The 68,161-nt window shown below is 41.6% G+C and overlaps 3 protein-coding genes across 5 annotated transcripts; 2 read left to right on the top strand and 1 right to left on the bottom strand.

Annotated features, from left to right (window-relative positions):
- Positions 1 to 19,037: 19,037 nt before the first annotated feature.
- LOC135636385 (uncharacterized) lies at positions 19,038 to 33,598 on the bottom strand. Its single transcript, XM_065148074.1, has 2 exons — positions 30,893 to 33,598; positions 19,038 to 20,729 (listed from the first exon to the last, which is right to left on the bottom strand). Exons 1-2 carry the CDS (start codon positions 33,596 to 33,598, stop codon positions 19,038 to 19,040), a joined length of 4,398 nt encoding a protein of 1,465 aa, XP_065004146.1.
- A 3,121-nt stretch (positions 33,599 to 36,719) lies between these two features.
- Positions 36,720 to 43,100, top strand: LOC103981882 (carbon catabolite repressor protein 4 homolog 1). Of its 2 annotated transcripts, none has more exons than XM_065150015.1 (12): positions 36,720 to 37,323; positions 38,299 to 39,058; positions 39,456 to 39,542; positions 39,622 to 39,705; positions 39,772 to 39,858; positions 39,945 to 40,031; positions 40,818 to 40,871; positions 40,975 to 41,066; positions 41,178 to 41,268; positions 41,344 to 41,494; positions 41,639 to 41,792; positions 42,829 to 43,100. In XM_065150015.1, the coding sequence occupies exons 1-11, from the start codon at positions 37,166 to 37,168 to the stop codon at positions 41,782 to 41,784; spliced, it is 1,797 nt and encodes a 598-aa protein (XP_065006087.1). In that variant the 5' UTR covers positions 36,720 to 37,165; the 3' UTR covers positions 41,785 to 41,792; positions 42,829 to 43,100. The 2 variants fall into 2 exon arrangements, with proteins under 2 accessions (XP_065006087.1, XP_009396911.2); XM_009398636.3 differs by having other exon boundaries at positions 41,154 to 41,268.
- A 1,918-nt stretch (positions 43,101 to 45,018) lies between these two features.
- On the top strand, positions 45,019 to 63,986 carry LOC135637327 (exocyst complex component EXO84B-like). Of its 2 annotated transcripts, none has more exons than XM_065150013.1 (7): positions 45,019 to 45,540; positions 48,195 to 48,292; positions 51,507 to 52,545; positions 53,502 to 54,017; positions 58,163 to 58,351; positions 58,459 to 58,592; positions 63,512 to 63,986. In XM_065150013.1, exons 1-7 carry the CDS (start codon positions 45,358 to 45,360, stop codon positions 63,672 to 63,674), a joined length of 2,322 nt encoding a protein of 773 aa, XP_065006085.1. In that variant the 5' UTR covers positions 45,019 to 45,357; the 3' UTR covers positions 63,675 to 63,986. The 2 variants fall into 2 exon arrangements, with proteins under 2 accessions (XP_065006085.1, XP_065006086.1); XM_065150014.1 differs by lacking the exon at positions 45,019 to 45,540 and adding an exon at positions 45,789 to 45,817.
- The last annotated feature ends 4,175 nt before the right edge of the window (positions 63,987 to 68,161 follow it).

Genomic DNA, 68,161 nt, shown 5'->3' with positions numbered 1-68,161 from the left:
AAAGATGATTGAGTGGATAGAGAAACTCACAGGTCTAGGAATGGTCCTAGAGGATAACTTGTGTGTGGACATTGTGCTTCAGTCCCTACCAGATTCCTTTTCACAGTTCATAATGAATTTTAATATGAACAAGCTTGAGGTGACTCTCCCAGAGCTCCTCAATATGTTGAGGGAGGCAGAGAGTACTATTAAGAAAGAGAAGCCAGTTCTCTACACTAGTGAGACCAGAAAAAAAAGGAAAGCAGAAAGGTCCCTTAAGAAGGGAAAGGGCAAGGACAAACAAGGTAAAGCAAAGGTTGCTAAGAAAGACCCAGCAAAGGACAAAGGCTAGTGCTTCCACTGTGGTAAAGATGGGCATTGGAAGAGAAACTGCAAAGAGTACCTTGCAGAAAGGGCGAAACAAAAGCTTGATGAAGCTTCAGATACATTCATGATCAGTCTCCATTTGTCAGACTCTTATGATAACACATGGGTATTGGATACCGGTAGTGCTTATCATATATGCAATTCGTTGCAGGTTCTGGCAAGGCCTAGGAGACTAGAGAGAGGCGAGATGGACCTCAAGATGGGTAATTGAGCAAAAGTTACTGTATTAGCTGTTGGCGAGGTCGCCCTACATCTGCCTAGTGGAGCTTTTATTGCATTAGATGCATGTTATTTTGTTCCTTCTATTATCAAAAACATTATCTCCATTTCATGTTTAACAGTTAGTGGATATAAATTTGTTTTTGAGAACAATGGTTGTTCGATATTATTAGATGATAAGATCATCACGAAAGGAACATTGTATAATGATTTATTTATGTTAGACACCATTCTATATATCATGAATGTAAATGTGTCCAAAAGGAAACGAGATGAGTTGAATAGTGCATACCTGTGGCATTGTAGGCTAGGTCACATCCATGAAAGAAGGATTCAAAAGTTGCTAAATGATGGATATCTAGATCCATTCGACTATGTGTCATATGCAACTTGTGAGCCTTGCATTCGTGGAAAACTGACCAAATCTCCATTTAGTAGAACTGGAGAGAGAGCCAATGAGTTGTTGGAACTCATACATAGTGATGTATGTGGACCCATGTCAACTCATGTCATTGGAGGTTACTCCTACTTCATTACATTTACTGATGATTTCTCAAGGTATAGATATGTGTACTTAATGAAGTACAAGTCCGAGGCCTTTGAGAAATTCAGATAGTATAAGAATGAGGTGGAGAACCAGACTGGAAAGAGTATCAAAACTCTTCGATCAGATCGAGGAGGTGAATACTTAAGTACAGAGTTTACTTAGTTCCTCAAGGACCATGGGATATTATCCCAATGGACACCTCCTTATACACCTCAGCTCAATGATGTCTCTGAAAGGAGAAATCGTACATTATTAGATATGGTACGGTCCATGATGAGTTTCGCTGACCTACCCATCTCATTCTGGGGATATGCCCTAGAAACCGCAGCTTACCTTCTGAACAGAGTTCCAACTAAGTCGGTAGTGTCTACACCATATGAGATATGGAAAGGGAAGAAGCCTGATCTTAAGGTTGTTAAGATTTGGGGCTACCCTGCCCATGTTAGAAGACACAACCCCGATAAGTTAGAATCAAGGACAGAGCGATGCAAATTTGTAGGATACCCCAAGGAAACTTGTGGGTATTATTTCTATCATCTCGAGGACCAAAAGGTCTTTGTAGCTAAGAGAGCAGTGTTCCTTGAGAAGGAACACATTCTTGACGGAGACAGTGGGAGAATGATAGAATTGAGCGAGGTTGGAGAACCAAGCTCAAGCACCACTCTACAGCCCGAGTCTGTTTAGGTACCTAATACACAAGTATCAACTTTACGCAGGTCTGATAGAGTATCCCATCCTCCTGAGAGATATGTGGGACATATTAGAGCAGAGGATATAGAGGATATTGATCCTCAGACCTACGAGGAGGCTATTATGAGTATAGACTCCGGGAAGTGGAAAGAAGCCATGAATTCTGAGATGGATTCTATGTACTCCAATAAGGTTTGGAACCTAGTTGATGCGCTAGAAGGTATTGTACCCATCGGTTGCAAGTGGATCTTTAAGAAAAAGATCGGAGTAGATGGAAAGGTAGAGACCTATAAAGCAAGGCTAGTGGCTAAGGGGTATCGTCAAAGGCAATGTGTTGACTACGACGAAACTTTCTCACCCGTAACAATGCTAAAATCCATCAGAATTCTATTGGCTATTGCAACACACTATGATTATGAGATCTGGTAGATGGATGTGAAAACCGTATTCCTCAACGGGAACCTCGAGGAGGAGGTGTATATGATGCAACCTGAGGGATACGTGTCCAAGAACTGCCCAGATAAGGTGTGTAGGTTGCTTAGATCCATTTATGGACTAAAGCAAGCTTCCCGAAGTTGGAACATAAGATTTGATGAGGCAATCAGATCTTATGACTTCGTTAAAAACGAAGATGAGCCTTGTGTATACAGAAAGGTAAGTGGGAGCGCTATCACCTTTTTGGTGTTATATGTGGATGACATCCTCATCATTGGGAATGACATAGGAATGCTATCCACAGTAAAGGCTTGGTTATCTAGACACTTCTCCATGAAGGACTTAGGGGAAGCATCTTATATCTTGGGGATTAGAATCTATAGAGATAGATCCAAGAGGATGCTTGGCTTGTCCCAGTCCAGGTACATAGAAACTATTGTCAAAAGGTTTGGCATGAAAAATTCCAAGAGAGGTCTCATACCGATGAGACATGGGATATCGCTTTCTACGAGTATGTCCCCAAAGACTCTAGAAGAAAGGGCGAACATGGATATGATACCTTATGCCTCAGCAATAGGGTCTATCATGTATGCCATGCTATGTACTAGGCCTGATATAGCGCATGCTCTGAGTGTCACGAGCAGGTATCAGGCGGATCCAGGCTTGGAGCACTGGAAAGCAGTAAAGTGTATCCTTAAGTACTTGAGAAGGACTAAGGATCTTTTACTAGTATATGGAGGTAATAGCCTTAAAGTTGAAGGCTACACTGACTCAAGTTTTCAGTCTGATGTCGATGATAGCAAGTCGAATTCAGGGTATGTGTACACCTTGAATGGAGGAGCAGTGTGCTGGAAGAGTTCCAAGCAAGATACCACTGCTGACTCGACCACAGAGGCGGAGTACATTGCTGCATCAGATGCAATAAAGGAGGGAGTCTAGGTGAAGATGTTCATCACAGATTTGGGAGTCGTTCCGAATAGCGAGAAGTCGACTTCCTTATATTGCGACAACTATGGGGCGATTACTCAAATAAGGGAACCCGAGTCTCATCAGAAGTGTTCTGAGGAGGTTCCAGCTTATCAGAGAGATCGTAACCCGAGGAGATGTAGCAGTGGAAAGAGTTTCATCCGAAGATAACATTGCAGATCCACTGACAAAGTCGTTGTCTCAGATTGTCTTTGAGCGTCACAGGAGTCTGATGGGGATCAGACACATAGGTGATTGGCTTTAGGTCAAGTGGGAGATTGCTCGTCATAGGTGCCCAGCAAGCCAATCACGTGAGTGATGGCACGTGTGACTTGATACATAATCTTTTTGCTTATTATATTTTGGCGTATATCACTTTATAACTATTGCATAAATGCCTATATATATTGTGATGTCCTTGGATTTATGCAATGGGAATCGGATCGTGATGAGATCACGATAATGAGATCGATTCACCTTTAAACACATATCCTAAATAATCCCGGTCATAGGTTACTCGAGAGGGACATCGTGATAACCGGATAGACTGGTGTGCTGTATACCCGTCCATATGATAGATGCAGCTGGTCTCATAGCTGCTCGTGTAGGGACACTAGGGATACAGTACAGGTGCTCATTGGAGAATGAGTTCACTGATTGATCCGCTTACGGAATGCTGGATGGTTGATGATGCCTTATTGTCAAACAGCGATTCCGTAGTCCTAGTGGTGTATCTGGTCCTTAGACTTGAGACACCAAGGATGTCCTGTATGAGTGCTCCACTCTTTGATACCAGACTTATAGGTTTGGCTATCCCAGATCTAGTACAGCTGGTCATTGGGAGTGGTAGTCGACCTTACGAGGGCTATTGAGTGTCGACAGAGGATCATCCACTCTCGGCGTCATGAGAGGAATATCCCATGTGTTCTTGCTCAGATAAATCCCTGGCCAAGGTCATTCGGGTTGAGAGAGAAAGAGTTCTCCGGGATAATCCGATTAGAGCGAGACTTGAGTAGAAACCGTATAGGTCTGACAGCACCATGCTTGATATACGGTCTCTGGGATATTAGATGGATGAGGGACTATAGGTACATGGTAACTGAGGACAGACAGGTCCAATGGATTGGATTCCCCTGTATCGTCTGGGGACTACGGCGTAGTGGCCTAGTACGTCCGTAGTCGATGAGTCGAGTGAATTATTACAGAGATAATAATTCACTGAGTTAGAAGGAGTTCTGACATGTATGACTCACGACCAGCTCGATATTGGGCCTAGAGGGTCACACACATATGGTAGGCATTGCGATGAGTAGAGGTTCGGATATGAGATATCCAACGGAGCCCTTGTCTTATTGGATGCAGATCCAATACCCACTAGGGAAGGACCCATTAGGGTTTGACACGGGATCTCTATAAATAGGAGGGATTCACAGCCTCGTAGGCTAGAGCATTTGCTTGCCTTTCCTATTCTCCTCTTCCTCTCCACCTCAGATCAGGCCTGGAGTTTTGAGGAGCGTCGTCGCAACCCTACTGTGTGGATCACCGCTAGAGAGGAGGACGCTTGACCTCCTTCACCCTCTCCTAAGGATCTGCAAGGAAACAGGGATATACGATCTCCCTAGGTAACACAATCTCTATACGCAGTTTTGTGTTTTGCGGATTTTGCGCACCAATCTTCGCACGACGATGAACATCTTTTTGGGAATCAGGGATTTTTGTTTTCTTGTTCTTCCGCTGCGCATATGATGTCGCCCCCCATGATTTCCCAACAGAGATTTCCTCGTACAGTTGGGGAAATCTTATCTGCTATCATGCCCCCGCAAGATGGTACTTCTATCAAGGATACCGATCTTGGACCGATGCAATACAAATAGTTTACGAGCAAGAGACTTCGTGAGTGAGTCTGCTAATTGATCAGCCATATGTACATGAGAAACACGTAGTTGACGTCGGACAACTTGATCTTACACGAAGTGGAAGTTGATAACAATATGTTTCATGCGGGAGTGGAACACCGGATTGGCGCATAGATAGGTAGCCCCGACATTATCACAATAAATTATAGAAAGAGGAGTGGAATTGATGTTGAGTTCCTTGAGCAGATTTGTGACCCAATTGAGTTCTGCAGTAGTAGTGACAATGGCACGGTATTCAGCTTCAGTTATAGACCGTGCGATTATCTTTTGCTTCTTAGAACTTCAACTGATTGGATTAGCTCCAAGAAAAATAATATACCCCGATGTGGATGTTCTATCATCAAAGTTGCCTACCTAATAAGCATCGGCAAAGGCATTAAGATGAAGTGGAGAGTGTTTACGGAGAAAGTGTCCATGATTGAGGGTCTCTTTAAGATATCATTGGATTCGTTTGACTGCAAACCAGTGCACAGTAGATGGCCGCTAGGTAAATTATGATAACTTGTTGACGACAAATGAGATGTCTAGACGAGTGAGAGCCAAACACTGTAAAAAGCCAACTACTTGTCGGTATTGAGTGTGTTCCGTAGTAGGACTTCCATCAGATAATTTAAGAGATTCATTAGTAGAGAGGAGAGTTGTAACCATATTTGCATCCTACATGTTTGTCTTCGATAATAAATCTTGAATGTACTTTCTTTGTAATAGGAAAAGACCTAAAGATGTGTATGTTGCTTCCACACCTAAAAAGTAGTTCAAAGTTCCTAGATCTTTAAAAGAGAATCGATATATCAATTGTTTGATGAATGCCTAGATCTCTATGGGATTATTGTCTATGATGATAATGTCATCCACATACACTAGAATATATATTGTGCCTCCATGTTATTGTCGTAGAAATAATGAGGTATCAAACTTGGAGTTGATAAAGCCAACTGAAGTAAAAATGAGTCAAGTTCAATGTACTAGGCTCTTGGAGCTTGACGAAGTCTATAAATAGCTTTTTGAAGTTTGCAAATATACCTTGGATACTGAGGATGAATGAAACCAGGAGGTTGTTGTATAAAAATATCTTCAGCCAGAGTCCCCTGTAAAAAGGCATTATTAACATCCAATTGTCGTAATTGCCAACCTTTAGTGGTGGCCAGACTCAAGATAAGTTGGATTGTTGTTGGCTTAACAATAGGACTAAATGTCTTAGTGAAATCAACTCCAGATCATTGATGAAACCCTTTGGCAACTAGACGTGCTTTATATTGGGCAACAGATTTATCTGGGTTCCGCTTAATTCGAAAGACCCACTTACACCTGATGATGTTTTGTGTATGATGAAAGGGTGCTAGGTTCCATGTTGAGTTATGGAGGAAGGCATCATATTCTTCACACATGGCTTTGCACTAGTGTGGAGATTTTTAGGCTTGAGTGAAGGTGGTGGGTTCAATGGTATTAGAAGAAGATTTTGTGATAACATGTAGGTCAAGGACTTGATATAGTTTGAAAATACCACTCTTGGAGTATGTTGTCATATAATGTTTGGAGGCTATGGGATTGTAAGGTTGTGTAGTTGGAATAAGCGGTGGAGAGTCATTGACACAAGTCAGGTCAAGTTGAGATACTTCATTGTCACTTGGTCTAGAAGGAGGCAAAGATAATAGGTGTGTTTCGGAACATATCACTTCATCAGTAGGGGAAACTAAAGAAGAAATGAGTGGAGTAGTAATAGAGGGAATAGGCAATTGCTGAACTAGAGTAGTAGTAGCGTGTGGATCATGAGCGAAGGAACTGGATGGTGTCATGGGAGGCTCATCCGAGTGGATTAGATGTATACTCCAGTGATAAGTGTTTATTGGAGTGGTGACTCAACAAAAACAACGTGACGTGATATAAAGACTTTATGGGTGTGGGGATTATAGCATCAAGAAAACATTATGTTCAAGAGAGTATCATATAAAGATGTAAGGCTGAGATCTTGATGTTATCTTATGGGCGGCATAGAGACGTAACAATAAATAACATAGACAACTAAATACTTTGAATTTTTGTAGGTTTGGAGGTGTTGGGCTGATGGCCCATATTCAGCCCATGTGGGCTTTATTAGTAGGTTTTGTACTATCCCCTTGTAAAGGTCCATACAAATCTTTGCAATACAAGAGATCTTCCATTCTTGGTTTCCATATCATCCAATTATTTCCATTCAAACTAATCATGCGAGAAATATTACTGGCCTCCATGTTCAAATACAAAAATTAAATCACCAAAACCCCGCTCTGATACCAGTTGATGGGGATATAAACAAGAATAACCTTTGTATAGGAACAAATACTAGAAGACCAAAATACGCAGCGGAATAAAATGGAAACACAATCAAACATAACACCAAGATATACGTGGAAAACCCCTTCAATGTGAAGGGTAAAAACCACGGGGCAAACTAGAGATAATCCACTATGAGAATAATGAATGTACAAATCTTAATCTCTTGCCCAAAACCCTAGCAACAACCACAAGAGAATAACTGGGATACAAGGATCACGTCACTGCCCACAATATCTAAAACCTCCCAAGTAATCACAGCAAGAACCTACTGTAGATTTGATCTAACCTGAGATGAGAACACTGCTAGATGATTGTGAACAGTCTCTCTGTTTTGTCCTTGTCTTCTTCCCTTTCTTTCTCTTCCTTTTCTGCTTTGTTCTCCTTCTTCTCTTTGAAATCTCATGGCTTCCAAGATCTGCCTCGTTGCTGCCTTTTTATAGCTTTAATCTGCATCTAAAACGCAGCCACCACACCCCCCTAATCTTAATTAGGGTTAGGTTAAGAGGGGGTGTGGGCTGTGGGCTGATAAAGCCCACATGGGCTGAATATGGGCCATAAGCCCAACAGGAGGTTTGTGAAATAGTGTTTCAAATGGTGACTAGTATTGTAGGACTAGCGTAAGCATCCGATTAATAAGGTCGACTACAGTTTGAAAGGCTGTTGTCCAAAAGGTTGAAGGTGCTAGTCATAGGTGCCCAGCAAGCCAATCACATGAGTGATGGCACGTGTGACTTGATACAAAATCTTTTTGCTTATTATATTTTAGTGTATATCACTTTATAACTATTGCATAAATGCATATATATATTGTGATTTCCTTGGATTTGTGCAATGGGAATCGGATCGTGATGAGATCATGATAATGAGATCGATTCACCTTTAAACACATATCCTAAATAATCCCGATCATAGGTTACTCGAGAGGGACATCGTGATAACCGGACAAACTGGTGTGTTGTATACTCGTCCATATAATGGATGTAGCTGGTCTCATAGCTGCTCGTGTAGGGACACTAGGGATACAGTACAGGTGCTCATTGGAGAATGAGTTCACTAATTGATCCGCTTACGGAATATTGGATGGTTGATGATGCCTTATTGTCAGACAGCGATTCCGTAGTCCTAGTGGTATATCTGGTCCTTAGACTTGAGACACCAAGGATGTCATGTATGAGTGCTCCACTCTTTGATACCAGACTTATAGGTTTGCTTGTCCCAGATCTAGTACAGTTGGTCATTGGGAGTGGTAGTCGACCTTACGAGGGCTATTGAGTGTCGATAGAGGATCATCCACTCTCGGCGTCATGAGAGGAATATCCCATGTGTTCTTGCTCAAACAAATCCCTAGCTAGGGTCATTCGGGTTGAGAGAGAAAGAGTTATCCGGGAGAATCCGATTAAAGCGAGACTCGAGTAGAAACCGTATGGGTCTGACAGAACCATGCTCGATATACGGTCTCTGGGATATTAGATGGATGAGGGACTATAGGTACACGGTAACTAAGGACAGACATGTCTAATGGATTGGATTCTCCTGTATCATTTGGGGACTACGGCGTAGTGGCCTAGTACGTTCGTAGTCGATGAGTCAAGTGAATTATTATAGAGATAATAATTCACTGAGTTAGAAGGAGTTCTGACAGGTATAACTCACGGCCAGCTCGATATTGGGCCTAGAGGGTCACACACATATGGTAGGCATTGCGATGAGTAGATGTTCGAATATGAGATATCCGACGGAGCCCTTGTCTTATTGGATGCAGATCCAATACCCACTAGGGGAGGACCCATTAGGGTTTGACAAGGGACCTCTATAAATTGGAGGGATTCATAGTCTCATAGGCTAGAGCCTTTGCTTGCCTTTCCTATTCTCCTCTCCCTCTCTACCTCAGAGTAGGCTTGGAGTTTTGAGGAGCGTCGTCGCAACCCTGCTGTGTGGATCACCGCTAGAGAGAAGGACGCTTGACCTCCTTCACCCTCTCCTAAGGATCTGCAAGGAAACAAGGATATACGATCTCCTTAGGTAACACAATCTACTCTATACGCAGTTTTGAGTTTCGCGGATTTTGCGCACCAATCTTCGCACGACGACGAACATCTTTTTAGGAATCGGGGATTTTGTTTTCTTGTTCTTTCGCTGCGCATATGATGTCGCCCCCAAGATTTCCCAACAGAAGGCATGGAGGCCTAATGTAGAAGTGTGAGGGCAGTTTCAACTATATACAAATGTTTGCGTTCGGCAAAGCCAACTAGTTAAGAAGTATACGGAGGTGACTTGAGGTGTTGTATATCACAAGCTGAGAGATAAGATATCAGGGCTTTATATTCACTACCACCATCAGAGTAACCTGTTTTGATAATGAGGATAAGGGGGGTTTGCTTGGGACCCACAAGGTCAAGAGATATCTTGGTCATACCTTTGGTGATGTTCATATTGTACTATTTGCTCTTCTTTTTGGATTTATGACTAACTTGAGTTGTGATAGTCGATCCGGACAATTTGTCCTCGCACTTCAAATACGTCTTATAGTCAATCAACTTGTCATAGAGTTCTTCAAATGACATTGGTGAGTCGTGTGCCTGAATTACGACTGCCAATCCCTTGTACTCATCTCTGAGGCCATTAAGGGTATGGATGATGACTTCTTCGTGATATAGAGAATGATCTATCAAAGCCAAGTCATCGATGATAATTTTGATATTTTGTAGATAATCAATGATAGTACTTCCATCTTATTTTGTTTTCATTAGACTGGATAAAAGACTGAGCTTGCGAGTATGCGAACGGTTCGCCAAGGTTGTTTACAACTTGTACCATGCTTCTGCAGCAGTCGCACATGATGATATCAATGGAGCGATGAATCCAGCAACGGATGCTTGAATAACTTAGAGGATGAGACGATCTTGACATAACCACAGTTTGTAAGCTGGATTTGTTACTGGACTGGGTTCTTCGAGAATGTTGATCATGGTTGGTGGACAACTGAGAGAACCGTCAACATAGCCTAATAAGTCATATCTAAATAGGAGATTAGAAAACTGTGCTCACCATGATACATAGTTGTTACCTTTTGATAACTTGAAAGGGATTAATGTGGCAGCATTGATGAAGATAAGTCCTGTACGTGGGGAAGTACTATGATTCCCCGTAGAAATAATAATGAAATGTTAGATAACGAAGACATTTTACGGATGTGTACTGATCCAACGAGGAGTTGTGGCCAAGTTGTTTAAAAAAGGTACGGCCTGCGATCGGAGAGAAAGAAGAGACGCACTAGATCGCAGCAAATCTGAGGGCACAGGAGGACCAAATTGTCTAGGATGTACCATTGATACACCTTAGCATATCGACAGTATATACCGGTACATGCCATACCAATGGTGTATGGAACAGTGGTGTATAAAAAGGACAACCAAACTCCTGCGATCTAGTGCTTCTCTTCTTTCTCTCCGATCTAGTTTCGGAGCCTATCAGTGGCGTATGAAATGTTTCGAAGCATATCAATGGTGTATGGAACATTTCGGAGCATATCAATAACAAATACCAAACAGAAGCTCAAACGTCGTCTTTGACGTTGCATTCATATCATTCTTATCCAAAGCATGTACAGAAACACATAACCAAAGCTCTGGATATCATATCAAACATACAGAAGGTGTAGTGGGACCACAGACAGATTGTGATTCATCCATTTCTGAATGACCACCAGATAGAAGTTTCCCACGTCTGGGAGCTCCATCCACCCACATCTAGGTGAAGTCAGAAGGGGCCGGTAGAGCATCGCAGGCTCTATGCATAACTCCCTTTACCATTTCTGGCAAAGGTTCACATTATCCCACAACACCAGAGTACAAAAGGCAGTATGAACAATAAATAGCATATATTAGAAGCACACGCGGAACAACAAAATATACATGTGCCTTTACGAGTCAATACGATGCAAGCAATAATCTCTCACAAATGTATTCAGATTTGGAATGAAATGAAAGCAAGAGTATACTCGAATTCCAAGCAATCATATATAGCTCAATTCAAATAAGAAGGTTAGATGAATTCAATATCCAAAGGAATGAAACTAGAATAGGCACATATCGAATGCAAATGCGGAACAATGGGATATACATGTGCCTATATGTGTCAATGCGATATAGCTTAAACGTTACACAAAATGTTTCAAGAATGTAAATAATTTACAGACAAGAGCAAACCAGAATTCAAGCACTAACATAAGTCTCAATTAAGTGAAGGGGACTGAATGGAATCTATTTCCAAACGAACGAAACAGAAGATGCGAAATCGATCAAAGCTCGATTTTTGACAGAATTCGAGAGGCACATTAGATAAATACTTTAGATTGTCAATTATGCTCCAATACCCTCAAGAAGGCTATTACCGAAAGATATATCAATCTATTTTCTATTGAAACAAGTTTCGTACAAATCATGGTTTCCAACAAGGAGTTACCTTTGATTTGGTAACACAAGGTCAAAAACAAAATCACTATTTTGTAGAATTCATAGGGTCGGATTCAACAGATAATAGGGTAGGCATTTGAATTCCAAATTTTTCAATCAATATGTTAAAAGAAAGGTCTACAAGTCTAGTTTCGAACAAAGTCAGTTTGGTATAAATCAAAATTTCCAACAGGGACTTACAGGTATTTTAGTATCTAAAGGTCAGAAATTTTGATCCCGGTTCTACAGCATCTATAGGCTCATTTGAAACAGACGTTTGGGTAAGTATTTGGTGTCCAAAATCTACAAAATCAGTGTCAAAAGAAAGATATAAGAGTCTAATTTTAAACGAGCTAGGGTTTTGCCTAAATCCACATTTAGTACTAAAAATTATAGCTGAAATAGTGTATAGGAGTCAGTTTACCGAAAAAATTTTAGATCCTTGGTTTTATGTCCAAAAAGAGAAATATCAGGTTCTAAGCATAAATCATTCAGAATTAATATAGGAACAGAGACTAATACTTTTATAGGATAGGGTTATAATACTTGCCTTTGAGAATTATGACCCCAATTGAGAAGATTTGAGTAAGAAACCTCAAAGCCCCAATTGAGAAGATTTGAGTAAGAAACCTCAAAGCCCCAATTTTTTTTCTTCTTCTTTTTCCCCCTTTTTTTTTCCTCTTCTTCTTTCTTTCTTTCTCTGTTCATCCACGTAGCTGCCTTCTCTGGTTCCTTAAGAACGAAGGCAGAGAGGCTTAAACGGTGGGATTTGTAATTTTATATATTTTGTAGTTTAGTCCTTGTATGATTATATTTATAATTAGGTCCTTAGGGTTTACATATAGGTCCTCAGATCTTTTTTTTGAACAAATCCTCCAAATCTTATGAATAAGTTCTCATATTCGACTCTTTTATCAAATTTAAAATAGATATTTATATTACAACTAGAAACTTATACGAAAATTCAGAAATAAGGGATGTTACACGTCGTCCCAGGAAGAAGGTGGGGACGCTGATGGGCTCCTTGAGAACTTCGACTTCATCGTAAAGTACTTAGTTTGTAGAAGTTTTGGATTACTATCGCCGGATGTTGTTGCTGCTGCAGTGATGATAGTGATGGGCAGCAATGGGATTAAGAGCAAGCAGGGAGATCGATCAGCCGGTGGCGATGGCAAAGAGCAGCCACGAGAGAAGGCCGCCGAGCAACAGAGACAGCCTACGGTAAGAGAAGGCAGCGGTGGTGAAGAATGTGATTACGGTGAAATCAGTAGTGATCTGAGGCGGTGAGAGGAAAACTGTTGAAATCAACGAAGCAGGGGAATATGAGCAGAGAAGACCCGAGTGATGCAATGGATTTTGGCACAGCATCAGCAGCAATAAATTTGGGCGGTGGAGAGCAAAGATCGTCTGGTTGGTCGAGGGCGCAGGAGCCCGTGGTTGAGGATCCACCACGCTTCCGCTGGATGGCTGTCACAACTGATCACGAGCTTGCTGCAATTTGACACATGGGGAAGTCTACGCGATGAAGAATTGAGAAGGGGCATGGAACTCAGATTTATTGTGCAGTAAAATTTTCTCGTAGGAATAGTCCCGAACTCGTACAGGGGAAAATCTTATCTGGTATCAAATATAAGTAGCAAATAATACAAAGATAGGATTAAAATCATAATTAATTAATTAAGAGTAAACCATTATATAGGTACAAAATAGTGTTAATAAATTATGATTACCTAATAGAAAATAAGAAATCTCATACGAACAAAGAAAACATTTAAGCTAATAAATTGTATTAATTATTCTAATTAGCCCAAATCTATATTTTGATTTAAGAGTTTGAGAATCAATATATATTGGGACACCAGAAATACATGAAGAAAGATGTAAAAAATATTTTGTCATTAACATGTCAGATCCAATAAAATTAGAATATTTTGATTCCAGTGACAAATCATATGCTATTTTTTTTTTTTTTAATGACCAGTTAATTTTGCTCTCTTTCTATCTCAGAGCATAAACCTATATCTTACTCTCTCATAAATATTTCTTTCCATATTAAGTTTATATTCAAGAAATTCCCTCTAATATCCTATTAAAAATTTTTGATCCTATATTTTTTGTAAATACATTTGAAATTCTAAAAAAAATCTAAACCTTGACATTATTATTTTTAATCTTTGAAAGATTTTGCATTAAAATAAAAAATAATAACCTATTTTTTAGCTCCTCGAGACTTTTTATATATTTTAATATATATATTAATATTCACACAAAAATGATGTAATTACATGATATTCCATCCTAAATTGGTGATGAGCTAAATTGAGTGATTATTTGTGACCGGTCAATTGGTACTACAAATAATATATATAATATCTCCATTATAGATACAAGACCCATCACTTGCACTAGCTCATTAAAATATTTTAATGGAAATGGTGGCTATTCGAATCTCACAATGACATATAAACACTCATTACTCATTCGTCCTCTATGATTAGCTAAATGCCTAATTGACACATGAAAAAACATTATCAATGATAAATAATTTTAATCATCGAATGTCTAATATTTAGAATTTCTTACCTAAATTAATAAATCACATTATGATTTACCAACAGGGGATAAAGATAATGTATAAAATATCTTCACCATAAATAAGATGAGTAAATGAATGCAATAAATGGGTCTCACATGATACGAATTTTAGTGTGCATGTCATAAAAACGGAAGAATCTCTCTAAAATCTTAGAAAATTAAAGGCCTCGAGTGCCTTAGAGGTTTATGAGTACATCAAATGATGCATGAAATATATTTGTCATAAACAATATCAATGAAAACTAATTATACTCATCATGCGTGTAATAAATATATGAGACCTGTTACGGTAAGTAACTTTTTAAGCCGTGGCCTCGGGGCCGACGCGGCTCGGTTCTGGGGCTCGGAATGTCGAGGATCTCGGGCGCAGCTCCCCCGGAGTCTCCCGGTCGGGATGGTGGCTGCGGGCAGTAGATCGGGTCGGCAGCTCCGCAGCAGCGCCGGGAAGAGGCCACCTCGTCTTCGCTCCTGCACACAGGTCGGGTCGGAAGCTCGGCCCGACCCCTCCGACGATCAAGTTAGAGGGAGAGATGTGGAGGGGGTTTTGGAGGACGGAATGCCTCCATACAAGTGTGGTGTGCGAGTGTCTTCCCCTCCTCGTCTGGAACCCTCTAGTATTTATAGATGGGCCTGGGTAAGTACCTCGCGCTGCGTCTGACACGCCCATTGGGGCTGTGTTGGAGGCCGGGCTGCTGCAGGGTATGGCGCGTCTCGATTGGCGCGTTCCTTACCTTTGACCGAGCCCTGGAAGGCGCAGGGCTGGGCCCGTTGGACGAGGGGTGAGGGTGTTGTGGTGACGGACGGGATCCAGTCCGGGCGTTAATGCGCCTGGGACGGCGTCCCAGGGTTTCGTTTGACCGTGGGGTGAAGTCACGGTACAGGGTGGCCGACGTCATTCACGTCGTTTCGCCATTATTGCACTCATCATATTCCCCCCCGGAAAGAAGCTATGCGTCGGCAGTCGTAGCGAGAGTCCGAGGCATGGCTTTCTTTCTTCGAGTTAGTCGGGTGCGGAGTCGTAGACCCTGGGGGTGCGGCAGAGGAATGGACTCCCGCGCGGCCCAAGGCCGAGGGACCGGAAAGGGCCCTAGTATGTGTCGGGAGGTGGAAAGCCGAAGGGCCGAGGGGCGGCCGAGCATGTCTTGGGTGGCGTAAAGCCGAAGGGCCGAGGAGCGGCCGAGCGTGTCTTGGGTGGCGTAAAGCCGAGGGGCCGAGGAGCGGCCGAGCATGTCTTGGGTGGCGTAAAGCCGAGGGGCCGAGGAGCGGCCGAGCATGTCTTGGGTGGCGTAAAGCCGAAGGGCCGAGGAGCGGCCGAGCATGTCTTGGGTGGCGTAAAGCCGAGGGGCCGAGGAGCGGCCGAGCATGTCTTGGGTGGCGTAAAGCCGAGCGACCGAGGAGCGGCCGAGCATGTCTTGGGTGGCGTAAAGCCGAAGGGCCGAGGAGCGGCCGAGCATGTCTTGGGTGGCGTAAAGCCGAAGGGCCGAGGACCGGCCGAGCGTGTCTTGGGTGGCGTAAAGCCGAGCGGCCGAGGGGCGGCCGAGCATGTCTTGGGTGGCGTAAAGCCGAAGGGCCGAGGAGTGGCCGAGCATGTCTTGGGTGGCGTAAAGCCGAAGGGCACAGGAGCGGCCGAGCACGTCTTGGGTGGCGTAAAGCCGAAGGGCCGAGGAGCGGCCGAGCATGTCTTGGGTGGCGTAAAGCCGAGCGGCCGAGGAGCGGCCGAGCATGTCTTGGGTGGTGTAAAGCCAAGCGGCCGAGGAGCGGCCGAGCATGTCTTGGGTGGCGTAAAGCCGAAGGGCCGAGGAGCGGCCGAGCATGTCTTGGGTGGCGTAAAGCCGAGCGGCCGAGGAGCGGCCGTGGAAGGCTCTTAAATGCTGTCGTGTCGATCGTTGCCTTGTTGACGGGGGTTACTTTCTTTGCACGTTTCCCGGCGCTGAGGTCGAGGAGGTCCTTGGGCGGCACCGTGTCGTCCGGGTTCGCCACGTCAGGGCCTTTCTTTAATTCGGGGCGCCTTCGGGCGCTCTTCGATGTGACGTAACGGCCGCGCCTTTGCGCCAGTGCGCTGCCGCCCATTCTCGGGAAGCGATGAAGCATTGACTCCGGGGGGGGGGTGTCTCTTTTAATCGTTTGGGCACCTGTCCTGTCCTCCACCCCCTTGCTGCCGTGCTTCCTCCTTCGAGCCCCGCCATCGTGTCCCAGAGCTTGTCCCCGGTTTTTATCTTCTTCTCGAGGTCAGTCGAGATGTCGTCCTCTCCTTCTTTGCTTTCCTCTCCGTCTTCCTCTCCCTCTTCTTCTTCCGTGCTTGGGGCTGGAGGGGGCGGTCCTCCTTCCACCCTTGACAAGTCCCCTGACGGGGAGGTAGCGCGGTCGCTTGAGGCTTTGATGTGGTCGCACGATATTGACTCAACTGTGAATGAACCTTTGCTGGAGGGACTCCGCGAACGCTATTGCATCCCGGGAGATCACACCCTCGGTATACCAGAGCCGGGGCAGCGGGCGTATGACCCGATCCCGAAGGGTTTCGCTTTGTCCCTTGATGCTCTGGAGGCGGGCTTGCGTTTCCCCCTTCATCCCTTCATTGTATCTTGTTTGTCCTTCTGGCGGGTTTCTCCGTCTCAGGTAACGCCGAACTCCTGGCGTTACCTGGTGGTATTCCTGGGGGAGTGCCATTATGCCCGTATCACCCCCACCCTCAGCCTCTTTCTTTCTTGCTACCGCTTTTGCAAAGGCTCGGGGGGTTACTTCTTAATGGCTCGAACTGGATTTCGCGTTGGGGGTGCCCCTTCCAACAACAAGGGATGGAAGGGGAGGTTTTTTTATGTCAGCCGTACACAGGACTGGGGCTTCGGAGTTCGGTGGTCTGCGAGGGTGATTGACAACACCCCCCCTTGTTTGGGCGAAGTGGATCGCCGAGCTCGGGAGAGGCTCAGAGAGGTTCTCCCTAAGTCGCAGGCCATCCGGACCATGACTGAGCAGTGGTTGGTCGCGGCGGGCCTTAGCCCGGTGCCTCAGGGTATGTGAGTGATAGTTGTGTTGGGTCTTCTGGTGGCTGGTTTCGGACGCTAATGTTTTTCATTTCCTGTAGAGATGGTGAACCTTTGGTCACTCCTGGAGAATCCGGCGTCGCAGCCCCCTTCCCCGACTCCAGATACCGCCTTGCGGCCTCCTCCCCCCGCTCCGGCGACCGAATCACAACCTCCACAGCCTGCTCTGGCAACCGAGCCGTCGCCCCCTCCCTCGGCGGCGGTGACCGAATCGCAGCCCGGTACGGAGGGTGCCACCTTGGAGGTCGGGGACGGGCGACCTTCAAAGAAGGCGAAGGTGTGTGCGTCCAAAGGGCCGGGAATGAGCTCCCGTCAGGGCGGGGGGGGACCCGATCGGCGCGTGGCGGGGAAGGGGCCCCACCCTGTCTCCGTGCCTGGCTTGTGCCGGCTCCCGGCTGGGGATGGGGAGCCGTTCCTGGCACGGCTGGTCGGCGAGATCCCGCGTGGCGAACCCCGCGAGCCCCTGGTCGCCCGCTGGGAGGGTCTCTTCCGGGGGGATAGGGTGTGGGCCGGAGGGGATCCCTCTGCGGCGTTCCTCCGAGGGGCGCTCCACCCCGACCTGGCTCGGGATTTGTACACCCTGACCTCGGAAACGCTCCTTAACAAGTCTGCTCAGTCGCTGGTCTGGGTAAGTATATCTTTCTTTTGATGTTTGGCTGCTCGGTGTCGACTTTCTTGACACTCTTCTTCTTTTGCAGGGTCTTCATTATGCGACGGCCCTGATGGACAGGGTGCGGGACGCCGGCCGAACCGTCGGGGACCTCGTTTGTCGTAACGCTGAGCTCAGCCACCAGATGGCGGAGATTCAGGCAAAAAACGGGCCGGAGGTCGTGGCGGCTGCTGAGGAGCGTGCCTCGGGTTTTGAGGCGGAAGTCGTCCGTCTCCGATCGGAGCTTGAGGCTTCCCAAGAAGCTAACGACGCCATGAAGGAGGCGAACGGGGAGCTTCAAAAACTGATACGGATAGAACGGACCGAGCTCCGTCTGGTGAAGGCCGAGGCGAGTGCCCTTAGCAAGAAGCTGGAGGGCGCAAACGCCGAGATAAAAAAGGCTTCGGAGGCGTTGGCGGAGGAAACCCTGCTTCGACCTCTGAAGGATAAGGCACTCATCGAGGCGTACAAGAAGTCGGAAGGGTTCGAACTTGGGCTAACGCGGACAGGGCGGGTATCTTTTGAATACGGGTATCGAATCGCTACTTCGCGCTTCCGTGCTCGTCATCCTGGTCTCGCGGTGGACGAGGACCCCTTCAATTCTCACCCCGAAGACCGAGGTGTGGACATGCCCGAGGAGGTTCCCTTCGACGACCGTTTGGAGGTCCCCCGGCCATGAGGACGGTCTTTCGCCCTGTGGACTTTATGTGCGCCGAGCCTCTGTGCTTCTTCTGGGCGCCGATCCTTGTATTTCTCCATTTTTGAAATAAAGGCAGCTTTCTATCATTCGTGTACTGTCCGCCCAGAGAGGCCTTTTGCTTGTTGGCGCGATCTTGCTTTGTTCTAAACAAAAAATCTTTTAAGGTTCCGGACGTTCCATGTTCTCGGCAAGCGGGACCCGTCCATTGTCGCGAGCTTGTATGTGCCCGGTTGGACTACCTCGATGATCCGATAAGGTCCCTCCCAGTTGGGGGCCAGCTTGCCCCCGGCCCTGGTCGGGTTGCTAACTTCGGCCCTTCGCAGGACTAAGTCGTTCATTTTAATGGGCCGAGGTCGTACCCTGCGGTTGTACCCCCGGGCAACTGCTCTTTTGTAAGAAAGCTCCCTCCGGTGTGCGCCGGCGCGCCGCTCTTCGATCAGGTCCAGGCCGGCGCGCAGCCCCTGGTCCGATGTGTTCTCTTGATACTCTTCTACTCGAGGGGTGGGGAATACTACCTCGGGGGGAAGGACGGCCTCGGTCCCATACGAGAGGCTGTAGGGTGACTCCCCAGTGGCTGTTTTGGGGGTGGTCCGCAAGGACCACAAGATGCTGGGTAACTCCTCGACCCAGGCCGTTCGGGAAGCTGATACCCTTCTTTTGAGCCCATCCAGGATAGATCGGTTTGTTACCTCGGCTAGTCCGTTCGTCTGGGGGTGGGCTACCGAGCTGTGTTTTAACCGGATTTCATAGCTAGCGCAGAATTCCTGAATCCTTTTGCCGGAGAACTGGGTCCCGTTGTCCGTGACGATGGTCCTGGGGAGGCCGAACCGGGTCACGATGTTTTTCCATATGAACTTCTCGATCTGCTGCTCGGTGATCGCCGCCAACGGTTCGGCTTCCGGCCATCGGGTGAAGTAGTCTATTGCGACCACGATGTATCTTCTCTGCCCTGAGGCTGGTGGGAAGGGGCCGAGGAGATCCAGCCCCCATTGCGCGAATGGCCACGCGCATGTGATGGGGGAGAGCGGGACCGCCGGGAGTTGGGGGGTCCGGGCGTGCTTTTGGCACGGGCCGCACTTCCGTACATAGGCCATCGCGTCCTGGACCATGGTGGGCCAGTAATAGCCTTGGCGGAGAATCTTGCAGGCCAGGGTCCGGCCGGCGATGTGCTCTCCACAAATCCCTTCGTGGACCTCAGCCAGGACAGCCGCCGCCTCTTCTGGCTCGAGGCACCGTAGAAGAGGGTGGGAGAAAGACCGCTTGTACAGCCGGCCGTTGGCTTCGGAGTACCATGCATGTTTCCGGCGAATACGTCGGGCTGCGGCTTCGTCGGTGGGGAGGGTCCCGTCGCGTTTGTAGCGCAGCATGTCCCCTAACCAGGTGGCTTGGGAGCCGGCCGCCGAAACACACGCGACCGGGATAGAGGGGGAGGGGAGCTCCTCGATCCCGTGGGTGGCGCCCGGGGGTCGCTTCGAGGCTAGCTTGGCCAATTCATCGGCACGGTCGTTTTGTAGTCTTGGCACCCTGGATATCGTGAAGTGTGCGAAGCAGGAGGCTAAGTTTTTTACCTCCGCTACGTATTTTGCCATGGCGGGTTCTCTGGCCACGTATCCGCCGTTAAGTTGCTCGGTCACCAGCTGCGAATCGGTGAGGACTTTGATGGCGTCGACCTGCATTTCGCGGGATAGTCTGAGCCCCGCCAGGAGTGCTTCGTACTCGGCTTCATTGTTGGTGGCATGGAACCCGAAGCGGAGGGAACGCTCGAACGTCTGCCCGTCGGGGGCCGACAGCACCAGTCCTGCGCCTGCGCCGGTTGAAGCGGACGAGCCGTCCACCTGTAGGACCCATGTTCCGCCTGTTAGGATCAAGAGCACTAAGAGGGGGGGGGTGAATTAGTGCAGCGGAAATCTTATAATAAATTAAAAACCAAAAGCTGCGTTCGTTCAAAAACTTTTATGATGCAAAAGCAAATTCTCAGTTTGTATCTAAGTGCAGTTTGCGTCTAAGCGCATATTGCGTTTAAGCGCAGTTTTGCGTCTAAGCGCAGTTTTGCGTCTAAACTCAGATTTACGTCTAAATGCAGATTTACGTCTAAACGCAGATTTACGTCTAAACGCAGTTTTACGTCTAAACGCAGTTTTACGTCTAAACGCAGTTTTACGTCTAAACGCAGATTTACGTTTAAGCGCAGTTTTGCGTCTAAGCGCAGTTTTGCGTCTAAACTCAGATTTACGTCTAAACGCAGTTTTACGTCTAGACGCAGATTTACGTCTAAACTTTGAAACTCGTTTGTATACTCGCAGAAGGCAGTATGCAGTTGAAAACGTGAACTGAAATCTGATGATTGAGCGAGGAAAGCCGATTTACGTCTGAATGCAGTTTTACGTCTAAATGTTGAAACTCGTTCGTAAAATCGTAGAGGACAGATTGCAGTTATTAATAGGATTAAAATGTAAGCGTAAACTGCAAAGAAGCTCGTTCGTAAAAGCACGGAAAACAGTTCTGCAGAATCAAGCGTAAACGTAAACTGTAATGTATGAAAATACGAGTTTACGTCTGAATGCAGATTTGGAAGAACAGCACTTAGAACTTGTTCGTGAAAGCGCAGAGAGCAGTAGTGATGAGGGAGGTTTGCAGTAATGATAAAGTGCTCGAAAATAAACGCAAACCAGAGATTTAGAGTGGTTCGGTCAGCCTTGACCTACTCCACTTTTGGCTTCCTCCACCGATGAGGTTGCCGACGTCAACTAGGTGCCTTCCTTCAATGGGCGAAGGCCAAACTTCCCTCTTACAGTTTCTCTCCTTTTGGCAGGCTTAGGAGACAACCTTTACAGACCTTTCTCTCCTCACTTTACAATTGAAAACTTGAAGAACAGAAGGAGGAGACTTAAAGGCTTTACAACACTTTTGAGCTCTTTAGAATCACAGAAAAGATCACGATTTCGGTATAGGTCTATATCTTTTCAGTGCTGAATGGGTGGGGTATTTATAGGCCCCAACCCAATTCAAAATTCGAGCTCAAAACGATCAAATCGATCAAATCCCAGAATTCTGGGATCAGGCGGTTGCACCTCTCGACTGGAGAGGTGGCACCGCCTGGCAGAGCTCGAAGACTGAGCTCTGCCGATTGCTTCTCTCTGCCAGAGCTCGAAGACTGAGCTCGATGGTTGCATCACCTGGCAGAGCTCGAAGACTGAGCTTGGTGATTGCATCACCTGGCAGAGCTCGAAACAGAGCTCGGTGGTTGCATCACCTGGCAGAGCTCCAAGCTGAGCTCAGGCTGATCCACCTCTCTGCCAGAGCTCGAAGACTGAGCTTGGTGAATGCATCACCTGGCAGAGCTCGAGACTGAGCTCAGGCTGATGCACCTCTCTGCCAGAGCTCGAAGACTGAGCTCGGTGGTTGCATCGCCTGGCAGAGCTCGGAACTTGAGCTCTGGCGGTGCAACCTCTTGGCTGGGGCGGTTGCACCTCCCAGCCTTGCAGCCCTGGCGGTTGCACCTCCTGGCTGGGGCGGTTGCACCTCCCAGCCCCACAGCCCAGGCGGTTGCACCTCCTGGCTGGGGCGGTTGCACCTCTCAACCCCACAGCCCAGGTGGTTGCACCTCCTGGCTGGGGCGGTTGCACCTCCCAACCCCACAGCCCAGGCGGTTGCACCTCCTGGCTGGGGCGGTTGCACCTCCTGGTGCAATCAGGGTCCGAATGGTTCACTCCATTCGGCCCACTTTGAATATTTTCAGGGGCCCAATTGCCCCAAGATTAAGCTAATGGGATCACCTCCCATTTTCATGCTTAATCATCATGCTAACTACGATTAACTCTAAGACAACTTCTGCAGCTTTGCTCCGATGCGTCAATCGCTTCTTCCGGCGAGTTTCCTGCCAACTTCCGTCGATCAACCGATAACCCTCGGTGATCCTTCTGCGGACATCCGGCATACTCCTGGACTTTGCGACGATCCACTTGGCTAGTTCCGACGAGCTTCGCTTGGCAAGCTTCTGGACTTCTCGGATCTGTTCTCTCTGAACCTCCGACGACCGTCCGAACTTCCGTCGAACTCTCGAACTCCCAACGTGATCATGATCTTGACTCCGGCGCAATTCCTGCTGCTTGTCTTACTCTCATCGTAGTTAATCCTGCACACTTATCTCAACACATAGATTAGATAACAAATGACAATTGACTTCATCATCAAAATCCGAGATTCAACAATCTCCCCCTTTTTGATGATGACAATCAATTGATAAAGGAGTTGTCCTTAACTCCCCCTATCTATATGCCATAGTTGAGATAAGTCAACCTTGAATTCAAGACCTAAGAATTCAAGTGACGTATTGATAAGTTAGATCAGTTAAACTTATCAATGCTCCCATCATGATGCCTATCATGATGTATCTCTTCAAGAATTATGTCAAGGCATGACATACATCATCAAGTTTGTATGATAGTGTTTGTAACCATTCATCATGTAATCATATAAAGCTACGAAGGACTTTTTACATGATGCTCACATTTGAGATTTTCTAGTAAGTTTGCATTTTCTTCACAATATCAAATCAAGATATGATGCAAACTATAGTACATGTTCACATATCTCTTGGTGATGCAAGGATGGCATAACATTGTTTATAGCATCACTCAAGTATTTGCAACTATGACATAGATATGATTATGGCAGTTCAGCTATGACATAGTGTTTATCAATTCATATTTTTCTCCCCCTTTGTCATCAACAAAAAGCATGATAGCATTATCAAGCATATAAAGGAGGTCATGACACATATATCTCTTTATTGTTTTTGCTTGACGGAGGAAAGTCATTTTCCAAAGAGTTTTCATAAGAGTGTACGGGAACATCCCATTTTTAGCATACAACCCGAAAAATGAACTTCTTACATGCATTTGGTTAAAAATATTTGTCACATAATTTGCAACATGTTATTTGATCAAGCGTTGTCAAGGCATGTAATAGTAATATCATTTGAAAAATAAATTTAAGTATTCGGACACATCAACATTCCTAATTCTCTTCTTATGTAATCAAATTGTTCTTCACATAGGGGTTTTGTGAAGATATCAGCTAGTTGATGTTTGGTATCAATAAACTCTATGGTTACATCATGATTAGTGACATGATCTCGTATAAAGTGATGTCTAATATCAATGTGTTTTGTTCTTGAGTGTTGTATAGGATTTTTAGTTAAGCATATTGCACTCGTGTTATCACATTTAATGGGAATATCTTTAAGATTCACTTTGTAATCTTCTAAAGTGTTTTTCATCCATACAACTTGCGCACAGCATGCACTTGCTGCAATGTATTCAGCTTCGGTTGTTGATAGGGCAACCGAGTTTTGTTTCTTAGATGACCAGGATACAAGGGCATGTCCTAAAAATTGACATGATCCTGATGTGCTTTTTCTGTCTAGTTTACAGCCAGCGAAGTCCGCATCAGCATAGGCTGTTAATTCAAAATTTTCTGATTTTGGGTACCATAATCCTAGATTGGTAGTTCCATTAAGATATCTGAGTATTCTTTTGACTGCTTTGAGATGAGATATCTTAGGGTCTGATTGAAATCTAGCACAAAGTCCTACACTGAACATGATGTCTGGTCTGGTGGCAGTGAGGTAAAGTAAACTTCCTATCATACCCCTATAGGTTTTTTGATCGAAGCTTTCTTCATTCTCATCAATTTCTAACTTAGTGGAGGTGCTCATAGGGGTGTCAATGGCTTTTGAATCATTCATTTTGAACTTCTTTAGCAAACTCTCAGCATATTTGGTTTGACTAATAAAGATGCCATTGCTTAGTTGTTTGATTTGTAGGCCTAAGAAGAATGTTAACTCTCCCATTAGACTCATTTCGAATTCATGACTCATAGTTTTCGCAAAGGATTCACAAAGAGATTCATTTGTAGAACCAAAGATAATGTCATCAACATAAATCTGAACAATGAGAAAATCATTTTCAAAATTCTTGATAAACAATGTAGTATCAACCTTGCCTTTTATGAAATTATTTTCAATGAGAAAAGAGCTAAGTCTCTCATACCAAGCCCTTGGGGCTTGTTTTAAACCATAGAGAGCTTTAGTTAATCTAAACACATGATTAGGGTAGCCATTATTTTCAAATCCAGGAGGTTGTTCAACATAAACTTCTTCGGAAATGAAACCATTTAGAAAAGCGCTTTTAACATCCATTTGAAATAACTTAAAATTATTGCAACTAGCGTAGGCAAGGAGCATCCTTATGGCTTCCAATCGAGCCACAGGTGCGAAGGTTTCTTCGTAATCGATACCTTCTTCTTGGTTGAAACCTTTGGCCACTAATCTAGCCTTGTTTCTAACCACGATACCATTTTCATCTTGCTTGTTTCTAAAGACCCATTTAGTACCAATTACTAAATGGTCATTTGGTCTAGGAACAAGCGTCCACACCTCATTTCTCTCAAATTGATTTAATTCATCTTGCATTGCGATAATCCATGAATCATCTTTCATGGCTTCATCAACACATTTGGGTTCAATTTGGGAGAGAAAAGCGGCGTTGGCACAAAAGTTTTTAAAAGAAGATCGTGTTTGAACCCCCTTTGATGTGTCTCCTAGGATTAGCTCCTTAGGATGAGCATCTATATACTTCCAATCCTTGGGTAAGGATGTTTTGGAAGTGGATGCAACCAAGTTGCTAGTTGGAGACGGGGTTTCGTTTAAATTCAAGGAATCAAAATTAATATCATCATCAAGATCATTTTTCTTAATTTCTGAAATCTCATTGAAAACAACATGGATGGATTCTTCAATAATTAAGGTTCTTTTATTGAAGATGCGAAAAGCTTTAGAAACCGAAGAATAACCAAGAAAGATTCCTTCATCAGATTTAGCATCGAATTTTCCTAAGTTATCCTTTTCATTCAAGATAAAACACTTACACCCAAAGACTTTAAAATATGAGACATTGGGTTTTTTGTTATTCCATAACTCATAAGGAGTTTTGGTGAGTAAGGGTCTTACTAGGACTCTATTTAAAATATAACATGCAGTGTTTACAGCTTCGGCCCAAAAATATTTGGGTAGGCTATGTTCATTCAACATGGTTCTTGCCATTTCTTGCAAATTTCGATTTTTTCTTTCTACTACCCCATTTTGTTGAGGATTTCTTGGAGTAGAGAAGTTATGGTTGTATCCGTTGAGTTCACAGAATTCTTGGAAGTCTTGGTTTTGAAATTCTCCACCGTGATCACTTCTAATTGACGAAATCATAGATTCCTTCTCATTTTGAACAAGTTTACAAAACTTGGTAAAATGTCTAAAGCATTCATTTTTTTGTTTTAAGAAGTAGGTCCATGTATATCTGCTGTAGTCATCAATAATGACAAAGGCGTATTTGCTACCTCCTAGACTCGATGTAGAGATTGGTCCGAACAAGTCCATATGGATCAATTGTAAGGGCCTAGAGGTGCTTATTTGATTCTTAGCTTTGAAGCTACCCCTAATTTGCTTACCTAATTGGCAAGCATCACATACATTATCTTTGATGAACTTGATATGAGGAATTCCTCTTACAAGTTCTCTAGATGATACTTGATTGATTAGTTTCATGCTAGCATGACCTAATCTTCTATGCCATAGCCAGGCATCCTCATTCATAACGGCAAAGCACATTTCATCACATAAGTCATTGATGTCAATAGTGTATACGTTGTTTTGTTTTAATGCAATCATAGATACATTTTTGTGTGGTTTTTCAATGATGCAGGCATTAGATTCAAATCTTATAATATATCCTTTATCACATAATTGACTAATGCTCAAGAGGTTATGTTTTAAACCATCAACTAGTAAAACATCTTCAATAGAGAGGTTGGATTTGTTACCTATGGTTCCTTTGCCAATGATTTTACCCTTGTTGTTGTCTCCGAAGGTGACATATCCTTCGTCTATGCTAGAGAGCTTAGAGAATTGAGATGGATCTCCGGTCATATGCCTTGAGCATCCACTATCAAGGTACCATTTCTTGCTCCTAGCTTGCGATTGTTTAGTTTTCTACAAGAAAGGATGACGTTTAGGTACCCATTTTCTTTTGGGTGCCTCATAAATATATCTACATTTTCTATCATGTTGCATAGAGTTTATCATGGTTCCTTTAGGAACCCAAATCAATTTGTTTGGACTTATTTTCTTGAATGGACAACAATGTGTCTTGTGTCCAGATTTGCAACAAAAGTTGCACTTGGTTTGGTGTTGAACGTGTAAGATGGGGCCTTTTACAAAGGTAGTTGGATTTAGGTGAGGACTCCTCACAAATCCAATCCCACTTCTTTTGGGAGCATGACCCTTGTTTGTAAGGATCATGTTTAATGACTTGCTACCAACCTCGAATTTCTTCAAGGTGTCCTTAAGCAGCAAGTTTTCTTTTTGTATAGTTTCTAAATCATGACATTTGATACATGAGTTTAAACTATCATGATGTTCGACTTTTAACTTATCAAACTCACAAGTAAGATTATCATGTACCCTTTTTAGCAACTTGTATTTTCTATTTATAACTTTGCATTCATCAAATAAATCATGGAAGGCATTTAATAATTCATCGAAAGATAAATCAGCATCTAATAAATCCGTTACCTCCTCTTCGATGGCCATAAAGGCGTAATGAGCAACTTGCTCGGTGTTGGATTCTTCTTCCTCGGATGCGCTCGAATCATCCCATGTTGCTTGGAGCGCCTTCTTCTTTGTTGTTCTTTTCTTGACTTGGGGACAATCACTTTTGTAATGTCCCGGCTTTTTACATTCGTAGCAGATCACTTGGTCCTTCTTTGATTCAAGTTTATTTTTCACATCGTTTTTAAACTTGTTTCTTTTGAAGAATTTCTTAAACTTTCTTGTCAAAAGTGCCAAGTCATCGTCACAATCCTCATCACTTGAGTTTTCTCTCAAGTGGCATTCAGAAGTTTTAAGTGCCATATCCTTCCTGTTCTTTGGAAGGATGTCTTCTTGCTCTTCATGAGCTTTGCAGGTCATTTCGTAGGTCATTAATGACCCGACTAGTTCTTCAAGAGGGAAATTTCGCAGATCTTTTGCCTCTTGAATGGCGGTGACTTTAGGATCCCAACTCTTAGGAAGGGATCTTAGTATCTTATTAACAAGCTCAAAATCCGAAAAGCTCTTTCCGAGTCCTTTTAGACCGTTGACGACATCCGTGAAACGGGTAAACATGTCGCCAATGGTTTCACTCGGTTTCATTCGGAAAAGTTCAAAAGAATGCAGCAACAGATTGATTTTTGACTCTTTCACTCTACTTGTGCCCTCGTGGGTCACTTCAAGCGTGTGCCAAATATCAAAAGCAGTTTCACAAGTTGAAACACGATTAAACTCGTTTTTATCAAGTGCGCAAAATAAGGCATTCATAGCCTTTGCATTAAGAGCGAAAGCCTTCTTTTCCAAATCGTTCCAATCGATCATTGGAAGAGAAGATTTTGAAAATCCATTTTCAACAAGGTTCCATAGTTCAAAATCCATAGAAATAAGAAAGATCCTCATTCGGGTCTTCCAGTAAGTGTAGTCCGTTCCACTGAACATGGGTGGACGTGTAATCGAATGCCCCTCTTGGTTTCCGGCATATGCCATCTCTCTTGGGTTTTAATCCTTTAGAGAGTTAACCTTGCTCTGATACCAATTGTTAGGATCAAGAGCACTAAGAGGGGGGGGGTGAATTAGTGCAGCGGAAATCTTATAATAAATTAAAAACCAAAAGCTGCGTTCGTTCAAAAACTTTTATGATGCAAAAGCAAATTCTCAGTTTGTATCTAAGTGCAGTTTGCGTCTAAGCGCAGATTGCGTTTAAGCGCAGTTTTGCGTCTAAGCGCAGTTTTGCGTCTAAACTCAGATTTACGTCTAAATGCAGATTTACGTCTAAACGCAGATTTACGTCTAAACGCAGTTTTACGTCTAAACGCAGTTTTACGTCTAAACGCAGTTTTACGTCTAAACGCAGATTTACGTTTAAGCGCAGTTTTGCGTCTAAGCGCAGTTTTGCGTCTAAACTCAGATTTACGTCTAAACGCAGTTTTACGTCTAGACGCAGATTTACGTCTAAACTTTGAAACTCATTTGTATACTCGCAGAAGGCAGTATGCAGTTGAAAACGTGAACTGAAATCTGATGATTGAGCGAGGAAAGCCGATTTACGTCTGAATGCAGTTTTACGTCTAAATGTTGAAACTCGTTCGTAAAATCGTAGAGGACAGATTGCAGTTATTAATAGGATTAAAATGTAAGCGTAAACTGCAAAGAAGCTCGTTCGTAAAAGCACGGAAAACAGTTCTGCAGAATCAAGCGTAAACGTAAACTGTAATGTATGAAAATACGAGTTTACGTCTGAATGCAGATTTGGAAGAACAGCACTTAGAACTTGTTCGTGAAAGCGCAGAGAGCAGTAGTGATGAGGGAGGTTTGCAGTAATGATAAAGTGCTCGAAAATAAACGCAAACCAGAGATTTAGAGTGGTTCGGTCAGCCTTGACCTACTCCACTTTTGGCTTCCTCCACCGATGAGGTTGCCGACGTCAACTAGGTGCCTTCCTTCAATGGGCGAAGGCCAAACTTCCCTCTTACAGTTTCTCTCCTTTTGGCAGGCTTAGGAGACAACCTTTACAGACCTTTCTCTCCTCACTTTACAATTGAAAACTTGAAGAACAGAAGGAGGAGACTTAAAGGCTTTACAACACTTTTGAGCTCTTTAGAATCACAGAAAAGATCACGATTTCGGTATAGGTCTGTATCTTTTCAGTGCTGAATGGGTGGGGTATTTATAGGCCCCAACCCAATTCAAAATTCGAGCTCAAAACGATCAAATCGATCAAATCCCAGAATTCTGGGATCAGGCGGTTGCACCTCTCGACTGGAGAGGTGGCACCGCCTGGCAGAGCTCGAAGACTGAGCTCTGCCGATTGCTTCTCTCTGCCAGAGCTCGAAGACTGAGCTCGATGGTTGCATCACCTGGCAGAGCTCGAAGACTGAGCTTGGTGATTGCATCACCTGGCAGAGCTCGAAACAGAGCTCGGTGGTTGCATCACCTGGCAGAGCTCCAAGCTGAGCTCAGGCTGATCCACCTCTCTGCCAGAGCTCGAAGACTGAGCTTGGTGAATGCATCACCTGGCAGAGCTCGAGACTGAGCTCAGGCTGATGCACCTCTCTGCCAGAGCTCGAAGACTGAGCTCGGTGGTTGCATCGCCTGGCAGAGCTCGGAACTTGAGCTCTGGCGGTGCAACCTCTTGGCTGGGGCGGTTGCACCTCCCAGCCTTGCAGCCCTGGCGGTTGCACCTCCTGGCTGGGGCGGTTGCACCTCCCAGCCCCACAGCCCAGGCGGTTGCACCTCCTGGCTGGGGCGGTTGCACCTCTCAACCCCACAGCCCAGGCGGTTGCACCTCCTGGCTGGGGCGGTTGCACCTCCCAACCCCACAGCCCAGGCGGTTGCACCTCCTGGCTGGGGCGGTTGCACCTCCTGGTGCAATCAGGGTCCGAATGGTTCACTCCATTCGGCCCACTTTGAATCTTTTCAGGGGCCCAATTGCCCCAAGATTAAGCTAATGGGATCACCTCCCATTTTCATGCTTAATCATCATGCTAACTACGATTAACTCTAAGACAACTTCTGCAGCTTTGCTCCGATGCGTCAATCGCTTCTTCCGGCGAGTTTCCTGCCAACTTCCGTCGATCAACCGATAACCCTCGGTGATCCTTCTGCGGACATCCGGCATACTCCTGGACTTTGCGACGATCCACTTGGCTAGTTCCGACGAGCTTCGCTTGGCAAGCTTCTGGACTTCTCGGATCTGTTCTCTCTGAACCTCCGACGACCGTCCGAACTTCCGTCGAACTCTCGAACTCCCAACGTGATCATGATCTTGACTCCGGCGCAATTCCTGCTGCTTGTCTTACTCTCATCGTAGTTAATCCTGCACACTTATCTCAACACGTAGATTAGATAACAAATGACAATTGACTTCATCATCAAAATCCGAGATTCAACACCGCCTAGTTCACTCGGCCGCTCCTCGGGATGGGTGAGCTCGGAGATGAAGTCGGCCAGTGCTTGTGCTTTGATGGCGGTCCTGGGCGTGTAGTGGATGTCGAACTCTCCGAGTTCGACCGACCACTTGAGGAGTCGACCTGCGACGTCGAATTTTGATAGTACTTGACTGAGAGGTTGGTCGGTGATTACCTTGATCGGATGAGCTTGGAAGTAGGGGCGTAACTTTCGGGCTGCCAGCACGAGCGCGAGGGCGAGCTTCTCGATTGGAGGATATCGCTCCTCGGGCCCGGTCAGGACATGACTAGTGTAGTAGACGGGGAGCTGTTCGCCGGCTTCTTTGACGAGTACCGAGCTGACTGCGTGCTGTGAGGCAGCTAGGTAAACGCAGAGCTCTTCCCCAGTAGCGACTGAAGCAAGGCGGGGAAGGTTGGCTAAATGCTGCTGGACCTGTCGGAAAGCCTCCTCACACTGGGGCGTCCATTGGAAATTCTTCGGATCTCTTATTGCGCGGAAGAAGGCTAGGCAGCGATCGCCCGAACGGGACAGGAATCGGGATAGGGCGGCCAGCCGTCCGTTCAGCCGCTGTAGGTCTTTGACCGTCCGAGGGGCCTGCATGTCGAGGATCGCCTGGACCTTTTCCGGGTTGACGTCGATCCCTCTTTCGTGTATAATGAATCCGAGGAACTTTCCTGTACTGACGCCGAAGGCACATTTTGCGGGGTTGAGCCGAAGGCCGCAGTTTCGGAGTGTGGCAAATGTTTCTGATAGGTCCGTTAGGTGATCTCCCGCGACCCGGCTTTTTACAATCATGTCGTCCACATAGACCTCCAGGTTTCGCCCTATCTGCTGGGCGAATATCTTGTTGATGGTTCTCTGATAAGTTGCGCCTGCGTTCTTTAGTCCGAACGACATTACTTTGTAAAAGTATGCTCCGAGGTTGGTGATGAAGGCTGTGTGTCTCTGGTCCTCAGGCGCCATTCGGATCTGATTATATCCGGAGAAGGCGTCCATGAATGAGAGTCGGGCGTGCCCTGCGGTTGCATCTACGAGCTGATCGATTCTTGGAAGGGGGTAGCAGTCCTTTGGGCACGCCTGATTAAGACTGGTGTAGTCAACACACATTCGCCAGCTCCCATTATGCTTTTTTACCAGAACTACATTGGATAGCCATTGTGGGTATTTGACCTCTTCTATAAAGTCGGTCGCTAAGAGCCGTTCTACCTCCTGGCGGACAGCTTGCTGCCTGTCTGGGGCCTGGGGTCGCGGCCTTTGTTTCACCGGGCGGGCATCAGGCGATATGTTGAGGTGATGTTGGGCTGCCTTCGGGTCCACGCCTGCTGCGTCAGATGGCGACCAAGCGAAGACGTCGGCGTTCTCCTGCAAGAGGCCGACGAGTTGTTCCCGCTCGTCCTGGGGTAGGTCAGCCCCGACCTTAATGGTTCGGTCCGGGCGTCCTTTTTTGAGTGACACGTCGTAGGTCGGGGCCGACGGCTCGGGATGTGGATTTGGCCGCTTCATTTTTCTGGGATCGTCCAGGGGTGCTTCGGTTTTTGCCCTGTTGTGTAGGGAGACCGCCGTCAGGTAGCATTGCCTGGATTCCCGAGGGCTTCCCCAAGCCTCCCCCGTTCCCGCATGAGTCGGGAATTTCACTGTCTGATGGTAAGTGGAAACCAGGGCCCTGCTTTTGTTGAGGGAAGGTCGGCCGAGGATGGCATTGTACGCTGTAGGAAGGTCTACTATCAGAAAGGTCGACATCACCGTTTTAGTCTTGGGCGGTGTCCCCAGCGTCAGAGGTAGTGTGACTGATCCCAAAGGCGAAACCGAGTTGCCGGTGAACCCGGTGAGGTCCGAGCGGACGGGTTTCAGGGCTTGCTTCGTAAGTCCCAGCTTCTGGAAGGCGTCGTAGAACAGTATGTCCGCCGAGCTTCCTGTGTCTATCATAATCCTTCTTACCTGGGCATTGGCGATTCTGGCGGTTATTACCAGCGCATCGTCATGCTCCAGTCGTCCGGCGACTTCGGGGGGAAATGTGACCTGGGGGTCGGGAGTTGCATGGGGACCCTTGTCCCAGGCCGAGCGGGCGTAGGCCTTCCTTCCAGTCATGCTATCCCCACCGGACGCTGGTCCGCCCGTGATGACGCTGATTAGGCGCTCGGCCGGGCCGTCTGGGCAGGTGGGGGGGATGTTGCCTGTCTGATCGCCGGAGGGGTCGAGGCGTCCTTCCCGGCGGAGTTCGTAGATTTGCCGCGAGAGCTCGCGGCATTCCTCCGTGTCATGCCCGTTTTGGCGGTGGAAGCGACAGTACTTGGACCGGTCGGCCAGTTCTCGCGGGTTGTTCATCGGGTAAGGGGTTTTGAGCAGTCCCCTTTCCCTGATCTGGAGAAAGACTTCTGTGCGGGATGTACCCCCGAGGGGTCCTAGCAGGGGAGGATCGGGTTGGTGGAGCTTGCGTCTGGGAGGGGGAGGTCCCTGAGCCGGCTCTGGTCTTTCCCTCTTGTGCTCCTGCCGTTTCCCCCCCGTCCAGGCCTCGACTTCCATGAACTGGTTCGCGCGCTGGAGCATCTCGGGGACCGAGGTAGGAGGTCGCTCCACGAGAGACCAGAAGAGCCGGGAGGGACGCAGGCCTGTTACGAACGCCTCCTTCTGGGTAAGCCCGAGGAGGAACGCCATGGAAGGCTTTGGGCGAGCGCAAGCTATGAAGTGGAGCTCGAAGTTCTTGGCGAGCTAATCGAATGAGGCGATCGTCGCAGTCTTCAAGCCTCCGTACCACGCGAGGGCCGGCCCTCTCAACGTGGTGGGGAATGCCCTGCTCATCAAGGCGTCAGAGGTCCCGTACAACGACATCTGTGCGCGGAAGGCCGCTGTGTGGTCGGCCGGGTCCGCGGAGCCGTCATAAGTGTCCAGGGGGGGGAGTCGGAAGCCTGGGGGAATGGCGTGCTCCAGTATCTTTGGCACGAACGGCGACCCCTGATCTGGGCCTTCCGTGGGCTCTCCTGGTGGTCCGGCACGGATTTCCCTTTGCACATTGTCAAGCCGTTCGTTGACGAGACGCAGCTGAGCGCGGAGGGAAACTGCAGAGTTCGAGGATAGAGCCTCTGGTTCCGAGTGGCCTTCCGGGCAGACCGCCGCCTGCTCGCGGGTTTGAGATAGCGGCACCCGTGGTGAGGTGGGGGGCTCTCGAAGCTGGGTGGGAGCTTGAGTAGGGACCCCCTGTCGATACAACGGCTGGGGGCCCGGGGGCCGAGATGGACGAGAGACAAGGGGGACAATGGTTTGTACCATGTCGGTGAGTAGCTGGACCTGGTGAGTGAGGCCGTGGAAGGCTTCCGCCGATACGGGCGGCGGATTGCCAGTGGTTCCGTCGGGGGGCGATAAGCCCGGATCGTTGAAGATCCGCCAGTAGCGCTCCGAAGCCGTAGCGGGACGCTCTTCCCGAGGTCCTCGGAGAGGGGGGAGTTCTCCCGTAGCCTCAGTCGGGAATGGTCCCCCGATCGCGAGTCTGGCACGCTCGTCGTGATGATCGCTCGACATGCTGGGGGCCCTCCTTCTAGCGCCAAAATGTTACGGTAAGTAACTTTTTAAGCCGTGGCCTCGGGGCCGACGCGGCTCGGTTCTGGGGCTCGGAATGTCGAGGATCTCGGGCGCAGCTCCCCCGGAGTCTCCCGGTCGGGATGGTGGCTGCGGGCAGTAGATCGGGTCGGCAGCTCCGCAGCAGCGCCGGGAAGAGGCCACCTCGTCTTCGCTCCTGCACACAGGTCGGGTCGGAAGCTCGGCCCGACCCCTCCGACGATCAAGTTAGAGGGAGAGATGTGGAGGGGGTTTTGGAGGACGGAATGCCTCCATACAAGTGTGGTGTGCGAGTGTCTTCCCCTCCTCGTCTGGAACCCTCTAATATTTATAGATGGGCCTGGGTAAGTACCTCGCGCTGCGTCTGACACGCCCATTGGGGCTGTGTTGGAGGCCGGGCTGCTGCAGGGTATGGCGCGTCTCGATTGGCGCGTTCCTTACCTTTGACCGAGCCCTGGAAGGCGCAGGGCTGGGCCCGTTGGACGAGGGGTGAGGGTGTTGTGGTGACGGACGGGATCCAGTTCGGGCGTTAATGCACCTGGGACGGCGTCCCAGGGTTTCGTTTGACCGTGGGGTGAAGTCACGGTACAGGGTGGCCGACGTCATTCACGTCGTTTCGCCATTATTGCACTCATCAAGACCCATGCCATCAAATCATGTCTACCATATTCTATCACAGTTGGGATGGTGTAGCTTTTATTATAAAACATTGTAACACGAATATTGCTATAATTGCTAAATTATTGATTCTAGAAACTAACCAAGAAAAGAAATCAAAATGGAATGACAAGAAAAATAAGTAGGAACAAGAAAATTTAGAAAATTCACATTTTATTGATTCTGTTCTGGTTGCATGGGAAGGATGTTTCCTCTTGGTGGATTTTCAATCTGATTGGAAACATTGTGTTTGCTCTTATATTGAATTATCATTCAATATATTTATGAGATTTTATATTTCTCATTTTACAAACTGATTAGCTAGATTTGTAAAGAACAATAAATGTAATGGGTTGAACCCAACAAAGTTGAGATTTTTAATTCATGGAATGATTTTTTAGCATGCTTTTCATCTTATGAATAAAGCTTAACTTTTTCTATGGAAAGAGAAAATTCACCTTGTATATATACTCACATTAAGTTTCTTTTTGATGGTTAAAGTGGTAGACTTCCCAATATAAATTGGTTGTTTTGAAGGATCATCATGTTCTAATGGGTCGACTAGAGAGTGAGTGCTGAGATGTGGATGAGAATTGGTTCTCCTAATGACTAACAATTTAATGTTTAATGAAACAATAATTAGGTTTTATACAATAACTAAACATTTTGTTAGTGGAATTCCCCCATATTAATTAAAGAGGATCATACTATGCCAACATACGTTGGAGGAATCGATCAGAGAGTGATTGACAAGAGATGTAAATTTTGTTCTTTCAGATTTTTCTCTTAGCCTTAATAAAAAAAATTTAATTTTACGTTTAATAAAATGGGAATTATAAATTTTCATTATTATTGTATACCTTTTCACAATAATTATAGGGTCAAATGTGGAGGTCATATAAATAAATAAATAAATAAATAAATAAATATATATATATATATATATATATATATATATATATATATATATATATAGTTTGTTCCAATTGTAAAAAGAAATAAAAATATTGAATACATAAAGTACTTGTAGTATTTTTAGTATCATATAAGTATTTTCCAGAGGGTATTGATGTAAATTACTAGAGTTTCAACTAAAAACTAATCTATAATAATTAATATATATACTCAAATTTATAGAGACAAATGCCAAAATCATTTTAGAGGATATATACATGCAATTTTATCAAAAGCAAAAAAAAGAAAGGGGGAAGGGGTGGGGAAACCAAGTGCAAGTTCACTCACTATACATCTCCATGTGTAAGAGCTCGTGGGCTCCACGCCCATCCCCAACCTTCCCCACCACTTAAGCCTCCTTCCCTTGTGGACCCCATGCTTCCCCCAAGTCATTGCCTCTCTTCCCTAATTCTCAATCCCCACAACAAAAGATAAAATTGAGTTGTGAGGACCATAATAATTAATATTAATAATTATCAATAATGATGAATAATATATAATAATAATGACAATAATAATATGATAACGATAATATCAATCATAACAAAAAATAATCATAATGTAATTAATAATAAAAAACAATTTTCTTATTTAGAATGGAAGGATGCAGCAACAAGACGACCACAAAAGAGGAGAAAGAGGAGAGAGTAGAAGAGGCAGAGAGCGATCGCTGTGCTTTCGCAGCTACTGCTCCGGCTTCCCGTCTCACCCGGTTTAAACCCCTAGCCTTCCTTCGATTCCTTTTCCCCCTCCCCCGTTCACGCCGAAATCGGATCGATCGACCCGGAAACGTTCTTGCTTTTCCCCGCCGAGGTTGATCTCGCTCTAGGGTTTACCGTTACGCGAGCCTTTGGGTCTCACGTTCGCGCATTGGCGCCGTTTTCGATCGCGAGGGTTCTTGTTGGATTGGTCGACCATGGAGCGATCCAGGGCCCCGTGATGGCAGATCTGGAAGATGTGCTCGATTCTTAGAATGGGAGTCTTGAGGTGGGAGAGGAGGTTTTGGTGATTGGGTTAGGGTTTTCAATCGGGAGTGGGATACTAGGGATTTTAGGAAGTATGTTGAGTGTCTTGAGGGTTCATCTGCCGTCGGAGATCCCCGTGGTAGGCTGTGAGATTACGCCGTACGTTCTTTTGCGGCGACCGGATGGTAGCATCTCAACTGATGATGTTCCCGAGTCTGCTCCATTCAATGGATATTGCATTAGATATAAGTGGTGAGTTCTTTTTCTGCTCCCCTTTCTGGTAATTTCATTGTCTGTTGGTGAATTCTTGATAGTTCTCTGTCCTTTTTCTTGATTTAATTACACTTGCATTAGACATAAGAGGTAGCATCTCAAGCTGTCTTTAAATACATTGCTTTAGACCAGCACGTGGGCAGACGGTTATCATATTTCGTTTCATTTATATATATTGAAGAATTATTTCTACGGATGCTATCAATTGTTAACCTATAGACTTTTAATCAGAAACCATGGTATTTCTCCTATTTTGTTATGTGGTTTGACCTACATGGAAATGAACATGAGCATGAACTTAATATATTCGTAAGATGATGTTGTTTGCATAATGGTAATGGATGTTTGGGTTTTCATTTCATGAATGGAGGAAAGCCAGCATTCATTGTCTCTTAGGATCAGGGGTACAATATGCTATCCTATATGTTGTTTTTAGAAGTAAAGTATAGTTCCTAAAGGACTGATTTCTTCAGTGTCTTTCTTTCATTCACAATACTGCTTTGAACTTAAAGTGCTTTCATTCTATTGAAGCCTCAGTCTAACTCTAGCTTAAGCCTTCTTTTGACATCCAGAACTGATTTGGCACTATTTCTAACTAGTGACTGCACATGTTTTACATGTGAGACATGAGAAATAAAAGGTTCAATGATTGTTGTCCTACTTCTAATGGTATGCAATCGAAGTCTGTTTAGAGATTTGTAATTTGGGTTTCATTTGGAGACATTGTGGTTTGCATGCCCAGGTTATCTCTTTATGCGGTAGTATATATATTACCAATGATGGAACTGTAATTTGAAGTTACTGGTGGTAAAAACAAATTGCTCAGTTTTTATTTCTGTGGCAGCATACAAGTTGATGCCATAGTCTTGACTAGTTTTTGTTACTTGGTTTAGTAGAGCTGTTTGTGGCACAACATTGTAGTTTGTTCTATATAACATTTTTCGTGTTCTGCAGGTATCGTGATCAAAGTGATCAAAAAGTTTCTGTATGCAGTGTACATCCAACTGAGCAAGCAACACTGCAGTGCATAGTTTGTGTTAAGGAGAAAGTACCTATTGCAAAGAGTTATCATTGCTCTCCTAAGTGTTTTACTGATGCTTGGCAGCATCATCGTTCTTTACACGAACAAGCGAAGAGAACTATAAAGGAAAATGGAATCGAGGAGGAAGAAGCGTTCGGGCGCTTTAACAATAGTGGGTCTGGAAGTCATAATGCTGGCCTTTCTGGTGCAACAATTAATGTGGGAAGCTCAGTCCTTAATAATGGTCCAGTACCTATATATTCTACAACTGTTGCAGAAAGGAATGGTGAAGCTTGGTCTGAAGTTGGACGTTCTAGAACATACACACCAACATCTGATGATATTAATCATGTTCTTAAGTTCGAGTGTGTGGTCGTATATGCAGAGACAAGGATACCTGTGGGAAATGTACATACCATCTTGACTTCACGTGTGATTCCAGCTCCCTCTCCAACACCTCGTCGCATGATTCAAGTAAATGGAGCTGATGTTTTGGGGCAGTTGGATGTAGATAGTCGAAGCGCATCTTCTAGGACCTTCTCAGTGCTTTCATACAACATTCTCTCTGATGCATATGCTACGAGTGAGACATATAGCTACTGCCCATCTTGGGCCCTCTCATGGTCTTATCGCAGGCAGAATTTGTTGCGTGAAATTATTGGCTACCATGCTGATATCCTTTGTCTTCAAGAGGTATGTCTCCTTGAGTTTGTGTTGCAAGTAAATTAGTTCTAGCCTTTGCAAACTGCTCCTGGTTTTCTTGTATTCTTGTGTCCTGAGTCATATGTATTGGCAATTTTTTATCATTCCCTATCAACACAAAAGTCATCCTACTCAAAGTATTTGATCTTATTAGTTTTCTTACTTTCTCCTGTCTTCTCATAATAAAGTTTTTCATAAATTTAGTCAAAATTCTATGACTGAATATATTGAAAATTCTTTTATTATCATGTAATTTCTTGTCCTTTCTACACAAAATTTTGTTCGAACATCAGTAATATGAAAAATTTAATGATCCTTCAGTTTTTTTATTTATTTAGGTTGTTGGCATATTTTTGTGCTGAAAATTGAATTGTCTCGATTTTTGTAGGTTCAAAATGAACACTTTGAGGAGTTTTTTGCTCCAGAACTTGATAAGCATGGATATCAAGCACTTTTTAAGAGAAGAACATCAGAGGTTAACTTGCACGTTGTCAACTGCTTCTCTAAATCTCACAATGTTCCTATATAATAATAAATAATTTGCCACCTTTCAGGTTTATAGTGGAAATCCAAATTCGGTTGATGGTTGTGCTACATTTTTTCGTAGGGACAGGTTTTCTCAAGTAAAAAAATATGAGGTAGCACACCTTGCAATTAGTTATAGTTGATAAGATCCAGCAGATTGATATGGTTTAGTCCTGCAGGTTGAATTTAATAAAGCTGCACAGTCGTTGACAGATCAAGGAATAGCAGCTGGTCAGCAAAAAGCTGCTTTGACTCGGTTAATCAAGGTCTGAGCTATACATATCACCTAAGACTTTTGAGCATGGTTTGTTCTTTTCCCGTCTTTTATATAGAAATGTTTTCCTATCTGTAGGATAATATTGCTCTTATTGTGGTTTTGGAATCAAAATTCGGTAACCATGGCGCTGATAATCCAGGGAAAAGACGGCTTCTTTGTGTGGTGAGTATTCTGTTTTTTGTTTACCTGTTTCTAAGTTACACTTTCTGAACAAAAAATCTCTCGTGTGTGTATATGCTTCATCATGCCGGAGGGGTATCTATGACTCAGGGGTATGAGGTACACTGATGACTATTCCAGAATACTTGCTTTTGGCTATGGTACCATCCATATAGAGAATGTGATCTGTAAATCTTTTAAATATAATTTTAGCCTTGATGAGCAAGGATTAATTATCATTGGTGAAAATGAACATTAAAATTTATCCTGATTTAGCCCTTGTGAATGCGTCATGAGGAATTGTTGATTTTCCCCAGGTTATCCTTTTCGATTGCTTTTTTGTGCAACCTAATAATGCCTTTGATTATGATATATTATTTTTGAAGACAGATCCAAGCTTCATGGCTATAGGTCTTTGGTGCCTAACGAAAAGAAAAACAATTGTCCCACAATTTGAGTTGTGATCTATATAGTTCATTTGCTTGATATTAATAAGAACATCTGTAGAGTTTACCATATGTTTTGTCATTTGCCTTGCAGGAAGCTTCTATCGTTTTCTTAAAATTGGAATACTCTGCATATTTTCATGAAGAAATTTGTGCAAAGTTGTGCCTGACATTTAGAGAACTGCCTATCTTATCCTGAATCCTTATTAGGTTCACTTGCTTTTGTTTTGATTCATATACTTATCTACATGTTCTTCAATTATTCTGCATATAAATGTTAGATCTTTGTGTATTCTTTGCTCATCTTTTTACAGTTTTTAATTCTATTGTCTATCAAATGCAGGCAAACACTCATGTAAATGTCCATCACGAGTACATGGATGTTAAGCTATGGCAGGTTTACGCTAGTTTTTTGTGGTTATGACAGTATTATGATTTATGACAATCTTTTTTTGCTTCTGAATCATGTTGTACATTTTTTGTTGGTTTTATCACCTCAGGTGCATACCCTTCTCAAAGGTCTGGAAAAAATTGCCATCAGTGCAGACATTCCAATGTTGGTCTGTGGAGATTTCAATACGGTTCCTGGAAGGTATTAATTTTATATCTTTTTCCGGGTAACTTGTTCTATGTTTTTAAGATGCAAAGCACAATACCTGAATGAGTGTCATAAATGTAGTGCTCCTCATTCACTTCTTGCAAGGGGCAAGGTCGATCCTTTGCATCCAGACTTGGCTGTAGACCCTTTTGGAATCCTTCGTCTTACAAACAAGTTATCTCACCAGCTTCCACTGGTAATATACATTTTGTACTTGCAGTCACTGAGAACAAAATCTTTTCTGTTGTTAACAAGTATGCATATCTTACAGGTTAGTGCATACTCATCTTTTGCAAGAATGGGAGGAGTTGCTCCTGGTGTAGAGCAACAGAGGAGGAGAATGGATCCTGCAACTAATGAGCCTCTATTCACAAATTGTACTAGGGATTTTGTTGGCACTGTTGACTACATATTTTATACAGGTATGACCTTTTCTGTTCTCTTCATTTTTTTGGGTAAGTTTTTTGTTTCCTCAAAAAAAACAAAAGAAGAGAAACTCTTATTACTGCTTACCTTTTGGTGTTCAAGAATGTTCTCTTCTCTTATATGATTTTGGGTGCTTATAGCGGACTCTTTGATGGTGGAGTCTCTGTTGGAGCTCTTGGATGAGGAAAGCTTACGTAAAGATACTGCCATACCTTCTCCACAATGGTCTTCTGATCACATAGCACTTCTAGCACAATTTCGTTGCAAGCATAGAACCAGACGTTGAGACTAGCAGTAAGTGCAAACATATTTTTCTTTTGGTCTACTCTTATGCTTCATTTTGACTAGACATTTGTCGTTCCTTTCACTTGTAGCATTTGGCTTTTGCATGTACAATAGTTGCTACTTAATTTAAACATGCGGTGTCTTTCAAAGTTACAATTCATACTTACCCCAATCAAATCCTTTCTTTTGGCAAAAGGGGTTGGAAAAGGAGCTTAAAAATCTAAAATACCACTTATCAATGTTCTAACAGTCCAAGTATGAATGAGATCACCCATTGTTTGGGGAAGAGACTAGAGTGTTTGGGGAATATGTTTCTTGATGAATTAGGAAATGAAACTGTATTGGATATTGTTGCTGGAAATTCAAAGGATTAGGAAGACATGCATTACAACTCCCTTGAAGTGATAGACTCTGTGTAACAAATATCATGCCTTGGCACATTTTCAAAAAGGCATAAAGACATTGGTCATAGAGATATAGAGAGGGATGCCTGCATAATAGTCTTAATGAAAATGTTCAAATATTGTTTAGGAAGAAAATTTTCTGTTATCTTGATCTGTCGGTGATAAGTACTTGTCAGATACGGATTCTGACTATCTGTAGGTGATAAGTTCTTCCCTTTTCCTTGTGTTATATTGTTGCTTCTATTGTTTCAGCTTATTCGTACTCGTGTTTATTTGTTAGCCCACCTGTCAGTGGTTGATGATGTCTAGAAATGCTTTATTCTTAGTCTCCTGGGGATGACATACAACATGTTGTCCAATAGTTATTTGTTTATCATTCTTCCTTAAGCTTCTTTGTAATTAATTTATAACATTTTCTGTCATTCTTTTTACTGTAACTATTTCAAAGTGATTCTGAGATGTTACATCTTCAGAACATCAAACATATGTAGTCATGGTCATGCTTTAGCACCTGCTGACCCTTGTACTTGCTTGGGAAATACGATTGTTTTTTCCTTACAAAATATTTCTGGTACTCTATAGTTTTGCAGGTTTTCTCTTGTTTAAGTGGTCATTTTCTCTTTTTTCTTTCTGCTTATTAGGTCTTCCAGCCTTGTCCTTGTTCATGTTGTAAGAAGAAAAGAGATGAGACTTTGGTAGATAGAGATTTCACATGGTAACATTCTCAAAGGAGGTATATAGTGTTCCTTGTGCTCTTTTATGATAGCCATTATGGTTTCTCATTTTACATGTATCATTGTGCCATCGCATGATAGAAAATTGTGCAAAATATGGTTCTGTTTTCTTTAAAATTCTTATGCAGCTTGATATATTCTTAATCTGGTAGAGAATATACCCAAGTGTTCCCTCTGCATGACTGTGAACCTTCTTCTTGCTCTGTTACAAAGTGGCTTGAGTTTGAATGACAGTTCTGAGACCACAGTATGCTCGAGTGGTTTAAGAGGTATCTTCTCCATTAGATTGGTCAAGGCCATGTGGACTGTGGTCAAATTTTTTTTTACACCAACTTTTGGTAGTATATTAGAAGCCACACAGGCACTGAAGAAATGCTATTAGTTAATAATGTTGGCAGTGAGCCTACCAGTCTTAACAAATCTATCATTTTATTTTGGATCCATTAATTAATTAGTAGATATCTGTTGTTTCTGTGTTATGGACAATATTTCTTCGAGAAGGTGGGGTGGGGTGGGGTGCGGTGCAGGAATAACTGGGTCAATCTGAATCAATTGGTGAGGGACCAGAAATCCTTTCTGTCATAATTTTGGTATCACTGGACACTGCACTTTATATTAACATGGCATTATTTATTATTAATGGCCTTCAATTCATGTACTTGTGGCCTTCCGTTGTTTGATTAAATATATAGTACGTTGTTTTCTTTCCTCATTCCGGAATTGCCCCCTAGGCAAAGCGGATTGATTTCAGTTGCTGCGGGAAAAAAAAAGTGTCATAAATCCTTATAGCTTCATTATCGCAATATACAGTTAAATCCAGGTATTATATAATACCATCAGGCGAAAAAGGTGCTTCTTTGGTGGGTAGCATATCATACTCTGGAAATTGCTCTTCTGTACTTGTGTTTTCAGTAGATCTGGTCCTGCTGAGGCTTCACGGTCAGTGATCGGATTACCAAAAGCTAAAAGCAAGGTAGGTTGTGGTGCACAGATTAGAAGACCAACCTCTCACCTCCATCTCCGCAAAACCAATAATCACTGCTCGCTTTCTTGTTATGGTGGTACATGTCCATCAAGATTCTAAATGATGAAATCTTTTCAATGTCTTTAATAGAATATCGTGTGCTCATAGAAAGAGGGAATAAATGAACGCGTACGAGGGCAAGTTGAAGCCGTGGGTTCGGTGGCAGCCATCACCAAGGTTTTTCAATTATCCAAATAAAATTATAATTAATTTTGACTGTAAAATTTATCCAACATTTACTAAATGTTTTTAAATCATGTATTGCTGTCATTCCAACTGATGAAAGCTTAAGCTAGCATGATGGACGATATTTATTGTCACCCGGCATGCAACATAAAGAAGCTAAAAGCGAAAAGAAGACAATCTCAACTATTAGGATTAAAAAATATATATCTTATAAGTAGTAGAAATAAATCAATTCAAGGATAATTCATAGTCGAGTGAGGAGGAACGCTTGGAAATAAATATAAAAAAGGATTATCTGATTGATTAAGAAGGAAACATTAGTCTTATGGCTGTTCAACTAAGCGCCAATGCCACGCCACAAATGCCACCACACATCATGATTTACTACGAACGTTTTTGTCGTCTGCATTCCAGGAATCCTCATCCATGAAATCATCATCGTCATCATGATGCATTTATATGTTCATTATTTACGTCCACTCGGATAGTGAAACAGAGAAAAATTAAAAGAGAAAAAAAAGAAAATCTGAAGTTTTTAGTATACAAATTATTGAACACGTTAGACACAGATTAGAACTCGTTTGAATCCGATTTGGAATATGAATGCGTACTTAAGTAGTAAAGTAGGATTGTGGAACACATATGAAGAGATAAGTACTGACTAAATCAGGTTTGAGAACAAAACAAAAAAAAAATCATTTTAATTGAAAAGTATAAATACTAAAATTTAGCCATGGATGAGCTCAAAGTACTCGGGGATTTCAACGGCAGGCCCCCCCACCCCGACTCCCACCTCTTGACGTCGTCCCACTCGGCGGCCAACGGGTCTATTTACCAGTTTACCCCTCATAATTCCTCTCTCCCTGTGATCCCGTGGAGCAAACAGGACGGGAGAAGATATCGCGGCATACAACTCGAGTCATTTTAATGTCAATTAGGTCGGTGGGTTTCCTAATCTGCTTCCGTAATTATATCTCGTAGGTCATCACCCCAATCACCCCAATCACCCCAAAGAAAGAGAACAGAAGAATAGAAGAGAAGAGAAGAGAAGCCTTCGATTGAGGGCTTCGTTGCAGCTATCCCTAAAAGCCTCCTTTCCCCTCCGAATCGCGGTTCTCTTAGGTGGATCCGTCTTTTCGCTTTAGTGGATTCGCTTCCGGAGAAGAGTAGGAGGAGGAGGGTCGATCGGATTTGGGATTTGTTTGAGGTAGATCGGGGATCCGGGGATGGCTTCGGCGAAGTCGTCCCGATCTAGGGCTTCCGCCCCCTCCGGGGTGCACCAGGCGACCCTGGGTGGGGGCGAGCAGGAGGCCGGCGTTCAGCTCGCCGACAAGCTGAAGATCTTCAAGACTGATAACTTCGATCCCGATGCTTACGTGCAGTCCAAGTGCCAGACCATGAACGAAAAGGTCCGATCTTTCCCTTTGTGTTGCTTATTGGAGTCTCTTCTGCTTTCACTAGGTTTTATTTGATTGACTACATGGATCATTGGGGTGCCACGATTTTGAATTGAATGGCTGTTAAAAATTTAGGTCATTGGTTGAATGACTTTGCTGTGCTTTCCTTTCGCAACTTATACTTTATTACTCTTTTGCTTCAGTGAGAATTCTTTATTCACCATCGATCTTTGGCTGTTGAAGATGTTTTTGTAGTTCCTTTTTGTCCCTCAGCTGCATCTTTTAGTCGGTGAGAATTCTTCTTGCTAACTCACTCTTCTTTCGACATGCCTATACCACCTTCAATGGCTTTAACTCATTTATCTTGAGCTGAAATTTTATTTGACCCCTCATGAATGTGATCATTTTTTATTCTGTCCTTCCAATGACTTTAAGTTATAATTTCCAAGATTCTTTTTGAGCTAAACTGAAATTTTCAATTTGTTACCAGCTGCCCAACATGTGATCCATGATATATATTGGTCTTGTATTCATTTTAGAAGACTAAGGTTGTCCCATTGTACATCTCTTCATTTTATGGTCACTCTAAATTTGTGAACCTTATCTCTCATAGATCCAATGTATGAAAAAAATGTATTTTATGGCATTTTTTTGCCACTTATTTTTTATTATATGTTCATTTGTTGTCTTAATCTTCACTCTTCTTGTTTGCTCTTGGTCCTATTTATTCTGAAACTCTTTGCTTCCAAAGTTTATTTTTGCAGTTCTAACAGCATGGTTTTGTAGTCTTATCAGCTATTATCAACTAAAATGAAGTCAAAAGTAAATATCTTATAGTGTTGATTTTTCTTACTATTGCTATTCTGATTCTTTTTCTAATCAACTTTACACCATTTTTCTCTTAAGCAAGGTAGCCTCCCTTTGATCTCCTTTGTTTGTGTGGTAATTAGCTTTATATAATCTATATTATTTTCTATAATTATATAATACACCTTTCTCATTCATTTTTTATTGATTTACCACACATTCCTATATTTTTTTGTGTTTTTATGAGCTTATTATGTTGTTTGAGCTTGGGGCTTCAAATTTTGAAGTTTGAGGCTGGGATTTTACTTGAAGCACATTTTCTTAGGTCAACAGTTGCATGTAGCTCATGCTACCCAGTAATGACATCTATTTTCATTTTCTTCGAGACGATTTTCTCCTTATATGTTGGCCTCCTAATTATTCTCATGCACAGAAGAATAGAAGATCTCTGGGCTGTAAGAACTAGAACAAAAAAAGATTTGTAAATTATATTTGTTCAATATTTTTTATATTCTGAAACAGTCAAATTTTTTTCTTTTAGATCTTAGCTTAAGCTTCTGGAACCAAATCATATATCTACATGCACACCATATAATCAGACATGTTAAACTGTGTGGTCGCAGGTACCAAATTGAAACGATTTAAAAACAGTGCAGCATACATGTTTATTCTGTCTCATAAGAATATCCATCCTATTTTTTTTCATATTCTGCTTGAAAGTGTTGTATCCTTCTTGATTCTTACAATCTAGTGTAATTTTTCTGTCTCTTAAAATATGTGCCACATGATAAGTTGAATCATGGTAGAAACCTTCCATTGAGACTGAAACATTTTGATCTGTAAACTGAAATATTTTATTGAATGTTTGGCAATTTGTCTGCAAAGGTCTAGTGGATATAATGTCATTTATCTATTTTAACTGATTTGACTTCTTCATTGCAACTTTGGCAATATGTTCTCTGATGTGAACATATTACCAAGGATCCAAGTGCCAGCAATAGCTGGCCCAACATGGGCCTCTGGAAGGCATGGTGAATCAAAAAGGTGCCAACAAATTGACAACCAAAAGAATGCCACTGAAAGGCATAGTAAACGAGATTACGAGAGAGAGATGAAAAGCCCCAGGTCCTTAAATACTCAGTTGCGATTTGGCCTTTTCTAAAGGACACAACCCAAAATGGTTAACTTATGACTGACAAGTCATGCGCATGGGTTGGTTTGATGAAAAAGTCCGCTGCAGCTTATATAAACAACCTTCATTGATGAGGTTATAAGAATGTCCAATGAGGTACCTCAGCTAACAGCAAGTAAAAGAATGGTTGCAGGAGAAACAACAGACAGTAATTCACCTTGCATATTTATTATAATCATCTTACATTTTAGCATGGAGCTCCAAGATACAGATCTTAGACATCAGATTGGTATTTTCTATCTGAGACATACAATGCTAGGGATACCTTTTAGGCAGTATTTGATGTTCACCTTCTGATTCTGTTGTCTTCTATATACAAGATAGATATGCTTTTGTCATGATCTTTATATAATTCTGCAATGGGAAACAACTATTTAAAGTGTGGTCATTTATTTTTGTTATGATTGTAGTACAACAAGAAGTATTCAATGGCTTACGAGCTCTGGCCTTTGGACCTTCCCCCCTCTCTTTCTTTTTGACCTTCTCTAGTTTCCAGTCCCTTTTTTTTGGTCCCTAATTTCTTTTATTGATTCTTGTGATAACTTCGCGGTTATATTTTTTCCCTTCAAACTATTAATGAATTCAGTTTTAGGTGAAAGAATGTACTATAAGCTTTTCAAAGTAGATGCTAAAATATTAGTTCCTATTCTTCTCATTACTCTTACAGGAAATAAGGCACTTATGCAATTATTTGCAAGATTTAAAAAAAGCTTCTGCAGAAGAAATGCGCAAGAGTGTTTATGCTAATTATGCAGCATTCATAAGGTCAGCAAATAGATCTTTAGTTCTGTACTGTTTTTCATGGAATCTTTCAACTGGAATTGCTAGTCGTTTTGCAAGGCCAACTATCTTTTATAGTTTCAGGACTCGAGTTTCATTATTGATTGATCTACTTTTTTTTTTTTTGCTTGGTGACTTGTAATGTAAAGTGCTTTCTTCTTGTGCAAATGAAGTTTGAAATTTTGGTTTAAATCTTTTGTTCTCCTCTTATTTCTGATTAGAATTTGTTCCTGGTGTGTGCTTATTTTGAAAGTTAAGGGTATTGTGGAGAAGGAACATTAATAAGATGCATTTGGCTCTTCTTTTGCAAAGCTTCTTGACTATCACAAAAGTACAATGAGACCTAGTGGGGATGTTATGTAACAAAACTTACATATTTGAACCTGTTTATCCACTGGAAGTCCAAATATGAGCTGATCCTGCTTCTATTGTGAAAATTTATTGAACAGTTTTTTTCGAGATTATTACTTAAGAATTTTTTTTTCAATATGTCTAGTTCCAAGGTTTAAAGGTTAGGACTGGTTTTCAATTTTGCTTTGGAGTTTTGGAATAGAATCAGCTTGATGAAATTGCCAGATTAGGTTTCATTAAAATATGTTTTAACTATTAAAAGATTTCAAAGGGAGAAAATTTTTAAAGATAAAACAACGGAAGTAAAAAAAAAATTCTGAAAATTATGAAACAGAAGTAATCTAGGTTAAGAAGTGCCAAAAGTCAACTGAGTCTTGTACTTGGTTTCACCCATTGAATGATGATAAAATGAGTACTGGAAAATATGCACCAAGGAATACTTTCTCATCCACTGGCAGTACCTCATGGCATATACCAATCTGCAACTAGATTGAGTCTGGATTAGTTACTGGTCATGGTTGCTAGGAAAATTACCTTATCCTCTGTGGTTTAGGGTTCATCAACTCATTGGGTTGGCTGATTGAAGCTTCTGGCTTAGCTACTTGGCCATTTCGGCCTTTAGTTAAATTTCTAGGGGACAATATAAGGCTCTTGAGAGAAGACTGACTGTTCTAGCCTTCAAGATGAGGTTGCCATTCAATTACCCACTCTCCAGGTCCAACTGTTCAAGCATTTGCCATTCATCAAGATGAGGATCAGTTACAAACAATGTTTCTATGGCTTTTTAACCTACTTTCTCTTTGTTTATGTCCTTTCTCTCTTTTTTCCTTCTTTGTTGTTCTTCTGTCTGTATGGTGATGTGCTGCACCATGCCAACTGTATGTCCTGGACCATTTCTGGACTGTCTGGGGTTTGTTACATGAAGGGAATCCCTGATATTGTCATTAGAAAGGTATCACATGTTTAAACATAGTTTGTGTTTTATATCTATAGATTGTTTTGCTGCTGGAAGCAGATGTCTCAGGAGGCCCCTCTCAACTGTGTATGATTTTTCAATATGGAGAGGCAAAAGTTACTATGCTCCCCTTCATTTTGGGTGAATGACTAGCTTGAGTCGTTCTCAAGCCTGCAAAGAGTCTATTTCTCAATGGACGGGTATGGTTTTGTACAATATTTTGGGATTTTCTCTCGGGGCTTAGATGACTATGATTCAATTGGTATTTCAGTCCAATTGGGTGATTTGGATGACTTTTTGGTTGTGGCAGATCCATGAACCCTAGATTGGTGTACCCTATTGAAGTTTTTGGGAGCCTGCCTGGACGAACTCAATTACTTCATCTGATCTGGATTAGGATGCAATAGGCCATTTATCGGACCATATTGGGTAGAGTTTTCAGATTGATGCTTTTGTTGGTTATGTTTGTGTTTGCAATAGATTTCATGATCTCTATTGATTTATTGAAGTACTGATTAGACAAGGATTTGAGATTTGGGATGACTAGTGTTGAACGTCTGAAGTAACATAATAAATCAGTTACGATACTATAGTTTAAACAAATAATCATGAAGAGTCTAGAAGTAAAATCTTCTACTGTCCTGGATATATGAACCAGTAGGAGATCAACATTCAATATGTTATCAGTATATCATAAATTTGAACAATTAGATTCATTTTACTAAGCAGTTTGGTTACAACAAAACATGGAAGCATTTTGTCTATGCTTAGTAATTTTTTGATTAAAGGAAAATTATACATGGTGCTTATAAGGCTAACCATGTTTTATGGTTTAAATCAAGGATTAAAAGACAGGTTGGACCATTATGTACCAGCCAGTATTTACCAGGCCAACCAAAGTGCCGTTGAAGCATATAAGTCAATAATGATTCATTACTGTTCATTTTCTTTGCTGTTTATTCAGTGATACTTGGCAGTAAAAGTTAATATGCCACCATTGGTATTGTACTGGTCTGATAGATTATTTAAACCAGTATCAGATCAGGATTTAAAACATTGGATTAAAATGACACATTGTGAAAAATACCATTTTGAATTAGTTGGTGTAATGGAGATGAGGATGTTGTTGGTGTTTAGTGTGTGTTTGGTTGCATGGATAATTCTATGAAAAATTGTTTCCCCAGAGAAAATAAATCTTATTTGAGATGCTTGTTTAACAGGAAGACTAAAAGATATGCACAACTCTTCCAGATCTACTTTTTTGTTCTATATTTTTCTCTAAAAAAAATAAAAAATCTCCAAATCCTGTGTCTTTGGCTTTTGAAAAATACTATCACATATAGAGCATAGGTTGCCCTTTACCTTGCAATTTGAATAGAAGAAATGAGTAAAGGATATAAATTTCTTCTCTTTATTACAATGTAAATAGTTTGTAATGACTTTCTGATATTTTTTTGGTGAAAAATCCTTCTGCCCAGCAATTAAACAAACCTCAATGATGCCAAAAAACAATAAAAATAGATCACATTAGTGAAAAGTTAGGTATAATTGAGGATAAATTGAAGAACTTTTAAGGTGGTTATTTCAACATTCAGGCATCTTTAATGAGACATTAGCAAACTTGTTAACTTTTCTTCTAGGTATTACGTATATTTCTATTTCTTGTCTTGCACTTAGGATCTCAAGCATGTCTAACAAGGTTTATAGTTAGGTTGAGCTTTTTGAGCCTTTTGGAACTGTAATGATGGAAGTAACAAAGCCTAATTAAGGTCTCTGATCTATGTGCTTTTCTCATTTGTGTTGGTGATATGATGTATACTTTGCTTGATTGCATCATGCTAGTAAGTTTCAAGAATTGACGAGAACTTGTGCATTTTATGATGCCAAATATAGAACATCAAAGGAAATATCGGACTTAGAAGGCGAGCTTTTGTCAATCAAGAATCTTCTAGGTGCTCAGACAGGTTTAATTCGTGGACTAGCTGAAGGAGTTAACATTGATTCCCTATCTGCTGGTTCTGAAGGTAGCACAGAGAATGACATATCAAATGTGGAAGATCGAGAGCCTTCAGAACTTGAGAAATGGGTAGAGGAGTTTCCTGATATGCTGGAAGTTCTACTAGCTGAAAGGAGAGTCGATGAAGCATTAGATGCCCTGGATGAAGCAGAACGTTTAGCTGCAGATGCAAAACAAAAACAAACTCTCGGCACTGCTGATCTCTCATCATTACAGAATGCTATATCAGACCATCGTCAGAAGTTTGCTGATCAACTTGCTGAAGCTGCTTGCCAATCTTCTACTCGTGGTGTCGAACTTCGTGCGGCCGCTGCAGCTCTCAAAAGGCTTGGTGATGGTCCACGTGCTCACACTTTGCTACTTAGCGCTCATGATCAGAGGCTTCAGTACAACATGCAAGTTATTCATCCTACTAATACTTCTTATGGAGGAGCATATACTGCTGCACTGTCGCAGCAAGTCTTTTCTGCCATTGCTCAAGCTTTAAATGACTCTCAAGCTGTCTTTGGGGATGAATATGCATCGGAACTGGTTATTTGGTCTACAATGCAAGCAGAAGCCTTCGCGCATCTTGTAAAGAGGTATGCACTAGCCTCATCAGCTGCAGCTGGAGGTTTAAGAGCTGCTGTGGAGTGTGTTCAAATAGCCATTGGATATTGTTCTCTGCTCGAAGCTTGTTGGAGGTTGTCACTGTCTTCTGTTCTTCTGAAACTATTTAGGCCTAGTGTTGAGCAAGCACTAGATGCTAATTTAAGAAGAATTGAAGAGAGCACTGCTGCCTTGGCAGCTGCAGATGATTGGTTACTTAGTTATCCACCTACAGGTGCACGTACATCAAATAGAACATCTACAGTGGTTCTGGGTGTCCAACCCAAGCTTTCAAGCAGTGCTCATCGGTTTTATTTGATGGTTCAGGTGACTGATGTTTCCACTGAGATGATCAATTGCTTTATTTATATTTGACTTTCCACCATGATGTAATTTTGAGTTCATTTGATATATTTACAAGATACTTTGCATGCAAAAATGTGGGAACTTTTGTTGCTCTAAAATTGTGATTGCTTCAATAGCAGTAAAGTTAGTCGATCAAATGTCAAATTTTAATTTTATTGCCATAACAGATGGCTGCCTTTAGTGCTAGAAAGAATACCTTTGATAGTGGGGAAATGAGAGAGAGAGAGAAATATGTGGTGTAAGATGCTAAGATGCAGGTTAAAACTAAAAATGACTGAGGATAATGAATGATAGGAAACATGTTGCATGATGGAATCATTTTATTCTCTTATTTGCATATTATAGCTTATACTGTTTGTTTGTCATTTATGGTTGATTGTTGCTGCCTGAATCATGTAAAGCATTCTTGTACTATATTGTTTAATCATGTAATTTGACTTGGCCAATGATCTTTCCAAATCACCAATGCTATATTTTATTTTTATATTATATTCCAAATGTTATGAAAGTCATTTGCAAACTAGTAAGAAAATGACGCTAAGATTGAGGTTTTAAATTACTTCAAATGAGAATCCCATGTAATTGTGTCGAACATGGTGACAGAATTTTATAAATATCAAGACAGCTGAGAACATTACATTTATTTTGCATGTGTGATGATGATTGAGTTAAAAGGATGATGCATGCAATCCTATGAAATAATTATTCAAAATTTATGGTTATGATTGAGTTAAAAGGATGATGCATGTGATGTTGTGACTTACTCACATGGATGGACAATTTGATGATTGAAGAATACCATAATGCTAGAATGCCGTACGAATGGTCCCAATTTGCTATCATATTTGTGATTTACATGAAGAGAATTCTTGTATCTATGTTCATCTTGTCATATGACATTTTGAATGGCTTTGCAGGATTTTTTTGAGGATGTGGGACCACTTTTGAGCATGCAGTTAGGGGGTTCCTCCATGGATGGTCTTTTAAAGGTCTTCAACTCATATATCAGTTTGCTGATTAATGCATTGCCAAGTTCAATGGAGGAGGAGACAAATTTGGATGGTCCTGTGAGTAAACTTGTTCGAATAGCAGAGACTGAAACACAACAATTGGCTTTATTAGCAAATGCATCTCTGTTGGCAGAAGATTTGCTTCCTCGAGCAGTCATGAAGCTTTCTCCATTGTATCAGTCTAGTGTCATGGAAGATCCTCGTAAACGAGGGTTGGAGAGAAACACTCGTATGCCAGAACAAAGAGAATGGAAAAAGAAACTGCAGCGATCTGTTGATAGGTTACGTGATAGTTTTTGTAGGCAGCATGCTCTTGATCTTATATTCACAGAAGATGGTGATACTAATCTAGGTGCAGATATGTATCTAAATATGGATATGAATTCTGAAGAGCAAGAATGGGCTCCTTCTCCAATATTTCAGGTATTTCTAGTGTGTAGATGTTTAAACATTCATTATCATGGGAAACCTTCACCCATTTTCAGTGTCAACCTTTGGCTCCAATTTTTTTTATTGTAAAACCTGCTAACGATGAATCCTACTTGTGGAAATAGGATCCTCTCATTTATTTCTCTTTAGTCTATCAAACAATTCCGTTCCATACTGCATTTGGTAACCATTTCAACTGGTAACTTCAAGTATCGTTTCATTTAATTACTTTAATTATGGAATAAAAACATTACCTCCATTACTATGCATTGCAGAAAGTAATTTGATTTATGACTAGTAGCCATGCCTTCACAACACACACGGATGTTACTCTATTTACTGGAACAGTTTCAGATTTTAAGAATTTCCCTAAAAGATTTGCAGTCTTTTGACTTGCTGAAGAAAATTATGATCATGACATATATTGAAGTGTATACAAAGAAAAGTGAAGAAGTAAAACAATTAGAAAAGTTGGTTAGACCCCTTTAGAATGGAATTAGGCGATGACATCTCTTAAGAAGTTACATGTAGCTTATTTTGTCATCATGCTACTTATTACTATGGTTTTAGCGAGAAGGAAAGATAGATTTATATCTATAATTTATAAGCTGTAGTTGGGGAAGCCTGCAACAGAAGGATCTACCTTTTGTTGTATTTATTTACTTTGGAACTTAATTTCATTATTTTTTGTTTGGAATATAATTTCCTAATGATCCATCTTTGATACAATTGATTAGTTATTGATGAAACTAGTTCACCTAAGCTGTAGATATGGTTCAATTGGGGACACTCATTTAAAGCATATTATGGTTGTTGTATTCCGTTCCTCATAAATTAAAAGTAAAATTTTTAAGACAGTTATAATAATTGCATTTAAATTTGAATGGTGTGTAATTACAAAATAATGTGATTAAAATGTTAGTCACTAAGATTGGAATGTTGAGGTGGATGCTTGGACTTAATATAGAAAAAAAGATAAGAAATGTTTTCATCCATAAACATTTGGAGGTAGTATTGATCATGGAAAAGATGATGGAAATATCTTAAAATAACATGGACTTCACCAAAGGAGACTTGTATATGCACTGGTCAGGTATGTTGAGCCAATTTAAATTAGTGTTGCAACGAGAAGTAGAGGAAAAATGGAGAAGTTTTGCAAGAAACAATAGAAAGAACTTGATGTTCTTGGTTTGACTAGTAGTGACCTCAGAAGTTCCAAGCATGTAGTGACCCCAAATAGTTGGATTTTCTTGCTTATTAAATATTATTGAGATGTAGATATATCAAGCTATTCCCTTTTGTAACATCTAGTTCTATATGCCTTCTCTTTTATTTATGCCTATGTATTGGCTACTGAGAACATCATATATAATATTTCGTACAAGGGTACTTATGATATAGAACTTTTGCAAGAAAAACCTTGTATGCCTTATGTGGAATCCCAATTCAGAGGCTTCAGAGATAATATTTCCTTTGTAACATCTAGTTCCATATGCCTTCTCTTACTCACTTGGTAAATGACTGAGAAAGAGAGGGAGAAAGAGTGTGAGTGAAGGAGAGTGAAAGAGGGGGAGGGAGGGGGTTCTAAAAGGGAGAACCAAGATTGAACTTGTACGGTTGAAATCCAACCATTACAGGTTGGTAGCGATTGAGTTTCGATCATTCTGTACCTTCTTCCTGCGTATCGAGCTGTCACGGACAAACTTCGAAACAGAATGTTTGATGTAATGCTTATGTATGTCCGTGTCTGTTGGTATGTTCATGCTTTGCACAACATGTAGAGGGATGACCGAAGGCTTAATGGTCCCCATTTTAGTTGGGTTTGGTGGCCGCTTTAGGCTTGTAAATAAAGGTTATGTCATGTGGACACTTATTAGAGATTTTCGGTCTGTAGTGGACCATTTTGACCCTTTGTTGTGCAACTGTTCAGAGCTTGTAAAGTCTGTTTGTAATTTGCATTGTCTATGAAGTGTTTCCTAGAATGTTTGCTTGTGGATCCCGAGTGAGGCATTTTCTCTAACCCGTTTTCTCTTTTGTGGGTCCTAAGGGACCATGGGAGGCTTCGGGGAGGCTGACCTTTGCGGACGGACACGCAAGGGTGCCGCATGACTTAGGCAAAACCAGCTAAGTCCGTGACAGAGCGGTATGCCCCCCTCTTTGTGCATTCCGCCTGAAACGAAGCTCTTGTTTCGTGCTGTTTCAGGTGGTATGGTAGTCTTTGCATAGAACAATACCATTTTTTTGCATATATGTAATAAAAAATGATGACCAGGTGCATGAGGCCCTCCCAAGAAGTCTCTGGAAAGGGTCGGTGTGCAGTGGATTTTCCCAGCCATAATTTTTGTTCATCCAGGTTGCAGAATAGCAACCACTATATAAAATATATCTATTCATGCAAATATGAACAGTTCCATACACATGTATATGTCTTATACACTGTTCCAGGCAAGCAATGTATAGGGCCACTAAGGCATCTTTACCAACCAGTAGCTAGCCTAGTCTTCCAAGAAATCTTCGTTGACAAGATTGAGTGTTTTTAAGGGCACCATGTGAATTTTTTAGATAACAACAGAAGTATTTTGCACCATTACTTCTAACCTTTAAGGGTATGCATTATCATTTACTTGGTTCAGAGGAATATTTATGATATTTGCAAACCTGAGGCATCATGGAAAATATCGGTTCCTGAAGGAGAATGTGAAAAATTCTTCTGGCTTTAATATTCACCTAGACTAATTCTATAGTTGATAGGATCTTAAACATTTTTATTCTACTAGGATCCATAATTGCCAATTTATCAGTTGCCTTAAACAACTCATTGATGTTTCTGAAGTTTGTGATTTTTAAGTTAGGTTGAACAACAATCTTTGAGTTTCTGAAGATTCATAATTTAAAATACTCATCATGTTCTATAGAGCCTTTACCCACCAAGTATGATTTTCATTTATCACTATCCAGTATGATTTTTTTTTGTTTCTAATAGCAATTCAAGATTGTGAAGGTTAGTTATAATGTTTAAAGCAAGGATCGTAATTTTATATCATATCGAAGTTTCGAGCGTAGCTCGGTATAGTACGGTATAGAGTATCGAGTGGTACATCAGGGTGTATCGCTCGGTGTGTGTGTGTGTGTGTAAGTAAAAAAAAAGGTGTCTATTTTTGCCCGCGTGAGAAGAAACCGAGGTTTCCTTCTCCCCGCACAAAAAAGGGCGATGTCTCGTCGCTACTCTTCGTTTCTTCTCCCCACAATGTCGCTGAGGCTTCTTCTCCCCACGCGGATGAGGAGAAGTTGTCGATGACGCCGAGGCTTCGTTGCCTCAGACGAGGACGCGACATCTCATCTACGACGTCCAGCAAGGGAGGGTGGCGACGGATTGGGATCGTCGAGGGAGAGCGGTGTCGGATCTTTAGGTTCTCCCTCTTCTTCCCTCTCTTCTTTCTTCTCCCTCTACTAATACCACTTGGTAGCGGGCGGTGACGGTTGAAGTCGACCGTCATCGATCGATTTAGGGTGGTAATGGGGCAGAAGCAATCCCAATCGATGGTACCGCCTGGTAGGGTTTTGAATATCGGTTTGTATCGGCGCACCGAGCTCTGCTCGGTATGGCATGTACCGGTATATACTGTCGATACGCTAAGGTGTATCAATGGTACATCCTAGAATCTTAAAAATACTTTCACCTATCATGCCAGAGCGTATTGATCGGTTTGCCTCGGTAACGGTTGAAATCCGGGGTGGTACCGGTTGGTATGCCTTGGTACCAGTCAAAACACTAGTATTGCCCGGTAGAGGATGATCCGCGTACCGGTATCCTCTTGGATCGATATGTACCACCTGTACCGGGTGGTACACATCGAAATTGAGAACCATGTCACTTGGTAGCAGGCGGTTCACGTACCGGTTTGCTGGCGGACCGGTACGTACCATCCAGTATGGGCGGTATTTTCGAAATTAAAATCCTTGGTTCAAATCTTGAAAGCAATTTACCTATCCTCTGCACCACAAATAAAATAAGCTTTCTTTAAAACTTTGGTTAATAATCTTGTTGCATAATGGTATTTTAGTAGTTTCTGCATATTTTCATAGATGTTTCTTTTCCAAAAACAATCAAACCTTCTGACAACTGTTTTTTTTCATAGGAATTATATGCGAAATTGAATAGAATGGCAAGCATAGCGTCAGATATATTTGTTGGTAGGGAAAGATTTGCTACATTGCTAATGATGAGACTCACAGAAACAGTCATACTATGGCTTTCAGAAGACCAGAGCTTTTGGGAGGATATTGAAGAGGGACAAAGACCTTTGGGTCCCTTTGGTCTACAGCAGGTGTAATTTTGTGTTTTGTCATATTTTATAATAATATAACCCTGGAAAACCAGAAATTATTTTTCTCCTTTAGCTTTTAATGTTGCTTGTTCTTTTCATTTCTGCAGTTTTACCTGGATATGCAGTTTGTGATCCTTTTTGGCCAAGGCCGATTCTTGTCTCGTCATGTGCATCAAGTTATTGTAGACATTATTGAAAGAGCTATGGCTGCATTTTCTGCAACTGGAATGAATCCAGACAGGTAACTTACTGAAGTCACTATAACTCCATTAAAATAATTTTTTTCTTGCGTTTTGTGCTCAACTTTATCATTATTAAGTGCTTGGTGCCAGTAACTGATACTTCTAGCTATATTTTCATCTGTTCTTCTGGACGGATTCTAGCCTTTTTTTCTTGGACTTTTTCTTTGAGTTGGCATTTGTGTATTCTTCATTTACTGAAGAACATCCATTCTTTCTGTCATCTAATTGTATACTGAACATCCAGCAAGAATAGAAGGCATTCCTTTATTGTTCTTACTAGTTGCGACTACCATGCCTACATTGAGAGGCGCTTCTATCTAGTTGAATGACTTTGATATGCTAAAGTGTTGCCTTTTCCCATTTGAATTGATGGGTTACAATCTGGACAACCAAACTCCTGAGAAACAGTGAATTGAGAAATTTCAAACTTGATTCTGATATTTGATCAGCAATTACAGTTTTCTAAATGGCCATTAAGTTCCCTGAGATAACCATTTATTTGGAAGACTTGTGTAGTTTGGAAAGGATCATGTCAGTTATTTGTTGTTGTACATTGACCTTCTCATGGACCTCTTTATGGGCATATTGCCATAGAACAGACAGATGCTTTACCAATATGGGACAAAAACAAGTAGAAACTAAAGTGCCATTCTATCACCACCAATAGGTATCTAGTTCATTGACCTTCGTCCATCATTTCCTCTTGTTCCTTCCACTGCCACTTCTGCCTTCCTCCTTTTTCTTTCTCCATTCTCCTCCTCTTCCTCCACTACATCTTCTCCTTCTTCTTCGTCTTCAAAATACTAGTACATAGCGGCGTACCATGGGTCGATACACCAGTACTGATTGGTACATACCGGTCTGGCCAGGGATCCATATAGGTCCAGTATGTGACACAACATTTCTTGGTTTCGACCTTCATTATTTTTCTTTTTTTGCTATAACTCATGTCGTAAAGTTTGGCATCAATATCATATTTTTACTTGTTAACCTCTATTCATCTCTCAAGAAGGGTTTTGAACGAGAATAAATTTTATCTTATACTTAATAAACCTTCTGATTGTAGCACTATTTTGGTTCTAGGTTAAACATTAGATGTGTTGTTATGTTCTAGATGTATAGGATAGTACATTTTTATCAAATCTGAATGAACTTCAAATTGCTATGCATTATTTGGGCACATGCAGGTTGTCCAGGTTAAACATTAAAATGTCTCAATTGAAATTTACTTTGATGGATACAAGATAACAAGGAATTTAATTGTGTTGAATTGGGCTGGGTGGGGCTCAAGTCAGGTTTGGGTTCCAGCCCCAAAATTAAGTCATGTAGGGAAATCTCAATCCTAAATTAGTCCAAAATACACATTTGCCAACTCTGGCAGGCTTGGACACCGAAGTTGCATCCTATATGTAGTGTAAGAACATACGCGGTTGTACTATACGTTGAGGCACCATATACCTCATTTAGTGCAATCATATGACCACATATGTGGCCACAAATTGCTTGCTGAAACACCTTTTCGAAGGTAAATCACCCTACTAAATGTGGATCTACATCTCACCTAATTTAACAAGGCAAGTCATCACCCTATTAAATGTGGATCCAGTGATTTAAAAAGCGCTAGGCGCCAAAAGGCGTCAAGGTCCAAAAACGCCTGAGGCGTTAGGCGCTCGCCCGAGCGAAGCGAGACGCTAAAATATAAAAAATATATAATATAATTAATAAATATAATTATTTAAAATTTTAAATAAAAATATGCTATTAAATTAAGAAAATCTAAGATACAAAATCAAAATAATATATTATTGATCTAATAAATGTAAATACTATTATTAGTATACTGTTAATAGTATACTGAAGGAGAAGAAGGAAGAGGAGTGTAAGGGGGTGCTGACTAAGAAAAGAGGAAGCGACAGCGGCAGCGGGAGTGTAAGGAGGCAGCGGCAACGGGAGCGGCGACAGCGGTAGGAGTAGCGAGCAGTGAGCAGCGGGAGCGGGAGCAGGAGCGGCGATAGCGGCAGCGGTAGCGAGCAGCGACAGCGGCGAGCAGCGGGAGCGGCAGCGGGAGGGTTAGGGTTGGGCAGCGACAGCTGATATCGGTTTTAATTGGTTCGATTGAACCAACTAAAGCACCAAGATCGAACTAGACCTAAAATCCTGGTTCGGTCGCCTGGTTTAACCCAGGTGCTCGCCCGAAGCGCCTGGGCTCGGGCGAGCGCCCAGGCGACGCCTCTTTGAAGCGCCTGGGCTCGGGCGAGCGCCCAGGCGGCGCCTCTTTGAAGCGCGCTGCCTGGAACGCTCGCCTCTTTGAAGCACGCCGCCTAGAAGTGAAGCGAGGCACTCGGGCCTCGCCTCGCCTCGCTCGAGCGCCTAGGCGAGCGCCCGAGCGCCTTTTTAAATCACTGTGTGGATCTACACCACACCTAAAATAACATGGATTCTTTAGTTGATAAATAAGCATGTATTGAGCCTATTAAAGTTTAATGACATCTTTCTCACGAGGCAAGCTCAATAAGGATTTAAATACCTGCTTAATATTGGGGTCAGACTGGTACGATATCATAAAAAAAATTGTTGGTACTGGTCCGTGATCGGTCCTTGGTTGGACTGGTCAATCCGATGGTACGTACCTATCTGACTAGTATTTGATTCCTTTCCTTTTAGCTAAGATCAAATGGCTGCCATGTAGGCCATTATGGATTATAGCCAGTCGGTTAGTGCTCTTGTTCAATTTCCTTTGACTCCTAGAAATAAAAACAAATTTAATTATTATAACTCAATGTAAAATTTTCTAAAATATGCAAAAAGGAACAGACACCAATATATCTCATTCTTGACATCATGGTATGCAATTTCTAATGGTACCGCCCAGTACGTGCGGTACGTACTGGTCTGACGACATACCGGTACGTGGACCGCCCGCTACCGGACGGAACGTGCTACAAGGCTACAGTGCTACACTGTAGCACTACTAGTGTGCCATAGTAAGATGAAGAAATATTTAAAACCGCTCGGTAACAGTGATACAGTGCTCCAACGATTAAATTAATTGTTGGAGCCCTTTCTTATAGTATTTAAACCCCTTTTTCTCCCCTATTTCACTCTATTACATTTTCACTTTCTTAAATTATCTCAAACTCTTTTTTTCTTACATTTGTGCTCTCATAAACTCTACAAAACAACGATTTGTGAATTGAATCAAGGCTAATTTGGGAAGATTAAGAGGAAGAACTTTCTAATAAGGAGGTATGTTTACATAAGGACAATTCGTAATGGACTGAAATATGAACCTTACACAAGATGTTTTTCAAAGCCCGAAAAAGATATGTGATACTATTTTTACCTAATTTACATTGATTTTGCTAAACTTATGCTATTACTATATTTATTTCTAACTTAAAAACCCTATCCTATTTTTTTTTTATTTTCAGATATTTTCGGATGTTTTTACACCTAAATTAGGTGTACCGCTCGGTACGCCCTGGCGTATCGCTCGGTGTACGGTACCGTACCATACCGAGCCAACCTCGAAACACCGGTACAGTACTACGGTATTGCATACCTTGCTTGACATAATACGTCTACAATTAGCCTGATTGAACTCAAGCTAAATAATATCTTCAGTTTTAAAACTTTCTAATATATGTAAAAATGATCTGACACCAATATATCTCATTCTTGACATAATACATCTACAACTAGCTTAACTGAACTCAACCTAAATAATATCTTCAACTGTTTGATTTTAGAAGCTTCAAGTAATTGATGATTTTAGAAGCGTCACATAATTGATGATTCATCCACGTTGAATGCATGTTTGGGTCTATTGAGAAACAATTTTTTGAACAATCAAATTTCTAGTGTTTGTTTCATGTACTTCTGCTTTCTTGGTCATATTTTAATCAGTTGATTATTTGAAGCTGGAGCTAACCAAATTAATTGCACTCCGTAGTCATCGTTGGAGTTCAGATGAAGTCAATAATAGTTTTGGGTTTAATCAGACCGCATTTATCATCTTTTTACTATTGTGCTGGCTCGGCACTTGTGGGAATAAATTGCACGGCTGTACCTTGTCAGTGGCATGTTGACTAGCATGTTCCTATGAGTATCTGCTAGCTAGCCAATTCTTCTCCAGAGGAAATCCAACAAAGTATCCTGCACTAATTAATAGTAGATATCAAGACATGCAAAATTGTGTTAAGTAACAAGAGTATTCAGACTACGTAAAATTGTTTGTTTAGATTGACATCTTTAAGTGATTTTCTATTGCTCATATTTTGTTTAGTTGAAGAAGGACATGTATATGATGCACTCTTTATTTTCTTGATGGTATCTAAGGCTATTTTTTATATTTCCTGAGAACTATTGTAAGTAACGTTTTGTAACATGATCCGGAAACAGTTTGATCCGGACAGAACTATGGTTTGGGGAAGAAAAATAAAGGAATTGGAGTGGATGGGGAATGTTTTTACTTATACATTGCGATCGCAAGACTCTCTCGCTCGCAAGACTCTCGCTCCCTATCTGTCGATTCCCTCTTCTCTTTTAACAGCAACAATTTCTTGTCTTCATGGTACCAGGGGTGCTGACATGTTCATCAGCATCATGCATTCAATAAATGACTTTTTATTTTAATCTCTTAAGATTTTTTGCCTCGAAAAGAATCACATGTTCGTAAGAGATTTTTGCTGCTTAATTTGTTCTTGTAGTATGTAGCAGCAGAGTTGTGCTTCTGCAACTTAGATTTAGATATTCACCATACTGATTGGTGTATATCAGTTTGATGTGGTAATAGCCTCTTATTCTGATGAATTTCTTTTAGTCCTATTGAATATATTATTTCAGAAAGTTGGCATGGTTCCCTATTTCTCCTTATGAGACTAACGATGTTTCAAACTATCATCTGTGCTTGATGCAGTGTTCTCCCAAGTGATGATTGGTTCTTTGATGTTGCTCAAGAGACCATTAGTAGGATTAGTGGGAAAGCAAGATTTGGTAACGGAGAGAGAGACTCTAACAGCCCAACTGCATCTATCTCAGCTCAGTCCATATCATCAGTTAGATCCCATGGGAGTTCCTAGTGTGCAGCTTCTCTCGTAGGCAGGTCCTTGTATAATAAGCAGCGGTTTGTTTGTTTGTTTTCTTTGCCCTGTTACATTTCTATGTTTGTCTTAGGTAATTGTGGTTCATGCTTAGCAAATCATCTGATTTTTTGGAGTTTTGAGTCCCAAGCTCCAGCCTGTACCATTCTTTTCACCTTGGAATTAAGAATCATTTATTCATTTGTCACATGAGAGGACAAATGGAATGTACCTTGTCTTGTACGATTATACTCTACATTGTTAGTTCTAATTATGGATGAATGTGCATTCTTTCTGATGGTGTTTTGTTCACTCCTGGTTTTCATTTCATGTTAGTGGCCATATTCTTTGGAATGATAAGCACCACCATTTGGAATTTTGTGTAGCAATGTAGCAGATGGTGTAGACTGATTGAATAGTAGTTATATATCCAAATAAAGTTGCCATGTTTCTGCAGTAATTGGTTAGTAATAAAGATAGCCAGTCTCGAGTTAAGACACTTCGAATTGAGTCTTTAGATATATAATCAAGTGAAATTTGTGGGTACTGTCATCCCTAAACTTGATCTACCTGAGTGCTATTATATTATTACATGGAACAGTATTCTCACTGATTTTTTTTTCTCAAAAAAATATCAATTAAGATTTGACATGGGGAAATTAGTTTTCCCATACAACTGATAGCTTATCAGATCTGGATTTAGTGGTAGCCCTTCTTTATAGTCGATGTTTGATGCCAGCAATAAAATGCTTGGATTTGCCACATAGAGGTTGTTCATTTGATTTGAGCAGAGGTTTGCGACTGTGATGTGATGGAGTCTGTCTGAATTTGTAACTTAAACACAGTATTGCAGATCTGTCTGAATAGATCTGGATTTACTGGTAGCCCTTCTGAAGTTATATTGTTAATTAATTAATATATATGCAGGTTTGAATTAGAAAGATATATTAAAAAGCCAAGAAAAAGATTATTTGAATAAATTTTTATTTGTTTGAAAAATCCTTCCTTTAATAATGTAATGTATGTAAACATTGATTGTCTGAAAAGCTTTCCATCTCCAACTAGATTTATGAAATCATGCTAATTTAGCAATGTACATGAATGACACTGGACGACCATAGACAACCATCATCCTTAAATCATATCTAAGGATTCTGAAGGCTTTCAAAGTGTGTTTAAAGCTTCTATATCATTGTACATTAAGACCTATCAACATCATCCCTATTTGAAGTGATTGGTGTGCCATTTAATCAAATGTAAACCTTTGGAATTTGAGTTATTATGTCAATTTTTTTTTTTTTTGATTTAAGGTTTCGATTTTTTTTAATGATGTAATCCTAAATCCAGGTAACACTTAATAATGTATGAATAGGTATAGAGGTAAAAACTCATTTAATTAAAGTTAGTTAAATGACTAACTTGAAATAAATGCTTGGTCTGCCAAATTACCAGTTCGGATCTAATCATTCTTATTAGAATGTCATCATGAGCACTCAAAAAGGAATTCTTGAAGGGGAAAGAGCACTCTTTGGAAGCCTAGCAAAGAGTAGATAGATAGTTTGATTAGATCTAGAAATAGATTTGGAGAAGCATTGATATGTTGATTTATTAGAGATTCATACTTAAAATTTTTTTTTCATAGTATTACAGGATTTATTGTTTGCTTAAAATATATATATATATATAAATCATCATCAGCAAGCATAATATGACTAAGTTTGCAATTAGGTGCAAAATTAAGAGGAGTAAGGCTTTTATTTCTTGCAACTTCATTTATATGTTAAGAGTTAAAATCTGAGTCACTATAATATACTAATGAGTCTCTTTGTGTAACCCCACTTCTATTATGAAAAATAGAATAACTTTTTCTCCATTTATCAAGCGAGAAAAATTAAGGGATCGAAAACAATTTTGAGTCCAAGTAATGTATTTATAGGGAAAAATAACTCATAATTGAAAGAGTTTTCAAAATAGCTTCCCAATAAAAAGTATGTCAAAAGCCTTTTCTAAATTAATTTTAATTATAATAATAAGATTTTTACCCTTACAATAAATAGTGATAATAGTGTTGAGTAAAGTTTCAAGCAATTTGCAACAACCTTAGCAATGATTCTATAATTTACATTAGATAAGGCGATTGGCTGAAAATAATTTATTAGAGTAGGATTCTTATTTTTAGGAATAAATGTTTGTTAGATGAGTCATCGAGGGAGGAATGTAAGCGATTTAATTACTTAATTAAGGCCATTTGAAGATTATAAAGTGAGGACAACTACAAATGAATGGAGGTAGATTCAAAATCAAGTCTTTTGTTTTGAACATTTTCTAACTTGGTTTCTAAAATACCAAGATTGTTTCTCTTCCGGTGAGAGAAAACTCGACAAGCTTTACATGAATTTGAGTGAAAATAAGAAAAAAAGCTCACAATTATTAGAAGAGTTATTCCCAATAGAAGAGACTAAATCATTAGTTTCAGGGTAATGAATCTAAATAAATTACTTCAGCTACAGTTTGTGACTTTTAAGATGGATTTTGAGAGGAGAGTGATTTGAGCACAATCGCAAGAAATGATAAACAGAAGAATTACCATAAGAGTTGATCCATAAATTATTGCCAAATTCCAATCTAATTGAGCAAACATTCTAGCAGTACCAATTCTATTATTGCACCATACATAATTAGGATAAGAAAAAAATCTAAATCAGTAAAATTATAGGTCTTCACAAAATCTCTAAAAGCACACGTTGAAGCATTAATACAAAAATGTTTACCACCAATTCATCAGCAGAATTTAAAATACAATTAAAGTCTCTCATAATACACCAAGATATATCAAAGCAGATAAATGATCTCAAAGTTTATTTCTTAGCTTTTGGCATTAAGTCATTTATGGTTTATTTAGGAACCCAAACCATGTGAGCTATACTTTTTGAATGGACATTTATATGCAAAATTATCATGTTTACCATAAAAATTACATTTGTTTTTATGAGAAACATGTAATGTAGGTCTTTTAACAAAAGTGGTTGGTTTTTGCTGAATGTTACTCATAAAGTTGATTTCTTCTTTTCTACAAACATGACTCTTATCGACAAAAATCATATTCAAAGATTTGCAACCAATTTTAAATTTATTTAATATTTATTGTAAAAATAAAATTTTATTTTTAAGTAAGTCTAACTCTTCGTGGAAGGAGTTAACATTGCAATTATCATACTCATTTTTTAATTTTTTAAATTCACTAGTAAGAGAAGCATGATCCTATTTTAACAACTTATATTTTTTACCAAAAAGCTTACATTAATCAAATAAATCATGAAAAGCATCAAGCAATTCATTGTAAGATAAGTGAGATTCGATTCAGTCATTTACCTCATCGTCGAAAACCATTAAGTCGTAGTTCGCCACCTCGCCTTTGATGGTTTGCTCATCATCTTTGGATGTACTCGATTTGTCCCAAGTCGCCTTGAGTGTTTTCTTCTTCTTTGGTAGCTTCTTCTTTTTAAATTCATTTTTATTCTTAGTTTCATGTTTTATGAATTTTTTAAATTTGCTTGTGAGGAGTTCTATGTCATCATCACTTGAGCTTTTGCTCGAGTGATATTCTTTTGTTCTAAATGCCAAGTCCTTCCTGTTATCTGGAAGGTTATTCTCAAGTTCATCATTTGCCATATATGTCATTTCATAGGTCATCAAAGACCCGATAAATTCTTCAAGTGAAAAATTATTTAGGTCCTTTGCTTCTTGTATTGTCATTACTTTAGGATCCTAACTTTATGGAAGGGATCTTAATATCTTATTAACAAGTTTAAAATTAGAAAAACTTTTACTAAGTGCTTTTAGACTATTGACAACATCCCTAAAATGGGTGTACATATCTTCAATGGTCTCACTTGGTTTCATTCGAAATAATTTAAAATTATACATTAAAAGATTTATTTTAGACTCTTTAATTCTATTCATGCCTTCATGAGTTACTTCTATTATGTGCCAAATCTCCTGTGTAGTTTCGCATAAGGAAATACGATTAAACTTATTTTTGTTCAAAGCATAAAATATAGCGTTTATAACTCCAGCATATAAAGAAAAAGTTTTCTTCTTTAAGTCATTACATTCGTTCATTGAATTAGATGTCCAAGGCATGTCAGTTTCAAAAGTCTTCTAATTCAAAAGTCTTGTAAAATAGATGTACAAGCATAAATACCAGTTAGTTAAAAGCCAAGGCATGTCATTATGCAATTTAAATACTGCATGAATAGACATATACAAAATTAACTGACCAAGAAAGTATAATTCCACCTGAGGCGCCTTCAGCCGAAATCTTTTGATAGCTTTTAAAGATTGTTCAGCATCAGCATGAGTTTCTTGTAGTAACAGAAGAGCAGGTTTTTGTGTTCTTCAGACACAAAAAAGAGAAACTCCTTTGCAGGTTTTTTTCTCCTTACACCACAGCAATTCTAACTGACTAGAATCATTTAGGACGAGTA

The sequence above is a fragment of the Musa acuminata genome, chromosome BXJ3-4, assembly GCF_036884655.1.
Source record: "Musa acuminata AAA Group cultivar baxijiao chromosome BXJ3-4, Cavendish_Baxijiao_AAA, whole genome shotgun sequence".
In the NCBI taxonomy this organism is placed as follows: Eukaryota; Viridiplantae; Streptophyta; class Magnoliopsida; order Zingiberales; family Musaceae; genus Musa; species Musa acuminata.
Note: the sequence above shows the minus strand (reverse complement) of the source record. Positions and strands in the feature narration are given on the sequence as shown.

Excerpts from the sequence above, each read along its gene's own strand:
- LOC135636385 (XM_065148074.1), bottom strand. The coding sequence starts at position 33,598 with ATGGCGTTCCTCCTCGGGCTTACCCAGAAGGAGGCGTTCGTAACAGGC. Across the intron at positions 20,730-30,892 it reads TTTTGATGATGAAGTCAATT|GTGGACGGCTCGTCCGCTTC; the intron begins GTCATTTGTTAT and ends TGGGTCCTACAG.
- LOC103981882 (XM_009398636.3), top strand. The coding sequence starts at position 37,166 with ATGTTGAGTGTCTTGAGGGTTCATCTGCCGTCGGAGATCCCCGTGGTA. Across the intron at positions 37,324-38,298 it reads TATTGCATTAGATATAAGTG|GTATCGTGATCAAAGTGATC; the intron begins GTGAGTTCTTTT and ends CGTGTTCTGCAG. Across the intron at positions 39,859-39,944 it reads CTTTGACTCGGTTAATCAAG|GATAATATTGCTCTTATTGT; the intron begins GTCTGAGCTATA and ends TCCTATCTGTAG.
- LOC135637327 (XM_065150013.1), top strand. The coding sequence starts at position 45,358 with ATGGCTTCGGCGAAGTCGTCCCGATCTAGGGCTTCCGCCCCCTCCGGG. Across the intron at positions 52,546-53,501 it reads GGTTTTATTTGATGGTTCAG|GATTTTTTTGAGGATGTGGG; the intron begins GTGACTGATGTT and ends ATGGCTTTGCAG. Across the intron at positions 58,593-63,511 it reads ACTGGAATGAATCCAGACAG|TGTTCTCCCAAGTGATGATT; the intron begins GTAACTTACTGA and ends TGCTTGATGCAG.